We start from the raw sequence: 59,066 nt of genomic DNA, 5'->3' as shown, positions 1-59,066 counted from the left end.
ATTATACTGCGGGGGCTGAAACTGCAGGTAGAACCTTGAAAATATTGTAATGATCAAATCAAAAAAAACAGCATGAACAAAATCATGTTGGTTATTCTGGTTGACACACATTCTGCTTAAAATTGTCAGAGAAAAGTCCTGCAAAGTGGAGCACTTCCTACGCCATTGTCGGCAGAAACCAGGCAGCCCACGTTATAGTCTAAGGGGTCTGCAGGTTTCCATGTGTAAACACTTTTTATGTGGATTCGAGGACAGAAACAACAAATGGAGTGACAATGCTGGTGTGAAGCTCGCCTTACATTATAAAGTACAAATACTCCTCCTGTACAAAGACCCTCTGCTGCAGGGGTCACCCCCAGGGGTCACACCCCAGCCACTGCAGAACATCATAACACACCTCAGATGCTGTAGTCTTTACTTCTTGGGGAACACCGCATAAAGAGGTTCTGCAGCAGCTGAGGCATGCCATTAATGGCTTTGTCATTAGTCCTAACACTACTTACAGTCCCATACTAGATGTGCTGACTGCACATGACAATCACATGCTACCTCTTACTATATCATCTCCTCATGCCTTGATATGAGACTCTGACCTACTCCTCGGATGGATGAACTACAGATCCCAGCCGGCTCGGTTGGTCTACACCAGATCCCTGTAAGATCCCTCACCTGCACGACTTGTCCGGAAGTGTCACAACAATCACACAACAGTCGCGACTCCCAGTGAGCTCCGCCCACCACAAATCTCACAGCCAATCACGGACCGCTAGTGTTCTACCAATAACGTTTCTGTTTATGGCTGACTGCGGCGCCGTGCCATAACAGGAGCTCTGTGATTGGTGTAGAAAAGCAGAGGCTGGTAAGGGGAGGAGCTTATGCACTTTTTGACGGTTGGGCGCTCTGTTTAGTGGACAGTGCCGGTGTTATTATAATGAGGCGGCGCTGCCTGCAGTTATGTCAGGAGAGGCTCGGTAGTGTTCTGATGGTTAGTACTGCTGTAACATATAGTAACAGGGGCTCGTACTGCCCAGCTATAAGGATTAGGTGGTGGTGACTATGGAGGGGGTCTGGGAAGCTGAATGCTGATCTGTACTGTGGCTGACACTGGTAGTTTGTAGCCAGAGCACTGACTCCAATTATGGCCCCTCTAGTTTACCATAGCCTGACTGACACAGAGGAATATCTCGGGGTTCAGCTCTGGGGTGGGGCAAACGTCCAAGTGGGCCCCCATCTCCAGTATACTGATATGACTATACGGTGACGGTAGAGTGGTAGACAGTGACTGTATACAGGTCTGCATAGACCATTTAGGTAAATACAGTACAGGAAAAATGCAACTTACGCTAGGTTCACACCTATGATGACTGGAAGGGTCAGCTCACACAGAGTTTTTTAGCAGCGGATTTTGACGCGGAATCCATCTCAAAATCCACCTGCCAAAACGGCTCCCATTGACTTCGATAGGAGCTACTAACTTCTTTTTTCCGCTAGCTAGAAGCACCTACAACTCTGTGAGTGAGACTGCGGAGAGAGCTGCGGGGGAGCACTGGGCAGAAATGGGGGGGACATGAAACTGTGGGAACAGATGGGGGGACATGAATCTAGTGGCAGAGATGGGGGGACATGAAACTGTGGGCAGAGATGGGGGGACATGAAACTGTGGGCAGAGATGGGGGACATGAAACTGTGGGCAGAGATGGGGGGACATGAATCTAGTGGCAGAGATGGGGGGACATGAAACTGTGGGCAGAGATGGGGGGACATGAAACTGTGGGCAGAGATGGGGGACATGAAACTGTGGGCAGAGATGGGGGGACATGAAACTGTGGGAACAGATGGGGGGACATGAATCTTGTGGCAGAGATGGGGGGACATGAAACTGTGGGCAGAGATGGGGGACATGAAACTGTGGGCAGAGATGGGGGGACATGAATCTAGTGGCAGAGATGGGGGGACATGAAACTGTGGGCAGAGATGGGGGGACATGAAACTAGTGGCAGAGATGGGGGGACATGAAACTGTGGGCAGAGATGGGGGGACATGAAACTGTGGGCAGAGATGGAGGGACATGAATCTAGTGGCAGAAATGGGGGGGCATGAAACTGTGGGCAGAGATGGGGGGACATGAAACTGTGGGAACAGATGGGGGGACATGAATCTTGTGGCAGAGATGGGGGGACATGAAACTGTGGGCAGAGATGGGGGGACATGAAACTGTGGGCAGAGATGGAGGGGGGACATGAATCTAGTGGCAGAAATGGGGGGACATGAAACTGTGGGCAGAAATGGGGGGGCATGAAACTGTGGGCAGAGATGGGGGGACATGAAACTGTGGGCAGAGATGGGGGGACATGAATCTAGTGGCAGAGATGGGGGGACATGAAACTAGTGGCAGAGATGGGGGGACATGAAACTAGTGGCAGAGATGGGGGGACATGAAACTGTGGGCAGAGATGGGGGGACATGAAACTGTGGGCAGAGATGGGGGGACATGAATCTAGTGGCAGAGATGGGGGGACATGAAACTGTGGGCAGAGATGGGGGGACATGAAACTAGTGGCAGAGATGGGGGGACATGAAACTGTGGGCAGAGATGGGGGGACATGAAACTGTGGGCAGAGATGGAGGGGGGACATGAAACTGTGGGTAGAGATTGAAGGACATGAAACTGTGGGCAGTCGGTGGTAGTTGTGTAAGTGGCCATTTTCTTGTGGCTGTTTACACAGTAGGCTGGGGTAAGCGGCCACAAGAAAATGGCCACGGGCATGCACAGGCAGCTCTGTGCCAGGCCTGACGGCAGGGCCGACTACGCATGCCTAGAAGTTTGAAGCCAGCGCTGGAAGAAGACACAGTCAGAGGCCATTCCAGACGAAGATAGAGGTGTCGCTGGAGAGTTCTCTCGCAGCATTGGGGGCGCTCCCAGTGCTGCGAGAGAACTCATTTGCATACCAAAGAAAACCAGGATATCTACCAAATGGGATTTCTACTGAACGGTGGCATGGAGAAGACATCTAAAGGTAGGAGAAGAATAGCCTTTCTTAAGGCTATTCCTATGTTATATGGACAAAAAATTAGATTTTAATGATTGAATCCCTCTAAAGAGGACCTTTCATCAGATTGGGCACAGGCAGTGTTATATACTGCTGGAAAGCTGACAGTGCACTGAATTCAGCACACTGTCGGCTTTCCCGATCTGTGCCCCGGGTAAAGCGCTATCGGTCCCGGGACCGTAACGCTTTAGTGTCAGAAGGGCGTTTCTGACACTTAGCCAGGGACGCCCTTCTGCCCAGCAGCGCCTATCGCGCTGTACTGTGGAGCGGGGAGGAACTCCCCCTCCCTCTCCTGATAAGACTCGTCTATGGACGAGCTGTGTGAGCAGATGGAGGGGGCGTTTCTCCCCGCTCCACAGTACAGAGCGATAGGCGCTGCTGGGCATTCAGCACACTGTCAGGTCCTCTTTAAAGTCGAAGTAAATCTATATTCAGATTTGCAGACAATGTCCCGCATGCACAGTTCCCTAAATTTCAGTGTGCGGACGCATGGCCTAGCGAGGTGTGCGTCTCCTCATAAATAATGTACATTCTTCCCCAGAGCAGGAGCCATCAAGAATGGCGTTAAAAACACCATCCTTTATAAATATGCCCCAATGGGTCAGTGAAAGAAAAAAACTGACACTATGCAAAAACCATTAGGGTAAGTTCACACGGGGTATTTTGGTCAGGATTTTGAGGCTGCATCCACCTCAAAATCCTGACTAAAAAGACGGCCCCCATTGATTTCAATGGGAGCCGGTCAGTTCTTTTTTCCGGGAGCCGTTTGTTTCAGCTCTCAGAAAAAAGAATGGACATGCTCATTCTTCAGGCGGATTGTGCCTTGTGAATCCGCCTGAAGACACTCCCTCCCGACTAAGCCCATTCATTTGGGCCCAATCCGGATGGATGTTTGTGCGCTGCACTGGCATCCAGTCGTGACTGCCCTGTATTTCAGACAGGAACCTGAGGTGGTCTCCTCGTCAAATTCTGGTCCAAAATACCCTGTCTGAACTCAGCCTTAGTGTTCAGCCGAAAGGCTTCACACCCCATGCACACTACGAGTCTGTAGCGGCATTCTGTGATGCAGTCATGTCTATGGGATGTCCGATCTGTACGATTACACTGACGCTAGTGTTCAGCTTTCTAAAACGGAACACTAAGCCGCTTAAAAAGCCGTTACCCATGAACCCCATAGACTATCATGGGGTCCCCATCCAAAAAAAACGTGGAGCGAAAAGTCCTGCTTGCATTTTTCAAGTGAGTTCAGGGATGGAAGCCCCGACCGTAGTGTGAACTTAGCCTGAACAGGATAGAGCCGATTTTTTATTTGATTGATGCCACTTGGTCAGGAAAATACTGACACACAGAACAAACTGATAAAACAGCAATAAAAAAATCATCAATGAATAAAACCGTTTTCCCCTGAATGAACAGTGACTTTATTTTACAACACTGGTGCGAACCCACCCTTAGCTAACCCCTGTTCACACACAGCTTCTGTCCCCACATGACTATTGATAATGCCTGACATGGTTGGTAGTAATACACATAACATGCGTCATACTGATAACGCTGCACTTCCTGCACCAGTAATGTGTCCTGTCACACAGAACAGGGTGGAAGAGCCAACACTCATATACACACACAGACACACAGGCTGGGCGGGGCCTAACAACACAGGAACCGGAAGGGCTGAGGCCGCCGGTAATCTGCGTGTTACCATAGTAACACAACTCTTCCATAGGGATGGAGCGCTACTGAGAACACTTTTGACCCAACCACCTTGCCGTAGCCAAGTGACATCAGAGTCACATGACCTAATGAAAAAAAAAAAAAAAAATCAGTGGAAGCTTAGGAAGCTGACAGCTCGGTAGTGGAGAGGGAGAGGAGCGGGACGGCTAGTCTGATGGCACCACGGTGAGTGTCCGGCTCGTTACATCCTAGTCTTGTGTCTTGTTCGTCTTGTCCCTTTGTGGGGCGCTCTTGTCTTCTTCAGTAGCTGCTTCTTGTGTACTCTGCTACACTCCGATGTAAACAATCAATGGTGGAAGCTGACAGCCGGCAGACATAACAATGCCCTACTGTCAGGGACAGATACTCAGCTGGAGCCAAGTATGCCAGTGATCTCCTGCCTGGACTGCTGCCTCTCATAAGTGTACAAAGATAGTTTAGGGGGAGACCCCACACCAAAAAGGGCTTAATACTCTAATCCTGAACTTTAGACTATAAAGTAGATACATTAAATCATCTTAATGAATGATCATTAAGTGCAGTGGGGAGCAGCATTCACCCCTCTATATCAGTACAGACCCCATGTGTCATGTATGTGACATCAGTCCATGATTGAAAGCAATGAGGAGAAGGTGTTGGACAGGAGATTGTCATAAGATCTACGTGAAGAGCCAGTAACCTATTTATACCCTGCATATACCCTGTATTCTGCCCTCAGGACACCTGACAGTCACCGATGCCACTCTATCAGATAGTAAACTTTAACTCTCCACACATCTAACCAGGGAGAGACCGTAGATCATCTCCCAAATATCCCTTATTGATATGGGTGCTGTCCCTAATTAGCATGGAGCAGGATCCATGTCAATTACTTATACTAATTAGGGACACTGTCCAAGGTGCCTTCCTAACCAATGGTTAGGGTTTGTTGTGTTAAAGAGCTTTTCCAACCCTATATGCATTTTTGATACTAGTGATCTATTCACAGGATATATCAATATCTGATCTGTGGCGTCTAACACGTGGACCCCACGCAGATCTACTAGTTAATAATAATAATACATTTTATTTATATAGCGCCAACATATTCCGCAGCGCTGTACAATTTATAGGGTTCAGATACAGACATACATAACAAAGAACGTCATTTCACACAATGGGACTGAGGGCCCTGCTCAAAAGAGCTTACAATCTATGAGGTAGAGGGGGTGACACAAGAGGTAGCAGGGGCGGCATTGCTTATACAGAGGTCAGACAATTTTGTGCATTAGGAATTGTGATAGGCTTGTCTGAAAAGATGCGTCTTTAGTTTGCGTTTGAAACTGTAGAAGTTGGGAGTTAATCTTATTGTCCGGGGTAGAGCATTCCAGAGAAGTGGTGCAGCTTGGGATGCTTCCAGGCATTGTAAGTTGTAGCAGTGAACAGCGAGCAGAACTAATCCTGCTGTTCAAGTAATAGGAGCAGAGTAGCAGTTCCCCAGAACCATCTCTATGCAGTGGACTGGGCTGCAGCTCTGGTCCTAATACTTGAATAAGAGCAGAAGTGCTTCCACTTCCTGTCCATGCTATAACTTCTGGTGCCCATAGGCAGCTGGGTCGGCAGACCTTCGTACCGTCGAAATGTCAGACCACTACAGATCCGATACTGATGACATTTCTTGTGGATTATTCTCATCAAATGTATGTAGCAGTTTTTTCTAGCCCAAGGTAGAAATAGATCCAGCAGAATGGAGAAGTCTTTAAAGCTATGTCTGACTTTGAATAAGGTTAAAGAGGTTGTCTGGGGCGTTGTAATTGACTTACCTGACCCAGGGTCACTGTGAGATCAGGGTAAGAAGGGCCAGAAGGGAGGACATTGCTTCCAACCACATGACCTGGGGGTCGTTACATGGCTGTAATGCCAGGTTCTACCTTCAGCAGTCCTTGAACCAGGTAAGTCAGTTACAATTATTTTAAGTTTACACTACTGTCATTCTAACTGTTGATCTGATCCATTTAAGGATCAGAACAATGGACGTAAGTGTTGACAGAATGAAGCATACCAATAGAGAACCCTTCACTTGCATCTGTCATCATTCACTGTAAAGTTAAAAAAACAAACAAACAAAGCTTTCTTACATTGTGCTTGAAAGAAAGCGCCCATCTTTCTTTTTCTTTTTTTTTTTTTGGCATTATAGTGAATACAAGTGGGAGTTGCTCCTTTTATAACCTTAATTCTGTCAACACTTTAGTCCATTGTTTTGATCATATGTGTACATAGCCAATTAAAAAATTACATGTGTGATTACAGCCTAACAGAACGCTGCCAGACATGTCTAGAAGAGGATTCCATTCTTGCTTCTCATACGAAACATTAATATTTATAGCTATAGATAACCTTGCAGCATTCCTTCCTAAATATAGGTCATGCTGTGAGCACACACCTAAAGCTGGAATGACCAGAAAAAAAAAACTTTGTTAGTTGGGCTCTTTTGTTATAAGTTATTGTATATCGTGTATTTTCTAGTCAGATGGTGAGGAATTATATTTGTATTCCAGGTAAGGGCTGTACAGTGATATCTTTCAAAGACGTGCCCTTATTCACACCATATAGTTGAGGTATACATTTCCTATCAAACTGCGATACATAATGACTTTTTATTTATTTATTTTAAATTATACCTGATATGGATTTCTAGAAAATATGTGTTCTAGAAATAGCATGTTATGTGTTCTAGAAATAGCATGTTATGTGTTCTAGAAATAGCATGTGCTAAAAATGAGCATTTTTTTCTGTATCAGAAATCTGTCATAAAAAAACAATAATAAATTCCTCCATTGTGTGAGATTTTCAGTTAGTTGCCTTCTTTGCCAAATTATCTATTTCTCCTTGCTATAAGCAAGGAGACTATTTAGTGGCATCTGTCTATGAATATATGATATTGTATTTTTTTAAGATCAGATATTGCTGGCCTGTCCTTGTGAGTATTCAAGTGAATAGAAACTGAGCTGCGATAGTGTGGCATGGCCACTACACAACCCATGGAGCTGTCCACTTGTGAAGACAGCTGATTGGTAGGATCTCCATAGTCTTAGGCTCCGTTCACACGGGGTACAGAATGGCAGATTTTGGTCCTGATTGTGATGCGGGAAGCCGCATCAGAATAGCGCCAAAATGCGCCTGCCACGACTATCATGGCTTCCAACAGTCGTGGCTTCCCGCTTTGGAGTAGGCCCAAATGAATGGGCCTAGTCCAGAGGGTGCTGCCACGAGGCGGACGCCGAGGCTGAATCAGCTGCGGAATCCACCTGAAGAAAGAGCAGCTCGCTTCTTTTTTCCGTGAGCGGCAACATGCCGCTCACGGAAAAAAAGTAAGCTAGCGGTCTATGTACATCGCTATTTTGAGGGGGTGGATTATGGTGTGGATTCAGCGCCAAAATCTGCCCCCTCTTGCCCCGTGTGAACGAGCCCTTATACTCATGGTATGAATACTCCTGAGTGAGTGGTAACTTAGCTGTAATAACGTGACACAGCCGCTACACGGGGGACTTTATTAAGACTGGCATTCTCTACACTATTCTGGATGAAGACCACTACTGGCGCTAGCTATTAAAAGACTTCGAACTCTTAGGCTAAGGCCCCACATTGCGGAAACGCAGCTTTTTTTTGTTGCAGACTTTGTTGCTTTTTTTTTTTTTTTGAGCCAAAGCCAGGAATGGATTGAGCAAAAGGTAGAAGCATAATAACTTCCTATAAATTCCCCATTCCTTTTGTAGCCATTCTTGGCTTTTGCTCAAAAAAAAGGAACAAAATCTGCAACTAAAAAAGCTGCGTTTCCGCAACGTGGGGCCTCAGCCTTAATGTTTAAGATGCACTCCAGTGTGCCAGAATAGATCTCTACACCAGTCAGGAACTAGTTTACATTTCCTTGCATTGGTCCCCTTCCATTTTCAGAAAAGTTTCAGCCTGGACACAGAAATGCACATCTATAATGTAAAAAAGGCCCAAGCACCAGAAGTATTGTGGCCTACTGTTTTCTGACGTAGAGGACGCAGTAAATCCCCCCTGTGCAGGTCTCTTGAGTTCTGGCTCTGTACACTGTGCTAAGCTGATTGGTGGGACCCCCACAATATTACGCAGCTCATGTATCTGTATCTGGATCATTAATGTTTGATCTTTGACAACCCAAGTCATATCATCTCCTCACAAAGACACAAAACAATAAAAAAAAGGTTTTAAAAGATTCCCACCTCCCAATACATATTAGTGTATTGTGAGGTGGGAATCTTTTAAAACCTTTTTGTATTTTGTTTGTGTTTTTGTAGATCTAAAGTAGTTGTTCCCCAGAATGGAAGGCCATGCGCTATGAGAATTGTGCTTGTGGTTAGAGGCCTAATTTAGATACAAGCTTATCTACAATAAATCCCGGAGTGGATTAAGATAAACTAGGTCATGCAGCTTATCCATATGGATTGTGCTCAGAAAAATAATAATTTTTCAGTGTATGATATATAATAATGTGATATGTAATAGAAAATATTTGATTATTTTATATTTTCATGGAACATATGGGACGTTGAAGGTATGTAATATTTTGTATTTTTAGGCATTTTATGTTTGTGTGAGTTGAGTGAGGTAATACTGTATATGTAGTAAAGCTGAGACATGTATTTTGTAATGTTGTTTTTCTTAAAACCATGATTGACAGAAATATGATCTGTACGAGACGAAATGAAATCCGTGGCTCAGACGTGTCAGTAATGTAGTGGATGTTGTGCGCCATATTTAGTCCCCTCTTTTCATACATTTTAATGCATTGTTTTATTTATTCCATATTGAATCTAGCAGGGAGTAGAGCTACAAACTCAATATGTGGGATATATAGTGGGACACAGCCTCCAGGACGGTAGAAGCTATTGTGTTAATGTGCCATAGTGAAAAATGAGTTGTTGTAATAACAAAATCTGTTGAAGGGGCTATCACATCTCGGACATGTATTACATATCTGCAGAATATGCCATAAATGTCCGATTGATCAGGTCCCGCCTCTGTGAAGTATAGCAATGTCCTTTCCTTCATTTTGTAGCCACCTTAGCTGTGGAGGTGGCCTTGCTTTCATGGCTCTCTCCATTCATTTTTATGGGAGTTCCTGTCTATATGCTATAAATGTCCCATACCGTATATACACATATATATATATATATATATATATATATATATATATATATATATAACCCTTCAAAGAGGGCATGTCTATTTTTGCTACATATCTTCTTAAAATTCTGTGTTGTGTTGTGTATAAGTAGACCGATTGGTATCACCTTTTCTCTTGTCAGTAGGGGTGTCCAAAAAACAATCTGATTCTGAAAAGACACAGCCAGCACTGTTTAACACCTCCCTCCTAAATGGTGACACCCAGTTGTCTAGTTATTTTTACAATACCAGGAGGGGTATTAGAGGGAACGGCACAATGCAATTCTATAAACTTTATAAATATGCAATTATTTTATAAGAACTACAAATATATACTAAAGAAACATATCACCAAAGGTAACATCCCTTCCATAATCTACATTATCTGCTTTGGATATTGACATAAAGGGTAAGGACAAACGCTCAATTTTTTTAATACAGTTTTTGTAGCCCAAACCAGTCCTAGACAGAAGCAAGAACCTTTACTGAACGCAGCGGTACAAGTAGCATTACTCATATATACACAGTTTGGCCTTTGGAACAAAATAAAAATCATTGTGAATGAAGTGATAAAATGTGAAACAAGGAAGCAGATCTTCTGGTTAATCCCTGTATGTACCCAGCAGGCACTCTTATTTATTATCTGTATATTCTGAACATTGACTCTCATAGTAAATCCAATAGTTCTAATACATCAGCCATAAACTCCATATAGAGGACCTGTCACGTCTGTTATGTATGTTATGTTATGTCTTAATACTTCTATTTTCCCTGATATAATAACACTGGAGTATCTTAGAAATCTACATTGTACCATGCCTTGGCTATTTCTCCTACAAATCTATGAATACTGGATGTTACCATTTCCTTTGTCACTCTATTGAAACATTTGTAGGAGGAGTAAAAGAGGAACGGTACAACACACACTGTAGTTTTAAGAAAAGATACTCTAGAATTGATATAGTTTTTAAGGAATACAAGTATTCGCTAAGGGAGCGATCACGCTACCGTCATTGTCCGACAGGTAGTGTCCGCTCCTAGTGTCTGTTCAAAATCTCGCACGGACATTAGGAGCGGACACTAGCTGTGTCCGTGACAGTTTTCATTCATTTAAATAGCGATCAGGTGCGTTCTGTTGCACTCTGTGCCTGTCCTTAAGTGTCCGTTTGTAAAGATGTCCGACTTTTCAAGCGGACAGCAATACCTGACATGTAGGTTTTTTCTGTCCGCTTGAAAAGTCGGACATCTTTACAAACGGACACTTAAGGACAGGCACGGAGTGCAACAGAACGCACCCGATCGCTATTTAAATGAATGAAAACTGTCACGGACACAGCTAGTGTCCGCTGCTAATATCCGTGCCAGATTTTGAACGGACACTAGGAGCGGACACTACCTGTCGGACACTGATGGTAGTGTGAACGCCCCCTTAAACAGACATTTGAGGTGACAGAAACTATCATGGTACTGCTATACTTCATCATTGCCATGGAATAAATATTTCAACCTCTGACCGCTTAAACATTATTAGCTATTAATAGGTTAAATACTGTCTTGAATTATATGTGTATATGTCACACATGTTACTCTAGGATCACAACCGTGTTTCAGTCTCTATAGGAGAGTACACTGTAGATTTGGCCAAAACTCAGCAGAGCGAGAAGTCCTGCCAGTTTCAGTTTAAAAATGGTGTACCCCATTACAGTCTATGGTGTCCTCAAGTAACGCGGTTTTAGCAGAAGGGGACCTGAACGAGGTATAACCAGTGCTAGTGTGAACCAAGCCATAGAGGAAATGATGGCTAGGTTTGTGATAAGAAGAAAGTTCCTGCGTTCATGATCATATCCACTGACAACCTATTTTGACAACAGACTGTCACCACTAAGATGGTTACAGATAGTCTTTAAAACTCTGCAAAATGTAAATTATTTATTTGCAGAACTGTTTGTCTACAAACTTAAAGTGCTTTTCCCAGAAACATAACAGTTTTTAGTATTTAGTTCTGTGTTATTCATCGTGCTTCGACATTATTGTTACAGAGTGTAGCATGAGAGTCCCGTTGATCTGCCGGTGCCCCTAGAAGAGCATGAACGCACATTGAGGAGCTGTAGGGCTGCGCTGCATCTTCCTTGCTGAAGTAAGTCATCATTTCATTTTATTTGCATAGTGTATAAAACAAATGCCTTTTTCTTAAGACGTTTATTTATTATGGACTTTTAACGTGCCCATACACCTTCTGTACCTGTTGCCCAAACACTTAAGAGAAATAGCTCTGAAACCCTCCATAACCAAGCATGCTTCATTTCTCCCCGGGTGCATGTGATCTCATTAGGAAGAGGGCACTAAGACTTTGGCGGTGACTTATATCACTTGTGAATTCAACATGGCAGATCTTCTTTTTCTCCAAATTAGCCTGTACATCAAATATTCATGAATCAGCTGGATTGACAAGTGTAGCCGTATTTTCAGCTGAGAGTCTGCACATTTACCAAATTATGGTGTTTTTCACTCAATGATGCTGCTACCCAGAGAAGGGAATACCTTGTGCAGGAGCCATCCCACGACTACATTGAGATTTCATTGTTTAAATCCGCTGTTGGACAGCGCTGGAGATGTTAGTGGGGATGGCCTTAAAGGGGTATTCCCATGACGCTTGTTCACTAACCTGCAGGCTGTTGTGCTCTCTTCACTTCCTGCTTTTCTTGGCACATTGGTGGGCGGGGTTTCACTTGCACAGTATTGGTTGTAAATGAATTACCACAGTGTGAAGCTGATGTAGCAGAGCTGGATTTAAGTCAGTTTGCATTACATACAGAGGTAATGGACTCCCTATCTCAGCCCTTATCAGCCAAATTCAATTAAACCGACTGATAAGAGCTAAGAAATCCCGGAGCTCTCTGAGAAGCAGATTTTACTTTCCCATGTTAGAATATGAAATGAAATCTGTGCTCTGATTGGTTGCTAAGATTTTTATCTTCGACTGTTTCAATAATAATGAGGCTGGTAGCATGCCAAACCATTTGAGTTCCTTATCGAGGACATCTCACAAGACAAAGCGAGGGGCCGGCTTACTCCAGGAGATATAAAATAATAGAAATGAAGTTAATGAAGGAATATAAATAAAATAAAAGGAATGTAAAGATTGTGACTAACCCTGGCTCTGGTATATAAACTTCCAGATATTCAATCTATTGAAATAAAAATCTTTAGAATGTGTGAAAATTCCTATAAAAGAGCAGAATGTCTTGAGTGACAATGATGTCACATATTTGTCAGTCTGCAGTTTTTCGGTCATGGCGTTCCCTCTGGTAATTGGGTCTGTTTACCGTACCTTTTTCCTGCACCGTCTAAACAATATTGTACTCTTGTCCTAATGTAAACAGTCTCTACCTCATTTCACCTCTCCGGCTGTCACAGACGTATAGGACAGGGTGGTCTGCACAGTGTTACTGGCCTCCAAAGCTTCTTTTTACATCTTTTTGCCTGTGATCTATTTTAAGAACACTTTCCGTCAAATGTTTTCTTCACTTCATAAAAATCCAGTGGTGTTATTGTCCTGTGCAAAGGTTTCAGCTCAAAATATCTCTATCTATCTATCTATCTATCTATCTATCTATCTATCTATCTATCTATCTCTGTTGTAGTAGTACAAATCCCTGAGGAGATGGATTGGTAACCTATATTATGACTATAAAATGACCTACATGACAAATATATATATATATATATATATATATATATATATATATATATATATATATTTTATATGTGTGTATGTATTATTCATCCAGATATTACCAGTGTAACTTAGAATGTGATTTTTAAATACCCAAACTATGATAGAAAATAAAAATAATACAGGGTTTTTTTTTTATCACTCATCTCTATGTGGCTGGATCATTGTACATAACAAGCCCTCTTAGCTCTTGTGTTTTCCTATTTCCCCATAGAATGTAAGCTCTTGTGAGCAGGGCTCTCATTCCTACTATTGTTTGATATGTTGATTCTTTGTCACATTGTAATGTCTGATATTGTCTTTTTGCGTGTCCTCTGATTTAAGTCCTGCAGGATTTTTTTGGTGCTATAAAAAATAAATTATTTTTATTATTATTATTATTATTATTCACTCTCCAATTTGCAGCCCAGCAGAACAACAAATCACTTTTGGCTGTTGTGGTTTAGGCTGACCATATACATCAGATACCTGGCTGAGTATGCATGTGTGCGAAATAGATAGAGGGGGGAAAGCTGCTGCCAGACTCTGGTGGCAGCTTATTCCCAAAATCAAACATGCCCATTACTTCTCTCCCTGATATTTCCCATTACGGGAGAGTTTGGAGGTCCCATACACATTGATGAAACAATGTATTGACTTGATGGGTTACCAGTGGATACGACCATGGATTTAGGAACTTTCTATGGTCTGGAACTTGTCAGAAACCCAGCCATGATTTCCTTATTGTGGGCAGGTTATGGGGGGGGGTTTTGGGAGGGGGGGGGGTTGTAATGCACTGTCATTGCTAGGTTTAAGATAAATGCCAAGCATAGAAAGTACCTGCATTCATAGTCGTATCCATTGGCAACCCATCAAGACAACATACTGTCACCACTTAGATGGTTAGAGAAAATCTTTAAAACTCTGTTGAATTTTTTTAATTATTTGTATTTGCAAAAAAATGTAAATTTTAATTATCTATAATTTTATATACAGTTATGTCCATGGGAAAATCCCATTAAGTGCTGAGTCAGCGAGTTTGAGAGGAAATAAGTTTTATGGCCGCTTTCCAATTGCATATTGTGTTTGGGAAGGAAAGGTCAGGATGTTAACTGTGTCACTGACCTTATGATATCTTAGTTTATGTGTACTGGTGAACATGGAGGAAGAACAATCAACGGGCTTAAAAAAACAACTTGTCTTTGTCAACTCACTGCAACCAATCATAGCAAGTTATAAAATGAAAGCTGTGCTGTGATTACTATGGGCAACAGAGGAAATTTTTATTTGAAACACTTTAAAGGGCTCTATCATTGGAAAAAGTCATTTTTAACTAATCACATCCTTGCATAGGCTTTAGAAAGGCTATTCCACACCTACCTTTTGTATGTAAATTGCCTCAGTAGATTTTGAATAAGTCTGTTTTTATTCATGGGCTAATTAGCTTCTCCGTGCACCCCGGAAGTCTCTTTGTGCACTGTCTTCTGTATATACAGCACAGGCTGCTGCTGCTGCCTCCTCCCCCCTGCTCTCATACATAGCACACAGCAGGGAGAGGAGAGCTGGCTGACAACTTCTTGTGCACTGAGGAAGCTAATTAGCAGGTGACTAAAAACTAACTTATTCAAACACTACTGAGGCGATTTACATACAAAAGGTAAGTGTGGAATAGCATTTCTAAAGGCTATGCAGGGATGTGATTAGTTAAAAATGACTTTAGCCAATCATTGAGCCCCTTTAAAGGGGTTTTGTAGCACTCAAAAACATGGCTTTTTCTCTGGAAAGGAAATCATGCTCATGACACACATCTCCATCCCACTGAACTGAATGGGACCGAGCTGTAATGTGGCCATTAGACATGATGCTACTTCATGAGAAGAAGTCCTGCATAACTCCTTTAAAGGTGGCTGTATTTTCCTCATGGCGCTCCAGGATTTTTCCAGTGAAAATCCCCATTGCATGGCCTAAGGAAAGGAATCAGGTGAAGTCCCATGTCCTTTCCATAGACTGCTAAGACCACCTATTGGCTTCAGCGGTTGCATGCAGCAACGAACTCTATGGGAAAAGCCACAGGGACTGGACAGTGGCCTGAGACACTGGATCAACAGGGACAGGTAAGTATGATTTATTTATTTTTTTCATCCTCCTGCTGCAGTAATACAATATCCTAGACAAACCTCTTTAATGAATCTTTACCAATAATATGTTCCACAAAGTAGAGGGTAGTACACACTCGCCACAGTAAGCAGGCCAGTGTAGATTGAATCTCATTGCTTGACAGACTCTTCCTTGTATGTAAAGTTGCTGACACAGTTGTTGCTCTGCACTGTCTCTTCCTCTTCATTTTTCTATTCTTGTCTCCTTTGATAGTCTTCAGTGTTAAAAGTGTTGCCCAGGATCTCAATATCTTTTGATACCCTGTTTCCCCAAAAATAAGTCATCCCCTGAAAGTAAGACATAGCAGAGGTTTTGTTGAATTGCCTAATATAAGGCACCCCCCAAAAGTAAGACATCCCCTAATAATAATAATCTTTCTGCGCAAAGACTGTATGAAGAAAAACATTGCAGCCGGCTGAACGCTGTGTGCGGTGCTCCGTGTGCACAGGTTTGCCGGCTGCTGAAGCCGCTGCGATACATTTTATCCACTGTTCCTGCTGCTGTAGGATGAGCTGGGAGATGCCTGCTGTGTATACATTAAGCATCATATGCGGCGGGGGGTCCACTCTCCCAGCTCATCCCACAGCAGCAGGAACAGTGGATACAACATACGGTATCACAGCAGTGGCAGCAGCTGGCAAACCTGTGCACACGGAGCACCGCACACAGCATTCAGCCGGTTGCAATGTATTTTCTTCATACAGTCTTTGCACAGCATGCACATCTCAGCGTAGCGCAGTGGTGGCAGCAGCACACTAAAATAAAATAAGACATCCCCTGAAAATAAGACATATCATATCTTTAGGACCAAAATTTAATATAAGACACTGTCTTATTTTCGGGGAAACACGGTACTAATGAACCCGATCACCAGAAGTCATACACCAAGTATACAGCCGGAAGCATCCCTATTCCTATTCAAGTGAATGGGAGCAGGGATGCAGTTCCAGGCTCCACCACTACAGTGTAGGGTGCTCCATACACTTTACAGAGCTTCTAGTCACTACAATGTAGTGGTAGCGCCTGGAACTATAGCCCCGCTCGTATCCACTTAAATAGGAACAGGGCTGCTCATGGCCCTATACTTAGTTGTTTGAAAGTACGGTATTGCTCACTATTGCAAAACTCACATTTTAATCATCACTTTAACTGATTTGTTTTGTGCATATAAAAAAAACTGATGCTGAAAACTTACGGGAAATGGATCAGTTTCTGTGGGGGGGAGGGGGGGTATTTTTTTGTATTTTTCCGTGGTCCACAAAAATGTGATATGTCTTGCTTTTTTGTCCTACAGAAACTGATCCATTTTTATCCAGTGTTGACTATGTAAACCGATGATCTTCATAACCCGCCATATCAAACTAGCTAGGTTCACCTTGTGAGTCGGTGTGTCCATTTTATGTCAATATGCAGTAAAGCTCTTTGGAGCAATGAGGATGCTGCCACTTACCTCTTCGCAGCAGTGGCGATGCCTTCATTGCTCCAAAGAGCTCATTTACAAAGGGAAAGCACTGTTTAGGTTAGATAGATTGAGTTAGGTGAATTTAATATGCTGGGTTTGGTGACAGGCTCCCTTTAATGAGGTCCTATAAATACTTTTGATGTATATGATAGGAGCTGTAAAGGGATTCTGCCATTAAAAACTTTTTTTTTTTTTCTCATTCCCATGTCAGAATAGCCTTAAGAAAAGCTATTCTTCTCCTACCTTTACATGTCTTCTTCGCCCCGCCGTTCGGTTAAAATTCTGTTTTCTGTCGGTATGCAAATGAGTTCTCTCGCAGCACTGGAGGCGGGCCCCAGCACTCAAACAGCACTGGGGGCGTCCCCAGTGCTGCGAGAGAACTCATAATTTTAACCGAACAGCGGGCCGAAGAAAACATCTAAAGGTAGGAGAAGAATAGCCTTTCTTAAGGCTATTCCAATGTGGCAAGGTGGAAAAAAAAAGTTTTTAATGGTAAAATCCCCTTAAATATCTGTAATTCTTTGCCTTCCATATTTGCCCTTTGTATATATACATCAAACAGTTTCTTTTCTCTTTGTCTTTACATTTATTTTGATACCTTTTCTAGAATTGTGACCCGCTCTTTTAATCTTCACAAGACGTTCCTTTTTTTGCTCCAGAAAACTGCTGATGGTTCCTGAACGCAGATCAGTCGCTCAGGACCAATGATCAGCAGAATTTTAATATTTAACATTAGATTATTCTGTAATCTGAATTGTATTTCGGAGGATCAGCATAATGTCAGCGTGAAACAAGGGGAAGACACTTCAAAGATTTTCCTTGTACAGAGAGTACTCTGGAAAGTTTACTTTTTGGAAAACATTCTTTAAATATTTATAGCTGACATCAAGCGTTTCCTGCAGCAAGAACTTGATGTATTCATGAAAGTGGTTTGATGAGCCAATAATTTCTGTATGGACCCTGGATATTTAAAGAGGAAGTCCACCCTTTCAGATTCATATCCCAAATGTGTGAACTGCAATCCACTCAGCCAATCATGCATTTTCCACTAAATAAAATATAGATTTACATCAGAGAAACTTATGGTCATACGCTTCAGGTACTTTTGGCTCATTATTTGGCCTTTACCTATCCCACCCCTCTCATCCTCCTACCCCCTTCATACACAAGCATGCTCAATACAGCCATGTATGTATGTGTTCAAAGTGTAGAAAGGGGAAAATGCATATTCTTATCCCTTCTAAGAACAAAGAATGGACATGTTAGGGGCAACACGGTGGCTCAGTGGTTAGCACTGCTGTCTTGCCAGAGACAACATCTGCAAAGAGTTTGTATGATCTCCCACGTGTTTGCGTGGATTTCCTTCCATACTACAAAGACATACAGATAGGGGAAAAATAAATAAATACAGTAAATAAATGTACATTGTGAGCCCTATACAATTTAAAAAATAAAATAAAATTGGACATGTTGAAATTCCACTTTCCACTCCCTTAAAGGGAGAATCGGGAATCCGCCATACACGTTAGATTGGCCAGAGATGGCACATTAACAATTATTTTAGTGCACTAACACATCTGGATAAATTATATTAACGCTGCAGATATTCTGATTAAAAATATCCTGCCATTTTTTATATGCAACCCTATGTTTCTATGGTTAGAGACTACAAAATATGCCATGTGTAGTCTGATCCTTCTGGGGTGCATTATTCTGTCCCACATGGGGTTAGTAAAACAGGAATTAAGAATGGAGTAATAGATGACTGCAGGATGACACTTCATGGGGATTGGTCATAGTCTGTAGTTATGGCTCACATTTTTACACTTACTCTACAACCACCATGAACGTACTCTCCACTAGTGGATTAATATATATCCTGGTTGTCTGAAAGATATCAGATATCTCTCTGAGAACATACAAACTTCTTGCAGATGGTTTTTTGCCCTTGGCGGGATTTGAACATCAGGACTCCAGTGCTGCAAGGCTGCAGTGCTAACCACCGAGCCACCGTGTGGCCTCTTAATCTTTATATTTCTGACTCATCTGGGCTAGGCTGGTAGCTAGAGCACTGAAACGAGACCCTTGAAGGATATAATGTTCTCACTTTTGGATTGCCATCTATCTGGTTAGAACTGCTTTAGTAGTATATTACATTACATCTTGCCTTTTATTGACAGTTCTTGTCTTCAGCGAGCACAGGGTCGATGTCTTGAACTAATATTACTATTTTTCTTGAACAGGTATCACAGATGGGTCAAGGGCTCTGGAGAGTTGCAAGAAACCAGCAATTTCAGCAAGGATACATTGACAATAGCTTCTTGTCCACAGAACATGATAGCAATATGAACCATCGGAGACACATGCAAGGAGGCATGGATCTCTACCATTTACTGAAAGTGAGAAAAGCAAAAGATGAACAAGGGTTTATTAATCTTGAAATGCTGCCACCCGAGTTAAGCCTTACTATATTATCCTATCTCAATGCAACTGACTTGTGCCTGGCATCCTGTGTATGGCAAGACCTGGCTAATGACGAGCTGCTTTGGCAAGGGTAAGTCGAGTTTCCAGAGATATCATTGCAGTCCCCCCTAGTGTAAACTGTACACACTTGTCTATAGGGATATTTTCCGTTCTATTCACATTTAGTTTTTTTTGTTTTTGTTTTTGGAATTACTTTTCTTATACATAGCGAATTTATTATCCTGATAACACTGTACACTCATTGACCTAAATTGTAACAAAAAAATGCCCTTTTTGAAAAAGAACATTTTGTATTGAACATTCTTCCCTTACTCCATTACAAAACCCTCCATATCACTAACCTAACCCCTTCACCCTCACTGACTAGCGATTCCACCCATTACTAGCCCCTCCCACCTTTCCTGTCTCACTAAGCCTAGCGATACCGCCCGTTACTAGCCCCTCCCACCCTCCCTGTCTCACTAAGCCTAGCGATCCCGCCCATTACTAGCCCCTCCCACCCCCCTGTCTCACTAAGCCTAGCGATCCCGCCCATTACTAGCAACTTTAAATTTGCAACTTTTATCCCATTCTGAGCCGCTCACACCACTTTCTAGAAAAAGGGAGAGGGTGAGGTTGTACAAGGGACTGGCCATCACCCCAACCAGATTTATTATTTGCGCCAGAAAAAACGCCAGGCTTCATAAATCTGCCACAATGAAAGGTGTGCTAAATACAATACTGTACAATGACATCCAAACCAATATGTTATGTAGTTCTAAATACCACCGTGACCCTCGACACTTGTTTCAACCCTTGCTTTTTCTGGGGGTACCAAATAGTTTCATAAGAAACTATACCGTGATGGTAAGCGCTTATTATATGAGAATGTAGAGTGCCTTATTAACAATAGATGAGGCTAGTATTTAGGAAAGCGTCCTGAATCTATTAACCTCCTCCTTATGGTGAATGGATACATTTTTGATGCGGACACAAGATTAGATGAGCTCTTAGTTGTTTTACTCAAGTACATAATGTCTCCAAGTATCTGGGGAAGACTGCCAGATCTTAATGCAGAAAGACTTAATACAGCAATTAATGTTTTCTCTAAAGTCTGCAGCCTCAGTCCTTTTGTTTCTTATTGATGACATGTTTAGTTTCTCCTTCCATTTCTTTCTATTCCATGATAAAATATTCTCTTTCAATGGAAACACTTATGACCTATAAATATGACAGGGCACTGCATAATATTCCAAGAAAATACCTTCCGTGTTGTTTACTGGAGCCCTCGGAGTTCAATGACCCTCATTTATGTCCTGCTGTCTATGATTATTTTACTACTGCATTAACCTTGGCTTGAAAACCATCCCTCTCTGAAATATAGATATATTCTTATGTGAACTTCGCTCTCGGCCTTTTTGAAATCTCTTTAGAAGTCCTCAGATTCTCATACTCCAAGATCGGACAAGACAGACAGAAAGGATCATGTCTGAACTTACAGTGACTGTATTCTATCTTCTTTATATTCAGCCGATATTACGGAAGAATAATATAAACTGTGTGTATGATAACAGTGTACAAAGCCTGACCATACTCCTCCAATAGCTGTGGCCCAACACTTCTTTTCCCCAGTTACATGTAAGAGAAAGTTACTGCCAGACACCTATAATGGCTGCTGCAAAAACATTATGGGTCATACTAATATTCAACATGCCTTTTCATTCCTTCCCACCCAACATCTGGCGTATGAATGTGAGACGAATATCTTATACACGTCAGATGGTTGGCCACATCCAGGTTTAACCAATACGTAATGTGTATGATCGCCATAATGCAGGCTACTTTATGTCCGGAGATACTGATGGCCTATCCTGTGGATATTTCATCAGTATAAAAAATGGTCACGACGAACCTTTTAACATAAGACATTCTACTTAAAGGCATTCTGTCACTAAAATCACATTTTTTTTCTCGATCACACATAGGAAGGATATTCTTCTCCTACCTTTAGCTGTTTTCTCCGCGCCGCCGTTCGGTATAAATCACGGTTAATGTATGTATGCAAATGAGTTCTCTTGCAGCACTGGGGGCGGGCTCCAGCGCTCAAGCAGCACTGGGGGCGTCCTCAATACTGCGAGAGGACTCTCCAGCGACACCTCTATCATCTTCTGGAACGCCCTCTCCTTGTGTCTTCTTCCGTCCTGGGTTTCAATCTTCTAGGCCTAGGGCCTCGGGCAGAGCCGACTGCACATGCCCACGGCCACAAAAAAAATGGCCGCTTACACAGTAAGTTACCATTTTCTTGTGGCCTGTGGGCATGCGCAGTCTGCTCTGCCCGAGGCACGATGGCAGAACCGACTGCACATACATGGAAGTTTGAACCTAGCTCTGGAAGAAGACGTGCAGAGAGGCCATTCCTGAAGAAGATGGAGGCGGTGCTGGAGATTTCTCTCGCAGCATTCGGGACGCCCCCAGTGCTGTTTGAGCGCTGGGGCCTGCCCCCAATTCTGTAAGAGAACTCATTTGCATACCGAAGAAAATCGTGATTTCTACCAAATGGCGGCACGGAGAAGACATCTAAAGGTAGGAGAAGAATAGCCTTTCTTAAGGCTATCCCTACGTGTTAGGGGGAAAAAATGTGATTTTAATGATGATAGGATCCCTTTAAGATATGACATGGTACATTTTTAGAGCTTCTATTATAGATTTAGAATTAGTGAATCTGCCTCAGGTATTAATTTGTATTATATTTAAGGTTTTACAATCCACTCTTAAAGAAGACTGTACTTATAGCTTGTAAGGGATACTGTATTAAGTTCACCTCTCATGGACTGGTTTGTCTAGTACGGGATTTACTTTGTAAAGAATATGACGCCAACACATACATAGGCCATATCTTCAGTGCGTTCCTTTAAAGGTGTCTTGTATTTCTTTCTAGTATTACTTCTGTGATAATTGCACGGCACTGATTTTATGGAAACTGAGCTCAACAAAGTCCCTAGAGGGTTTGTGGTTTACTGCTATTAGGGAACAGAGGTAGGATCCTAGGTAAGAACAGTGGGAAACTGTACTCTAAAAATACCCGCAACGTCTGAGAGTTGTACGTCAAAGGTCAATTATGTGCAGCTAAGAAGCACCAACGTTGAAGTGCTCTCTATGATTCTAGCCCTCTACTCCGGTTACCTGAAGTGATTGATGTGAAACATGAATGATTGGAGTCAGATGTGGCTTAAATACCACAATATACGGAGGATTTATTCATAAGAATTCAAGCAATGCCTCTGGACAGAAGAATACAAAAGTCTTACATAGAAGCTGAAGGGACTGAATCATGATATCACCAGAAGTTATCTAATCATAGAAAACATTGCCATCCCATCGTGTATTGACCCAGTGTCAAGCCAGAAATTGAAGCGTGACTTTGAGAAAACCCACTGTATCTTGAGTGTTTAATAGGGTAAGAAAATACCTATTTGGATTATTTTAATCAGAAGTGCTTGAAGATAGAGTAAAGGGAGAATACTAGCCAAGACCGTTGTGGGGCATGGAAGGAGAGTAAGCTGCTCATACACATAAGATAAAAATTAGTTTTAATGGCTGATTTTGACCATTTTTCCCAACCCAAATTTAAAATTATATAAGGACGATTATTTGCAATTGTGAGCAACAGACTATTGTATTCCAATACAACCAAAAGAGCCAAACTTTTTATTGCTCTCTAGGAAGATTATACATCAAGCATGCCAATGCATTACATGTTAATTTTCAGACAATATAATGAGTCCAAAAATCACTAGAGTGTCCCTATGAACGTTGTATTGTTCTTACTGCAGACAAGTAATAGGTGAGGCTCCTGCTGCAGACAGACAAGTAAGAGGGGAGGCTCCTGCTGCAGACAGACAAGTAAGAGGGGAGGCTCCTGCTGCAGACAGACAAGTAAGAGGGGAGGCCCCTGCTGCAGATAGACAAGTAAGAGGGGAGGCCCCTGCTGCAGACAGACAAGTAAGAGGGGAGGCTCCTGCTGCAGACAGACAAGAGGGGAGGCCCCTGCTGCACACAAACAAGTAAGAGGGGAGGCCCCTGCTGCAGACAGACAAGTAAGAGGGGAGGCTCCAGCTACAGACAGACAGACAGGCAAGAGGGGAGGCCCCTGCTGCAGACAGACAAATAAGAGGGGAGGCTCCAGCTACAGACAGACAGACAAGTAAGAGGGGAGGCCCCTGCTGCAGACAGGCAAGTAAGAGGGGAGGCCCCTGCTGCAGACAGACAGACAGGCAAGAGGGGAGGCCCCTGCTGCAGACAGACAAGTAAGAGGGGAGGCCCCTGCTGCAGACAGGTGATTTACAGATTGGTTTTAGATTTTAAATCTCTTCCATACATTGGGGAAGGGGGCTACAACCCTCCACCCCCCCCCCCCAAAAAAAAAAAAAAAAAAACAGCATTTTCGTCAACATTGTATTTTATTCTAGCTGCGGAATGGAACAATTTATTTCTATATTTGATTTGGAAAGAAAAAATGGAGAGGAAAATGCAGTTTACAGCTGGGATACTTGCTTAGCATTTTTTTTTTTTAATTTTTTTTTTTTTACTTTTTTATTTTAAATTTATTTAACTCTTTTAAGTGTTCTTGTTTAATGATCTAAAGCTCTATACCAGACAAACAAAGCATTGATCATTTTAACGTTATTTGAAGAAAAACAACTCCAAATGTTAAACATTTTTTAAATTAAAAAGAAAATTCTTTAGAGCACACATTTGCTTTAAGGAACAAAATTCTGCATAAAACAAATGGGAATTAATGGGGGGGTTTTGTTTTCATTGTTGAACTGTATTGTCATAAAATGTTACATAAAACTAATAGCAGAGTCAACAATAACATGAGTCTGGCACGTTCTGTTGGAGGTGGGTACTGGGTGGATTGTATATTTTTTTGACAACTAAAGATAATAAAAAGAAAAATGTATTTGTTTATATGGCGACCTATAATACATAGGTCATAGAGCAGACTGTTAATTCCCTGATGTGTTGTGTATACTGTTGTACCAATGAGGCATGGAACTATTTCCAGCCATTAACCAGATGCCATGCATTATTTCTTCTTAGTAGTATACAATACTTTGTAAACTGGAGACTCCTTTAAGCAACCAGGCTCTTAGAGGGTTTATGCCACAAACCATATTTATCCTCTGTTCGTATATCTATATAAATACCGGGAATGTTTTTCTCCATGTTGTGAGTGAAGCCATAGAAGTGCTGCAGTTAGCTGAAGTATAGCACTTGGCACTTCCATTGACATGAATGGGTGTGCCTGTGTACATCAGGTTTTAGCTGTTTTTCCTACGTCTGTTTTCACAATGGTGGTAAAACATGACCTGTTCTCAAAATTCTTGGTTCTGGGTGATCAGCCCCTCACCGATCAGCAAAATGCCCTCTTATGGGTAGTGGATAAATATTGTTTATAGCATAAACTCTTTAAAGGGGCTGTATCATTTGGAAAAGTCATTTTTAACTAATCACATCCTTGCATAGCCTTCAGAAATGCTATTTCACACGTACCTTTAGTATGTAGGTTGCCTCAGTTGTTTTTGAATGAGCCCGTTTTTATTCATATGCTAATGAGCTTCCAGCCAGCACAGGAAGTTCCCTGAAGCACTCGTCTCTTCTATTATCTCCTATGTGTTTGTGCAAACAGGAAGCAGGAAGTCATCAGCTGCAGCAGCCTGTGCAGTACACATACATAGGAAAGAATAGGCAGAGGATGCGCAATGAGACTTCCGGGGAGCACCAAGAGGCCAATTAGCATATGAATAAAACAGGCTCATTCAAAAACCACTGAGGGGTTTACATACTAAAGGTAAGTGTGGAATAGCCTTTCTAAAGGCTATGCCAGAATGTGCTTAGTTACAAATGACTTTTCCCAGTGATAGAGCCCCTTTAAAAACTTCCAAATACTTACTTACAAAATTTGGGGGGAAAAGAAGGGTGCGTCTTATAGTCCGAATGCGGATGCCGGGGAGGGTTAGACGTCGGCACAGATGCCGGGGCCGGCGACATCACTGCACTCCTGCCCTGCAGGAAGCCAGCAGGGCGTCCGCCTTTCTATTACAGCGGATGCCGGGTCTGTATTGGCGGCCTCTGTAAACTACAAAACCCCCCCTGCCGGCCCCGTACCTGTCCGGCTCCTGCATGGCCTGTCATTGTTATATTACTATTGCAGCTAGTCTATGATCAGCCGTAATAGTAATATACAGAATGTCCCATAGACAGCAATACAGTTGTATTGCCGTCTATGGGACTTGCAATCAAGCAGGTTCAAGCTCCCCCCCCCAGGGTGAGGGGGGCAATAAAGTAGCAAAAAAAAAAAAAAAAAGCTTTAAAAATATATAAATAAAAAAAATGAAATAAATAAAAGTTCTAAATCACCTCCTTTCCCTAGAATACATATAAAAGTAGAAAATCATATGTCAAACACATACACATTAGGTATCCCTGTGTCTGAAGATGCCCAGTCTACTAATAGTTTTCCTGTACGGTGAACGTTAAAATCAAAAGTGCCAAACCGCCGGGTTTTCTTTTCAATAAAAGGTGATCTAAGCAATAGACATTCCCCAAAATGGTATAACTAAAAAGTACATCTGGCCCCACAAAAAAACACTCTATGCATCCCCGTACAGCTGCAGGGTCACCTGTCAATGTGGCCTTGCAGCTGTTGCAAAACTACAACTCCCATATATTAAATATTTTACCATTTTTTGCTTCAAAATTTTTTTTCCCTATTTTCCTCCTCTAAAACCTTATAGTCCGGTGCGTCTTATAGCCCGAAAAATGATAGTATAGCTATATATAATATAATACAAAAATAAAATACAAATGGGTAATAAACTCTTCCTCTTTTACTTGGGAGATAGGATATACATATATGCAGCCTTTTCTATCACATTTTTATACAAGTTTTACAATATCTGAGCTGGTATAGATTAAAGAAAGCCTCTAGAAAATGGCTTACAGACGAATGCTTGTTTTGCATCAGGAATCTGAACCTAAAAAAAGTCATCAGAAAGGAAAAATGTCATTTCTTTTTATCCAATATTAAAGTCAATCTATTAATCCTATCATTTGGGGTAAATCCCAGCGGTTGTTAATCCTCCTAGGCTCCCGGTGTCCCATATTTTAACATCTGTTTTGGAGCCTTTCCCATTATTATGTCAGCTTGGAGCAGCCCCTAGCATAGCGGTTCCCTGTGTGTTATTAGTTTGTGCTGTGTTTGTTATTGGCAATGTTATATCTCTATTTCCTGTTGCAATATCCAAGCGCCGTATTTCATCATTTGGGTAGGCTTTGATCTATTAGGGTTTTCAATAATTGCCTGCAATTCTGCATCATTTCCACTTATTGTGAAATTGGATTCACAAGCCTCTAGTTATTAATGTAGAAAACCTTCATGAAATTATGTTTGCGCAGGACTGGCAGCGACTATAGGAGCGTATGACAACTCGTATGGCTGGGGTAGTGAAACTGGTATACAAAAGTTATACGTATTATTATTAAGCTCTGTGTCCTAAATGAGCTAAAGTTATCCAGGCTGTGTAGTCGTAGTCTGGGTCAGTTTGGGATGGAGTTAGAAAAAGTTCTCAACTTCAATTCCAGCTACTAAATAAAATAATTATATATTGCACAATTACCCTATATACTTGAGTATAAGCCGACCCGAATATAAGCTGAGGCCCCTAATTTTACCACAAAAAACTGGGAAAACTTATTGACTCGAGTATAAGCCTAAGGGGGAAATGCAGAAGCTACTGGAAAATTTCAAAAATTAAAATGGTTGTAGTTTTTGGGTGCAGTAGTTGCTGGGGAAGGGGAGGGGGTGTTTTGGTTGTCTTGTCTGCCCCTTCCCTGAGCTTGAGGACTGGGTTTTTCCCCCCCACTTGGAATTCAGTCTGGCTGAATATAGGGTATCTGCAGTGCTCCTATTAACCCCTTCCCGACGGAACAGGAGCACTGCAGATACCCTATATTCAGTAGACCGGGCACTTTCAGACACAGGGATACCTAATGTGTATGTGTTTCTACTTTTGCATGTATTCTAGGGAAAGGAATGATTTTGAACAGCTTCTTTTTTTCCCGCTATTTTATGGGAGATTCGATACATTGATATTGCGGCTGGTCATAGACACCCCTCCCCCTCCCTTAATTTTTTTTTTTTTTTTTTCCCTGACTCGAGTATAAGTCGAGGGGGGCTTTTTCAGCACAAAAACTGTGCTGAAAAATTTGGCTTATACTAGAGAATATATTAATATTATTTAATGTCTTGCATAATTTGTTGGATAGTTACTTTTAGAGGAAATCAATCACTATCTGTATTCCTGATTTAGAGGACATTTACTGCTTCTGTCTGACCGTGGCTGTCAGCCATTTATCAGGCTGTGGTAAAATAGAGAATCCTATTCGCTGGTTTTCTCCACCTCTATTACTATTTCTGATGTAATGTTACATGGAGTATCCACCCTTAACACTCAATTTAATCTTATGTAAACATATTGGGACTGTAATTTATTTCTTAATCTATTTTAGTATGACTTTTTAGCAGTAAGAGATGTTTCTCATGCATAATTCCAAAACATGGATTTAAAGGGATTGGCCCAAGTTTTACAATTCGCCCCTATTCACAGGATAGGGTATAATATGCAGATCAGTCCAAACACTGGGACCCCCACCAATCATGAGAACAGGGGGTGCAATTCCCCAGTCTGCATAGCGATTCAGGTTGAGCGTGTGCATTGCTAGTCCTTTCATTCTCTATGGCACTCCACAGATAGTAGAGTACTACGCTTGTGTCTCTCCAGCAATCTCCTAGACAGTGAGTGTAGTTGCAGTGCTTGGCCTGCTGCTCCATTTATATAGTTGAATAAGACCAGTGGTCAGATTCCCCCCACCCCAATTAGCTTGTGGATAGGGAATACTGTTAAAACTTGGGTCATCCCCTTTAAAAGATAAGATGCAGACTGCCTGTAGCCACCATTGGACAGAGCGGAGAAACTTCGCTAATAAATAATAATAATCCGTTATTCAGCGATCTTTTAAGACCCCTCTAATAGTGGCCGTACATCCCCAGTATATTTCTTCAATCATTGTCTCTGAGAGGATTTGACTGTGGTTTAAAGCCCCTTGAAATTTTTTACCGAAAGCGTAGAATTGTGTACAAACTAATACTACCCCTACTGATCTCTGCTGTTTCCTAAGCTGTCATGGCAGCCCTCTGTATCATGACCTCCAAGGATGATGTTTCTGGTGGTCGCAGGTCACATGAGACTAGTGTACAACGTTTTTCAAGGTGCTGCACAATGTCTTTACAGAAAATGGGTGGATTTATTAACCCACCTACACCAGTAGTCTTACAGCATATAATGTAACTATTTGTGTTTGTCACAAAGTAATAATTTGTTTCTTTTTTTTAGTTTATGCAAATCAACCTGGGGACATTGTTCTATATACAATAAAAGACACCCACCAGGATTTTCGTATCGAAATCTCTACATGCGCTTGGATGAAGGAAGTTTAACTTTTAATGCTAACCCACATGAGGTAAAGTAAGGATTGCTTTTCTGCAGATTTTTTTTTAACATATAAATAAATTGGCAGGTCTAAATGTTGTCTAATACTTTATATATAACATTAACTGGGTTGCTCCCATTTTAAACATTTATGACTTATTTACATGTTCACGTCTTAAACGGGGTGTTCAAAACACCAGGTATATTGGATACTGATGAACTATCCACAGGGTAGGTCATCAGTATCTGATTAGTGCGGGTCTAACACTCGGACCCTGTACTGATCAGCTGATCTGGAAGCTGAATACAGGGTATATAGCTGGAAGCAACTTTGCTCCTTTTCTGTTAAATGACTTATAATAATAATAATAAATTTTATTTATATATCGCCAACATATTCTGCAGCGCTGTACAATTTGTAGGGTTCAAATACAGACAGAAAGATACATTACAAAGAAAGTCATTTCACACAATGGAACTGAGGGCCCTGCTCGCAAGAGCTTACAATCTATGAGGTAGAGGGGGTGACACAAGAGGTAGCAGGGGCGGCATTGCTTATGCAGAGGTAAGACACTTTTGTAATAGAGGTTACTGTCATTACACAAACATAAAACTTTATGAGCCGTCAACAGTCGTGTCCAGTCGTGACTTATGGCTGCATACCTTGTATATAGCCTCCGGCAGTCAGATTAGCTGATCTGTTTGGGATCCGGGTGTCAGACCCCCACTGATCAGATACTGATATCCTATCATGTGGATAGCTCATCAGTAATCAATATACATGGGGGTCTTGGACAACTCTTTTAAATGTGGGATCCGCATCTATCTCAAGGACAGGGGGTCTTGTGCCTGCTGTATATCGAAATGTGACCGAGCATATGTTCAAACCGCTATCCCTCATACAACTGTTTGAGATGTAATACTTAATTCATGTTAATGGGAAATAAGAATTGTTGAAGAAAACACATTTTTAGAAGAAAAAAAAATAGTCAGAGACTTAAAACCGTTTTGCACAACATACTATACCTGGAAAATACACTTTCTGTTTTATAGTGATGAATCCTTTTTGTTGTTTTTCAGGGAATTGAATATTTTTTATCCAGGGGTATACTTGATGATTCACCAAAGGAAATAGCAAAGTTCATCTTTTACACCAGAACGCTGAACTGGAAGAAGCTAAGGATATATCTCGATGAGCGGTAAGGGGGCAATACTCTAATATTTTACAGTCGTAGCCCATTATTACATGTACACTGTTGAAGGAGCACTCCAGTATTTTTTTCCTATCATTATGTATTATTTCCCTCAGTAATTACAAACCAGTGTCACCTTATTTTGTAATTCTTTTCTATCTAAAAGACATTTATGGGATAATCCTCTTCAGTTCGGTTATGTGAGCTCTCTCTCTCTCCTCTCCTCTCTCCTCTCTCCTCTCTCCTCTCTCCTCTCTCAAAATATATATGAGCACAGTGTTAAAAAGTCCATCTTTAATGTCCTGTATGGAGAGTTCCTCTCAGCCTGTCCGTTAGGGGGGCCCATATACTGCGGCTGTAATGGAGGAGCTCACAGTTCAGCCTTCCTGACTATATACCAGTAGCCTCTTAGATTATTTGAGAGAATATAGAGAGAAGGATAATTACACCGTGCCCCAGCAGGTAGGCCAGGTACTGTCCTCTAGCTGCCCGCATGATGTGCAAAGGCATGATAGGATTGATGGCAGAGCATAGGGAGAGAGTAATATAATATAATATAATAAAACAAGATGGAGAATGATCAGAAGCTGGACTGCAAGAATGTGAGTGCAAGATACATAGTGTTTTCACTGCTGCTTCATTAAATTTCCATATGACGGTTCTGGTTTATATTTATTGACTGTGACACTATTTTCTAGGCTAAATGTTAATGCAATATGAGCCTTAAAAGCAAAGCTCATGTTTATACATAGACTACAGTATAGACTGCATCCCTCCCCTAATTATTAGAATAATAATTAGAATAAAAGTAATTAGAGGTCCATCAAGGAAATATTGAAAATGTAACTATAGTTAGTGGAAACTTTAAAGAAGACCTTTCACCACCTCCACCAGCCCTAGTTCTTAGCATCTGTTAATAGGCACTGATTCTGGCACAATTGGACTGTAGCCCCCACAGTTTCTGAGAAATCAGTGCAGTTAGTCTTGGTGTCTCTACTTAGACTCTGTCAGGTTGGTGGAGTCAGGGAGGAGGTAATGGGATATAATTCGGATTTTAGAAGTAGACCTTATAGTCATACCTCTTTTCTTCTCCTGTCAGACACTGCCCACCTGACAGTACAGAAACTAAATAGTATATCAGAAACTGAAACTAAAAGCAATTGTTGCTCAGGAACAGTGGGGATAGAGAAAAAAATCCCAACTGTGCCAAAATCAGTGGAACAGTGCCTACTATGCAATAAGCTGGACCTGGTGGAAGTGGTGAAAGATCCTCCTTAAATTTGAGAGCTAATTATTAAATGGGCTGCCCAAGAATTTTTTATTTATGGCCTATCTCTCAAAGAGATTGTCTGAGAACTGGAAATCCCTACGCTAATCTAAACACCCTCATAATTTCTAAATAACACAATTAATCAAAAATGTATATTTACCCATATCCCTGGGGCAGCCATCTGACTGCCCCAGGGACATTTTCTGATTATCTGGTGACGATCCGTTTCACCATTTCCCTGTCCAACCCTTTATACTTACCTTCTATGCTTCTTCCTGCAGGACAGCCCCTTCTTCTGTACGGATTCCGCAGGCGCACCCTCTTCTCCAAGCACTACTGTCCGCACTGCTATTGATAATCCACCTCTACTGGGCGTCTTCCACGCATGTGCAGTAGAGGTGGATCATTGCTGCAGAGAACAGAGCAGTGCTGGAGCAGAGTGCACGCCTGCAGAGTTGGTAAAGAAGGAGGTTCTATCCTGCAGGAAGTGTGGAAAGAAAGTATTTGGGTCAGGGGTTGGGCTAAGTAGGTAGGAAAGGGTGGGATAGCTACAGAGATAGAGAGGGGTGTATGGGAGGGGGAAAGTGAGTAGGTGGGGGAATAAGGTGAGAGGGGTTAGTGTGGAAGTTACATAGCAGGAAGCCAAACCTTGTAAACAAATGCAGGAGATACCAGGAGCTTCCAGAGACGCCCAGAAATCACTCAAAACACTTATAAAAGTATATGGGTGCATTTATTAACTCATTAATAGCACTAACAAACATTTATTTAAAAAAAAAAAAAAAAACATTTTTGCTCGGAAAACCCCTTTAAGGACAACCCCTTTAATGTTTACTTTACCTTGGTGATGTCAAAGTCATCAAGAGCCTGTTACAATTTTAGTAAGACTGGTGCACTGCATGGACCGTTTTGGAAAATCTCCCCCATATTCTCTGCTACTGTTATCTAACTCTTTTTACAAAATCTAGTTATAATTCAGTATTGTTTTTGTGTTTCTAGGAGAGATGTATTGGATGAACTTGTAACATTGCACAACTTCAGCAATCAATTTTTACCAAATGCACTGAGGGAATTTTTCCGACACATACATGCACCCGAAGAACGAGGGGAATACCTTGAAACACTCATAACAAAGTTTTCACACAGATTTTGTGCTTGCAACCCTTCACTAGCACGAGACCTTGGTCTTAGCCCTGGTAAGAGTAAACGCAAAATAACACAATGCTTGAGTTTGTCTTTTTTTTTTTTTTTTCTTTTTATATTAGTGGTTTTCTGAACACGCAGACAATTGTGAACTATGCAATGGATAAAGTGCATACCATAGTTCAGCGGTGCATCTTCCTTTTGAAGTATGGGTGCAGAGATAAGTTATCCCCATCAGGTCTGGAGATTCATCCTATGGAACGTTACTATTAGGCCTGATGCATACAACCAGGTCATGTGCAATGGGGCCTTTAACCCTTTGCTGATCTGTTTCATCTTCCAATGGAGACAGTATGAGTTGGTGGGGCTTATCCAACATTGTTATAGAAAGAACACAAGAGTAGGTGGAGGGACATGGCTGGGTCTCCAGGGACACACACAAGATTTGTCAATACATTTCTTGATTTTATTTGCAATATCTGACAAAATCTGTCCAAAGGAAAGTAGGAGATGACATGTGGAAGGGCTGGGAATTTTTTTTATTGTTTTTAAAAATTTTATGGAAAACTAAACAAAAAAAACCCCCACAAAGTTCCTCTCAGTTGTTAGTGAACAATGTAATGTTATTGGTATGAGCTGAACACAACGGATTTATATTAATAAAATAGGATCATAATGGATAATTATTTGCATTTTATTATTTTATAGAATAAAGATTTGTTTTTAGACTATTTACAGCTAGGTCTCTTATACAGTAGCTCAGCAACAGTTTGTAAAGCCTAGTTGAAGTGAAAACACATGGAGTTAGGGAGAGGTCAAATGTGAAAAAAATCTTAGGCCAGCACATACCACAGATCATCTTCTGTCACAGGGCCAGACTTGGCAACCAGTTATTCATCTCTTGTGAGCTTTGCTATCCCAAACGTGTGGATGTAAGTATCATAAGTCAAGGCTTGTATGAGCCATAATGTTCCTGGTACTGCCAGACTAGATATGATCAGTTGTAGTACAAGAATTCAAAGAGTTTGCTCTTTTTCCTGTGTTCTTGTAGTGGAATGTCCTGTATCATGTCCTTCATTTATTATTAAACTTCTTCCATGGATATATATTGTCAAAACCTGGACCCTCAATAACCCAACATGAGAGTATTCAGATTTAGCCATTGAAGCGTTGTCTGGCTTCAGTATCCAGAAATGATAAAACCATTACTTGCATGTTAGACGCATTGTGGCCCTTCTAGTTCTCCCTGCTGGAAGCCTAACATGATGTCCACCCTGACCACTGCACCCATTCAGTGACCTCATCCGCCGTCATTAAAAAAAAAACAAAAAACATTCATAGCTATTAAGACACAGAATCCTCCCGCTGACTGGTCAAGCCCCTTTGGCGTCATTACATCATTAAAGCTGTCAGGGTATTACAGTCCCTATAATTTTAATGAGAATCCTGTTAACATCTCTTTGGGTTCAGAAATCTTTAATGTCAAAATGGCTCAGCAACCTAGTCCTTTTCTACTACCAATCACTGGAGGACCTACTCATGTTGGTGATGCTGCCAGTATAATAGAGCCTAAGATGAAGCTAACACATGCACATACTCCTGAATAGTCTCATACTAGAAATGTACAGGCTCAGGGGATAATCATACACATTAGGGAGAGTGTGTGCCTACATAGGCCTACGGAGACTTACAAGTCATCCCTGCTCCGCTAGGGATTCTGTGTAAAAAATATGCAATATGGAAATATACATCCTGGAGAATAGATTTGCATATTTTTACCCAGAATCCCTAGTGGAGCAGGAATGACTTGTAAGTCTCCGTACGCCTATGTAGGCACACACTCTCCCTAATGTGTATGATTATCCCCTGATCCTGGTCTATAGTCTTTCATGCTGCCAAATCAGTATCCCTGCGCTATGCTGAGGAGGTCCAAAAGACCGAAACAACGCTGTCCATAGCTGGGAATCTGTTCCTTTTGGAATAGAAATACTAATTTAGCAATTAAATCCGCATCATGTTGGTAGGCTTATTAAAGGGGCTCTATCAGCAAAATCATGCTGATAGAGCCCCACATATGCGTGAATAGCCTTTAAAAAGGCTATTCAGGCACCGCTAATGTTATATTAAACTACCCCCCCGTTTTAAAATAATACCCTAAAAAAGAATGTGGTCTACTTACGCATCGTGCACGCTGGGCGGCCATTCAGGGTGCGCCGTCTTCTTCATCCACGCCTCCTCTTCCTCCGATGTCCTCGGGTCCCATCCTCCTCCGGCGCTCGCAAACTGACATTGCTAAAAAAAAAATGGCCTGGGCGCCTGCGCAGTAGCATGCGGCTTCTACTACAGCTACTGTGCATGCACCCAGGCCATTTTTTTTTAATCAATGTCAGTTCACGAGCGCCGGAGGAGAACGGGACCTGAGGACATCGGAGGAAGAGGAGGCGTGGATGAAGAAGACGACACACCCTGAATGCCCGCCCACCGTGCACGTTCGGTAAGTTTATCACATTCTTTTTTAGGGTATTATTTTAAAACGGGGGGGGGGGGGGAGTTTAATATAACATTTACGGTGCCTGAATAGCCTTTTTAAAGGCTATTCACACATATGTGGGGCTCTATCAGCATGATTTTGCTGATAGAGCCCCTTTAACTGAGTCATGCATGATGTTAAGGAGCCTGCCCTCTAGAGGACAGTATACAGAGGTACTGTTCTCCTAATTACATGAACTTTGTATTCACTAATTTAGTGATTGTTTTCTAAAGTTTCTTAATTTCATGGCAATCATTGGGCACTGTGAATCTAGTAACCAGAATGCCCGTCTACAGACTGAGATTTAGAAATGTCTCTGTAAATTTCTATACATTAAAGTCTGGTATCTAAAGACTTGGTCAATTCTCAAGCAACAAAATGTAGGCTTCAAAGTACTCCCGCATGGTTTGTGGGTCAGTAAAAACAGCACAGAGGAAACATGGATTAGCATTCTTGCCATTGTGGTTTTCACTAATCCATATATTGAAAATTGACAGAGCTGCAATTATGGACAGGTATAGGACTGCTCCATATTTTGCAGCTCTACGATTTGACCCAGACACACAGCCGCAAAAACTACAGCTGTTTGTATGGGCCCATTGAAATGTATGGGTCCGGACTTGTATCCACAATTAGGGATAAAATGTGTGCAGGAGACCTAAAAAGACAAAAAATTTGTAAATTCTTATAGGGATCCTATCATTCAGACGACATTTTTTCTAAGTACCACGTCAGAATAGCCTTAAGAAAGGCTATTCTTCTCCTACCTTTCCTTGTCTTCTCCGTGCCGCCGTTCGCCTACAATCCCGGTTCTTGTCGGTATGTAAATTAGCTCTCTCTCAGCACTGGGGGCGGCCCCAATACTGCGAGAGAACTCTCTCCAGCGCCGCCTCCATTTTCGTCAGGAACAGCCTCTTCATTCTCTACTTCCGGCAGTATCTTCTTACTTCTAGGCCTCGGGTCTCGGGCAGAGCAGACTGCGCATGCCCACAGGCCCTGAGAAAATGGCCGCTTACAGTATTATGCAAGTGGCCATTTTCTCGTGGCCTGTGAGCATGCGATGTCTGCTCTGCCCAAGGCCGGAGGCCTTAGAAGTTACAAGCCACCGCCGGAAGAAGAGGCTGAAGATGACGCTGCTGAAGAAGAGGAGGCGGTGCTGAAGAGAGTTTTCTCGCAGGATTGGGGACGCCCCCAGTGCTGTCTGAGAGCTGGGGCCTGCCCCCAGTGCTGTGAGAGAGCTAATTTACTTACCAACAAGAACCGGGATTGTAGGCAAATGGCGGCACGGAGAAGACAAAGAAAGGTAGGAGACGAATAGCCTTTCTTAAGGCTATTACGACGTGGTACTTGGAAAAAATGTCGTCTGAATGATAGGATCCCTTTAAAGGTGTTGCCCAAATTATAAATAATTGACCAAATGCACAGATATGGTTAAAATAATAAAACAATATATACTTACTCATCCTTCCTATAGACACTGCTGGTGCTGAGCGTGCTGATCTTTTCCCCCCCCAGTATTTGCTTACATTACTGCAGCAGTAATATACAGTATATAGAGATCAAATGGTGAATTCCTCCCAAGATCAATTGTCTGGTTCGGAAAAAGGACCCACACTTACTGCCATGTCACAGAAAATTATTCTTTATTGGTACGCTGCAAGGAAACATCACACAGTAATGTGTCTTTATACAGTCCTATGAAAAAGTTTGGGCACCCCTATTAATCTTAATCATTTTTAGTTCTAAATATTTTGGTGTTTGCAACAGCCATTTCAGTTTGATATATCTAATAACTGATGGACACAGTAATATTTCAGGATTGAAATGAGGTTTATTGTACTAACAGAAAATGTGCAATATGCATTAAACCAAAATTTGACCGGTGCACCCTTATCATTTTATTGATTTGAATTCCCCTAACTACTTTTAACTGACTTACTGAAGCACAAAATTGGTTTTGTAACCTCAGTGAGCTTTGAACTTCATAGCCAGATGTATCCAATCATAAGAAAAGGTATTTAAGGTGGCCAATTGCAAGTTGATCTCCTATTTGAATCTCCTCTGAAGAGTGGCATCATGGGCTACTCAAAACAACTCTCAAATGATCTGAAAACAAAGATTGTTCACAACATAGTTGTTCAGGGGAAGGATACAAAAAGTTGTCTCAGAGATTTAACCTGTCAGTTTCCACTGTGAGGAACATAGTAAGGAAATGGAAGACCACAGGGACAGTTCTTGTTAAGCCCAGAAGTGGCAGGCCAAGAAAAATATCAGAAAGGCAGAGAAGAAGAATGGTGAGAACAGTCAAGGACAATCCACAGACCACCTCCAAAGAGCTGCAGCATCATCTTGCTGCAGATGGTGTCACTGTGCATCGGTCAACTATACAGCGCACTTTGCACAAATAGAAGCTGTATGGGAGAGTGATGAGAAAGAAGCCGTTTCTGCACGTACGCCACAAATAGAGTTGCCTGAGGTATGAAAAAGCACATTTGGACAAGGCAGCTTCATTTTGGAAACAAAAATTGAGTTGTTTGGTTATAAAAAAAGGCGTTATGCATGGCATCCAAAAAGAAACAGCATTCCAAGAAAAACACATGCTACCCACTGTAAAATTTGGTGGAGGTTCCATCATGCTTTGGGGCTGTGTGGCCAATGCCGGCATCGGGAATCTTGTTAAAGTTGAGAGTCGCATGGATTCCACTCAGTATCAGCAGATTCTTGAGAATAATGTTCAAGAATCAGTGACGAAGTTGAAGTTACGCCGGGGATGGATATTTCAGCAAGACAATGATCCAAAACACCGCTCCAAATCCTCAGGCATTCATGCAGAGGAACAATTACAATGTTCTGGAATGGCCATCCCAGTCCCCAGACCTGAATATCATTGAACATCTGTGGGATGATTTGAAGCGGGCTGTCCATGCTCGGCGACCATCTAACTTAACTGAACTTGAATTGTTTGTCCAAAATACCTTTATCCAGGATCCAGGAACTGATTAAAAGCTACAGGAAGCGACTACAGGCTGTTATCTTTGCAAAAGGAGGATCTACTAAATATTAATGTCACTTTTCTGTTGAGGTGCCTATACTTTTGCACCGGTCAAATTTTGGTTTAATGCATATTGCACATTTTCTGTTAGTACAATAAACCTCATTTCAATCCTGAAATATTACTGTGTCCATCAGTTATTAGATATATCAAACTGAAATGGCTGTTATATACACCAAAATATTTAGAACTAAAAATGATTAAGATTAATAGGGGTGCCCAAACTTTTTCATAGGACTGTATACACATCACTGCTGTAACCAATCACTGGACTTATCAGTATGCAGCATAACATTGCTGGGGCCAGTGATTGACTACAGGAGTGATGTGTATACAGTCATGAAGACAGATCTCAGTGGCAATATCAAAGCTTATCACTAAAAGTGACTGCAGGGAAGAACAGTCATTTTAGGTTGCTTGGTTATTTTAATTCTTTCCTAGCATATGGGAACTTTGTTATAACTTGGACAACCCCTTTAAGTGACACACTGCACAGTGCATGTTTGCCGCATCACAATTTTAGAATAAAATATCAATAATACTATACTAGAGTCATGCTAGTCACAAACTTACTGTTTAAGGTGGTAGACATTCTGGTTCACTAAACTCTCCCCTCTACAATCTATTCTGAATGCAGCGGCCAGGCTCATCTATCAGGCTAGACGCTACAGCGATGCCTCCGGTCTGTGCCAGTCGTTACATTGGCTGCCTATTCATTATAGAATAAAATATAAAGTTATTACTCTCATTCACAAAGCTCTCCATAATGCCGCACCTCCCTACATTTCCTCCCTCATCTCTGTCTACCGCCCAACCCGTGCTCTCCGCTCACTCAATGACCTAACACTTACATCCTCTATTATCAGAACCTCCCACGCTCGTATACAAGACTTCTCCCGAGCTGCACCACTTCTCTGGAATGCTCCATCCCGGACAATCAGATTAACTCCCAATTTCTACAGTTTCAAACGCAAACTAAAGACGCATCTTTTCAGACAGGCCTATCACAATTTCTAACGTAAACCCTTAACCCTCCTCTGTCCCCGCTCCCACATTTCCCCACATGATATGATGTCATCACATGCTAACTTTATTGGTCCAAGCTCCATCCACATGTTACAGGACATGACTGTCGACGGCTCATAAGTTTTATGTTTATGTAATGACAGTCACCTCTATTACAAAAGTGTCTGACCTCTGTATAAGCAATGCCGCCCCTGCTACCTCTTGTGTCACCCCCTCTACCTCATAGATTGTAAGCTCTTGCGAGCAGGGCCCTCAGTCCCATTGTGTGAAATGACTTTCTTTGTAATGTATCTTTCTGTCTGTATTTGAACCCTACAAATTGTACAGTGCTACGGAATATGTTGGCGCTATATAAATAAAATTTATTATTATTTAGGCATTTCCAATCTTTTATATTTTGATGGAATTAAAAGGTTTGTCTAGTAATTTAATGGGGTTCATGTAGTTTGCGCTCAGTTTCCACACAACAAATGCGGAGGGAAAAGTGCTGCTTGCATTGCTTTTCTCTCTTCATTTTTCATGTGGAGAGGAGAACGGAATCCCCAAACGCAGATGTGAACCAAGCCTAAGCGCAGACAGTGGTATTAAATAAAGAGAAAAAAAACATTCACACCGCACTCCCAATCACTCAGGCAATGCAACTCTCAAGACCCTTGTCTGAAATGAAAGTAGCCTGATAAGTTGGAAGGTTACAGGTTCCCTATGATATGTATTTTTTATTCCTGAATATCTCATTAGTCATCCATCATATGTTCATCTATATTAATGCATGTTTTTCTTGTGTTCTGTTCTAGATGCGGTGTATGTACTGTGCTATTCTTTGATTCTGCTTTCCATCGATCTGGCCAGCCCCCATGTGAAGAACAAAATGTCAAAGAGAGAGTTTATCAGAAACACACGCCGTGCTGCTCAGAATATTAGTGAAGAATTTGTAGGGCACCTTTATGACAACATTTACCTTGTTGGCCATGTTGCTGTGTAGAGACATAATCTCTAGCTTCTAAAACATTAGTCAACTACCACTACAGCTCTCCAAAGCATTGACCCAGCTGGCAAATAAGGGGTTACGATAGTGCTGGTCATTCTAACCTCTGTCTACAATATAATGATGTGTTCTATCATTTCTTAGCAATCTATCTTGAATAGCGAAAAATTGTTGGAGAATAATTTTTTTACGAATAGATTTGCTTATCATGTCTTGCACATAACCGTGCCATTAGACTGACCTAGCCATTTATGACTGTTAAACTGACATTACAATGTAGGCCTTCTTCAGGGTGTCGGATCTAAACACTAGATTTTGTTTTGGAACGCATTTACTGATGCATTTTTTTTTGTTTGTTTTTTAATATCTTGGAATTTGTACATACTAAACTAAAGAGATTTATAATCATAATATAAATATTAAATATGTAAAGTATTTTAACTAAAGCTTGCGTGTCTGATGGTCTTTGTGTCTGGGATGTTACATTAATGATGGCCATTTTTTATCAGCAAAGGTTGATGTTAACTCATTCATGCTCCTCTACCCTGGCTGATACCTGAATACTCAAATAAGGACACTAGTTGCAAGTTAATGAGTGTTTGATGTGGACAGAGGGAGATCTAAGGCCAGATACGTGCCCAAGGCCATCTATGATAGACCTAGCGGTACTTAGGTTCTTTTTTCATAAAGGTCCTTGTATTGGAATTCCTACCGAAGGAGAAGCTTGGAGAGAGGAACATCAATAAAGTCTATGGGGCAGCACTACATAACAAAAATCCTCCGCTACTGATCGTCCAGCAAGTGATCAGCGCAGTTCCCGACATAACAACACTGTTGGGAGTGCTGATCTGCAGCTGATCTACTGCCTGACCCTCACAAATCTAATGCTGATGGATTATCCTACACCATCAATATTAGAAACTGTATAACCCATTTAACCTTACCTATAAAGGGACAAGACACATTAGGAAAATAAACTTACTGGCTCATATTGCAGTCTACATGCAGATAAAATTTCTGTGCCCCAACAATTCTGCTAATAGTGAACTCTGATCTGACCATCTTGTGGTTAGCAGGCAACATACAATATCAGCCCTCCTGAGCTGCCTGCAGTGGCAAGGGTTAATTCTAGTACTCAAAGCAATATGCCATAAGTGTAACCCTGAGAACAAATGACCACAGCCCTGGCCAGATCTTCAGTTATAATAATCTAGGGGATCTGATATAGATGAAATATTGGTTCCAAATATTTTGCCAGGGAATCCATGGTAGATAGGCTGAGCCTTGATTTTACTGCCATGTTCTGCAGGAAAAATGGTAGAAGGATTGGCACCATATATGGATGACTTTCTCCTAGTTTATTAAATTGAAACTCAATAAGTCATCTGAAAATTCATCTTTTGTTCAGTCACCAGAAGCTCCATGTCTTCAAAATTGTGTTGCTGGACTGAAAGCAGCCATTCTGGAGAGCCATCACTTTTCTACCATAACTGAAGCCTGAATTGGTCTCGACAACTTTCCTGTCTATCACCATTGAATCACAGTGGATTAAGTTTTACTTTTTTATCACAATGATCTGCAGAAAAATGCTGTTAGAGGTGAGCATGAAAAAGTGTCTCCAGTACTGATCTATATGGTGTAACTGTTCACAAAGTCACATATGAAGTCTTCACTTTGACTTTGGTCAGAATTGAAGCGAGGACAGGTGAACCCTGCTAAGCATAGTAATTAAAGGGTTTTCTTACCAATGTATTGTCATCACTCGGTGTCATAAATAGGGCTCACATTCTAAATTCTATATCAGTGGAAAAAAACCACACAAACATGGAGAACCTACAAAATCCATGAACATGTTATCCTTGGTCAGATTCAAATCAATCCTAAACACTGAACCACCAGGCTCGCAGATACATTGCAGAAATGACGGGGGGTCCAACTACTGGGACCCACAACTGATCACAAGATCTGGTGTACCTTGTACTCCTTTCTGAATGAAGACCTGCTGCTGCCCCAGCCAGTGCTCCATTCAGACGGCAGTGCCAGGTACTCCAATTGTCATGATCAATGGAACCTCCATTATAATTGCATTGGAGGCCCTATTCTGTGGCTGTGGGGGAAAGTTGTGTTGTAAGAAAACTCCTTTAGGCTAAGGCCCCATGTAGCGGGCTGCGGCAATGCATTGTGTTTTTTCCTGCAGCGCTTTTCACGCACGGTCATGTGCAGTCTGGCTGAGGAAATCATGACTGGGTTTATAACAAAGTACCAGACCAAAGAGAGTTCCTGCATTCATGGTTGTATCCATTACCAACCTATCAAGACGAAAAACAGTCACCACTAAGATGAGTCCTATGTAGAGATGAGCAAGAAGTATTCGATCGACTACTACGGTATATTTACAGTGTATAGCATTCAGCAAATCAACGCTGGTTCTGCAACAGGCTCGTCCTTGCTAGTCAGGAGAGCTGGCAGCTTGCTGTTATGAGCGAGCTTACTTTTTCTCATAGGAATGAATTGACCAGTGTTGATTGGCCAGTGTACAGCATTCAGCTAATCAACGCTGGTTCTGCCAGAGGCTCGTCTGTGAAGAGGCAGAATCTAAGATCGGACCACAGCAGTCTCCATTGTGGTCCAATTTTAGACTCCACCTCCTCACAAACAAGCCTCCGGCAGAACCAGCGTTGATTGGCTGAATGCTGTACACTGGCCAATCAACGCTGGCCAATTCATTCCCATGAGAAAAAGTCCGCTCCCTCGTAACAGCAAGCTGCCAGCTCTCCTGACTAGCAAGGACGAGCCTGCGGCAAATCAACGCTGGTTCTGCAGCAGGCTCGTCCTTGCTAGTCAGGAGAGCTGGAAGCTTGCTGTTATGAGGGAGATGACTTTTTATCAGCGCAACTGCAAGCTCTGTGCAGTTAAAGTGCACGGTCCCCATAGACTATGATGGAGTCCGTGTACTTTAACTGCACAGCGCTCCTCCTAAACACTCTCCTCCTGCTATTCGTGGACTTGGTGACTCTCCTTTAGTCGAATAGTGGTTTCCCCTGAAACGAGCATTTTTTCCCATAGACTGTAATGGGATTGTAATTATTTATATTTGCAAAAAATGGTTAATTATCTACAAACTTAAATATAGTTATGTTCATGAGAAAGCCCCTTTAGGCTGAAGCCCCACATTGCGGAAACACAGCTTTTTTTTTTTTGTTGTTGTTGTTGCAGATTTTGTTGCGTTTTTTTTGAGCCAAAGCCAGGAGTGCATTGAGCAGAAGGGAGAAGTATAAGAACTTCCTATATATTTTCAATTCCTTTTGTAGCCACTCGTGGCTTTGGCTCAAAAAACTGCAGCAAAATCTGCAACAAAAAAAGCTGCGTTTCCGCAATGTGGGGCCTTAACCATAAGGATGAGGCAACACGATAAGGAAACGCACACAATGTTTTACAGTCCCAGCAAAGTGAATGAGATTTAATCTTTTGTTTTTATACACATACACATAGTTTTCCAAAGCGCAGCATGTTAATCTTATCTGCACTTTTCCCATAGATTTATATGAGGCAGGGAGGTAAAAAAAAAAAAAAATAAATAAAATTGCACATTTTCTGTAGTGTTTTGTAGCTAAATTTTGCTAATTGTGGCCTTAGCCTAGTAGAAATCAGGTATTTGATAGTAAATATACCTGTATTACAGAGATCCAAATGCTCACAAGTAATTTTGCAGTATAGCAAGAAATAGCAGAGAACACCTAAGCAACTTCTAACATGTTCTTGAAAAATACTCGTCTTGTGAATATATACAAGAGCGTTTCAGTCAGAGTATGCTGAGTATTGGAAAGGACACCCCCTCCCCAATTGCTATGGTAACGCCCAGTTGTCAATTTATTCATACATTTCCAGGAGCTGTAACAGAGGAATATCACAATGCATAGACCTAAATAAAGATGCTCAGGGATTGTTATTAGAGATGAGCGAACACTAAAATGTTCGAGGTTCGAAATTCGATTCGAACAGCCGCTCACTGTTCGTGTGTTCGAACGGGTTTCGAACCCCATTATAGTCTATGGGGAACATATACTCGTTAAGGGGGAAACCCAAATCCGTGTCTGGAGGGTCACCAAGTCCACTATGACACCCCAGGAAATGATACCAACACCCTGGAATGACACTGGGACAGCAGGGGAAGCATGTCTGGGGGCATAAAAGTCACATTATTTCATGGAAATCCCTGTCAGTTTGCGATTTTCGCAAGCTAACTTTTCCCCATAGAAATGCATTGGCCAGCGCTGATTGGCCAGAGTACGGAATTCGACCAATCAGCGCTGGCTCTGCTGGAGGAGGCGGAGTCTAAGATCGCTCCACACCAGTCTCCATTCAGGTCCAACCTTAGACTCCGCCTCCTCCGGCAGAGCCAGCGCTGATTGGCCGAAGGCTGGCCAATGCATTCCTATGCGAATGCAGAGACTTAGCAGTGCTGAGCCAGTTCTGCTCAACTACACATCTGATGCACACTCGGCCCTGCTACATCTGATGCACACTCGGCTCTGCTGCATCAGATGTAGCAGAGCTGAGGGTGCACTAGAAACCCTGTGCAAACTCAGCTCACGCTAATAGAATGCATTGGCCAGCGCTGATTGGCCAATGCATTCTATTAGCCCGATGAAGTAGAGCTGAATGTGTGTGCTAAGCACACACATTCAGCTCTACTTCATCGGGCTAATAGAATGCATTGGCCAGCGCTGATTGGCCAGAGTACGGAATTCAACCAATCAGCGCTGGCTCTGCTGGAGGAGGCGGAGTCTAAGATCGCTCCACACCAGTCTCCATTCAGGTCCGACCTTAGACTCCGCCTCCTCCGGCAGAGCCAGCGCTGATTGGCCGAAGGCTGGCCAATGCATTCCTATGCGAATGCAGAGACTTAGCAGTGCTGAGCCAGTTCTGCTGAACTACACCGTGTGCCAGTCAGCCCATCTGATATAGCAGAGCCGAGTGTGCACACTCGGCTCTGCTACATCAGATGGGCTGACCGGCACACGGTGTAGTTCAGCAGAACTGGCTCAGCACTGCTACCAATAGGAATGCATTGGCCAGCCTTCGGCCAATCAGCGCTGGCTCTGCCGGAGGAGGCGGAGTCTAAGGTTGGACCTGAATGGAGACTGGTGTGGAGCGATCTTAGACTCCGCCTCCTCCAGCAGAGCCAGCGCTGATTGGTCGAATTCCGTACTCTGGCCAATCAGCGCTGGCTAATGCAATGACAGGGATGACAGGGATTTCCATGCAATCAGCCCATCTGATATAGCAGTGCCGAGTGTGTGATGTAGCAGAGCCGAGTGTGCACACTCGGCTCTGCTACATCTGATGTGCCGGTCAGCCCATCTGATATAGCAGAGCCGAGTGTGATTGGCCAGAGTACGGAATTCGACCAATCAGCGCTGGCTCTGCCGGAGGAGGCGGAGTCTAAGGTCAGACCTGAATGGAGACTGGTGTGGAGCGATCTTAGACTCCGCCTCCTCCAGCAGAGCCAGCGCTGATTGGTCGAGTTCCGTACTCTGGCCAATCAGCGCTGTCCAATGCATTCCTATTGGAAAAAGTTTATGTCACAAAAATCACAATTACACACCCGATAGAGCCCCAAAAAGTTATTTTTAATAACATTCCCCCCTAAATAAAGGTTATCCCTAGCTATCCCTGCCTGTACAGCTATCCCTGTCTCATAGTCACAAAGTTCACATTCTCATATGACCCGGATTTGAAATCCACTATTCGTCTAAAATGGAGGTCACCTGATTTCGGCAGCCAATGACTTTTTCCAATTTTTTTCGATGCCTCCGGTGTCGTAGTTCCTGTCCCACCTCCCCTGCGCTGTTATTGGTGCAAAAAAAGCGCCAGGGAAGGTGGGAGGGGAATCAAATTTTTTTGGAGTTTGCCACGTGATGTTCGATTTGAATCGAACACATCGAACAGCCTGATATCCGATCGAACATGTGTTCGATAGAACACTGTTCGCTCATCTCTAATTGTTATTTTAAGTCGTCTTTAAAAGAAATAAATGGAAGCATATGCTTAAAATATTCCTGTGCGTATCTTAATTGAAGTATATAATATAGAATTTTTGTATTCCAATTGAACAAACTTTTTTTTCTTTTACAATTTTCATTGTATTTTTTATTTATTTGTATTTTTGAGACTTGGCCAATTGTGTACAATAGCCTAATTTTTCAGATCCTAATAAAACCTGCGTATAAAGGTCCTTTACAGTCTCCCAAGTACAATTACAGAGACAAAGGACAGGCACGGAGGATTTCCTGCTTCTCCTATGGGTATATTATACATTTCGTTTGACAGAAGGTGGAATTTAAGGATTCTTGGGCAAGAGAAATGCAATCTTGGCATGGCTGATTCTTTACCTTTCTCCATTTTAAACAATTTCAAACTGAATTAACTTCTGGGTTGGAAGAAAAAGGAAAATGTTTTCCTGGAAGAAAACATTCAGTATAGTTACTGTAAATTTATGCAAACAGCGCTAACCACACTTGGTGAAATGGCCTGATAACTGGAAAAATAGTAACGTGATACCCGCAGTTTCTTTGTGAATGGGGAAAGGAGGAAATGTTCATCTAAGAGCAAAGGTTTTCTCTCTTGGAGGAGAACGTGATCGTCTCATTCATTTCTCTATGTAATTTGTATCCTGACAATTGTTTGTTTTTTTTACGTTGGAAAGATTTTCCCTCCTTCTCCAATTAAACCGAAAAGCCAAAATAAAAAGGGCACACTGCTTTCTTGGAGGGAAGTTGTAATTGCAAATCTTGGCTTTCTTCTTGCCACTGAGAGACAGGAAGGTTGGATTTAATTTAAAATGATTAATGAGATTTTCTCCGACTCCCTGCCTTCAGCATGGCTGCAGTATGTCAGCACAACAACTTGAAATAACTGGACGCCACTCTGTCGCCCAAAACAGTGTTCCCGGAGAAAAATAAACTACCTAACTGATGCCAGGTACATCTCAGTAGCATTGTCTCCGTATCGCTGACAGCTAACGTCAGTAGACCTCACGGTGTTTAACCCCTGTGATTGACATTTAGCACCTATATACTTAATGCAGGCAATTAGTGTTATTACATCAATATTTATTAGCTTTTTCTACTCCACTTCCACAATTGAAGCCTAATTCTGCGATTACCTTTCTTTGTTTCTACCCTGAGTGCTTCAAGGATTTTCTACTTCATCAACAGTATAAATGTATGGGCGCATTAGTAAAACACTGTCATGTTAGTACATAGCCTTGACTTTGTTCTCTCCATTTGCTTGGGTTTCCTATAGGCTTAGTGACTATTTGTGTTGCTGACCCTAGTATAAGAGGGCTTGAATTTGGGAAACTAGTATGTGAAATACCGTCAGGTATGAGCACATTCTGGGTACATCACTGTGCAAGATGTTAGTGTTGTAAAATCATTGGGTAATAATAATCAGGAATTCATGGGATTCACAGAATTTATGGTGAAATCAGTTTGATGGTGAAAATACTTCTAACAATATAAAGAAATTTCTACACAGGGCTTGACTAGCACGACTCTATAATGATAATGTCTTGTATAAAGCCCCCAGGTGTATGGGGGAGGGGGTCTCACATAAACCTTACACACATCACACAAACCTCATACCTTTAGCAACCTGACCCAGTTTGTAAGTTTTTGTTTTTGTGATAAAAAAATAAAAAGGTCACAAGAAACAGAGATCGGATGCAGTGGCGTAACTAGGAACGGTGGGGCCCCGTGGCAAACTTTTACCATGCCCACCCTCCCCCACCGACCGACGCTAAAGACCTTGACTGACGAATTCCACCCCACCCCCCACAACGCATTCCTGTGCGCTGTATTATGCCCCATAGTTTCCCTTGCACAAAGTATTATGCCCCATACCGGTCCCTACACACAGTATTATGCCCCATACCAGCCCCTGCACACAGTATTATCCCCCATACCGGCCCCTGGACACAGTATTATGCCCCATAGTGGCCCCTGTGCACAGTATTATGCCCCATATTGGCCCCTGCACACAGTATTATGCCCCATAGTGGCCCCTGCACACAGTATTATGCCTCATAGTGGCCCCTGCACACAGTATTATGCCCCATCATGGACACCCATGAACAAATATTATACTCTGGAGTAGGGGCCACACGGTGGCTCAGTGGTTAGCACTGCAGCCTTGCAGCACTGGGTCCTGGTGTTCAAATCCCACCAAGGGCAAAAAACCATCTGCAAGGAGTTTGTATGTTCTCCCCGTGTTTGAATGGATTTTCATCCCATATTCCAAAGACATACTGATGGGTGGGGGGTACCAACATAAAAAAACACTGTTACTTACATATCCCCGGCTCCGCTGCACTCCTTGGTTGTGTTGGCCATCTTCAATTACATCCGGGACGTCACATGACCGGAACGCAGGCCTCAGTCATGTGACATTAGGGACGTCACAGAAGTAGGCCGAAGCCTGTCAAGAGCCCGGAGAGGTAAGTAACACTGTTTTTTATGTTCCCTTACCTCTCCTGGGCCTCCGATCATTATACTCGGATGGTCATATGCCATAATGACTGAATACAGTGAGCCCTGACCCCAGGGCTGGGATGGGGTCTAGGGTACCACCAAGCGGTCTATAATAATAGATCTGTCTGATTTGAGTTTTGTAACAAATTATTGTCTGATCTGGGCATCTGCATAAATTTGAGGTCTGACCCCTCGTACACTTGGACAGGCGCAGACCTGCAGTAATTCCGCAAAGCCACTACTCAGAGAACAGAGCTATCTTCTTCCTTCTCTGTTTTCCATATACAGTAGTAGCTGCTGATGACTGATCGGCTATAGTCCCACTTGTTGAACCTCCACCTATCTGACATTGATGAGCTATCCTTCACATAGGTCATTCATACTGTTTTCCTGGAAAATCCTTTTAATCTTAGTCCTAGTCATAATACTTTTGGGGACTGATCTCAGGTCTATATCATTCTGGGATATGATTTTCTATTCATATTAATTTAGGGTCTGATTTTGTGGCTTGGTCTGGAATCTGTACTGATTTTGACTTCTCATCTGGAGGGTCTGATTGGTGGCCAGTATACTAATTTAGGTGTCATGGATCTGTATGTTAATTTAGAGGTCTGAATTAATTTGTGGGCCTGAGGGTGCAATTTACTTAGGGCACCAAAATACCTTGTCCCAGTCTCTCCAGCATCCTTTGTTATCCTATTTTGGGAAATTCAGCTTATTATCCATAGCAGGAGTCCTGAGTGCCCCATTATCTAAACAGCTAATGGATGGGGAGGGATTGAGGGCATTGCCCTATACCCTCTCTCATACACCACTGCTTGTCACCATATATGTATGCTTAAAAAATAACTCCACCTAAACCAAACTAGGACCCGGGTTCGGAGCAGAGTAATGTTTATTTTTACATATATGCTGGAAAATTTTTATGTCACAGGTTTTTGCTCCTGCAGCTCTTTATTGTATTGTGTTGCCCTGTATGAAAGCAGACTAAGGGAACTCTGTAATATATGTGTATAGGATTAGGTGTTCTGGAGCAAGATTTCTGAGTAAAAAGCACAATAAATCCTGACAAGACTCATAGGAAAGACATTGAGAGTCTGGAGTACCCCCACCCACTAGCAGTATTAAAGTTAAAAATGTCAATTACATCTTCCCCTGTTATCTAATGTACTAGACCACTCCTTCCACAACTCTCTTATGTTCTAGACTACTCCTTCCCCAGTTCTTTTCTGTACTAGACCACTCCTTCTCCCTCTATTTTATATACTATACCACTTCTTACCCATCCCTTTTATGTACTCAAGCACTTGTTTCCCTGCTGTCTGTTGTACTAAACCACTCATTCCGCTGCTATTGTGTGAACTAGACCACTCCTTCTCTGCTATGCTTTGTTCTAGACCACTCATTCCCCTGCTATTGTATGTACTAGACCACTTCTGCCTCTGCTATGTAATATACTAGACCACTCTTTCTCATGCTATCATATGTACTAGACCTCTCCTTCCCCGCTATCATATGTACTAGACCTCTCCTTTTCCTTCTATATTATGTACTAGACCTCCTCCTCCCCTGCTATATTATGTACTAGACTTCTCTTTCCCCTGCCATCATATGTTCTAGACCACTCCATCCCCTGCTATATTATGTACTAGACCTCTCCTCCCCCTGCTATATTATGTACTAGACCTCTCCTCCCCCTGCTATATTATGTACTAGACCTCTCCTCCCCCTGCTATATTATGTACTAGACCTCTCCTCCCCCTGCTATATTACGTACTAGACCTCTCCTCCCCCTGCTATATTATGTACTAGACTTCTCTTTCCCCTGCCATCATGTGTACTAGACCACTCCAGCCCCTGCTATATTATGTAATAGACCTCTCCTCCCCCTGCTATATTATGTAATAGACCTCTCCTCCCCCTGCTATATTATGTACTACACCACTTCTTCCCCTTCTATATTATGTACTAGACCTCTCCTTCTCCTGTTATATTATGTACTAGACCTCTCCTCCCCCTGCTATATTATGTAATAGACCTCTCCTCCCCCTGCTATATTATGTACTAGACTTCTCTTTCCCCTGCCATCATATGTACTAGACCACTCCAGCCCCTGCTATATTATGTACTAGACCACTCCAGCCCCTGCTATATTATGTAATAGACCTCTCCTCCCCCTGCTATATTATGTAATAGACCTCTCCTCCCCCTGCTATATTATGTACTAGACCTCTCCTCCCCCTGCTATATTATGTACTAGACTTCTCTTTCCCCTGCCATCATATGTACTAGACCACTCCAGCCCCTGCTATATTATGTACTAGACCACTCCAGCCCCTGCTATATTATGTAATAGACCTCTCCTCCCCCTGCTATATTATGTAATAGACCTCTCCTCCCCCTGCTATATTATGTACTAGACTTCTCTTTCCCCTGCCATCATGTGTACTAGACCTCTCCTCCCCCTGCTATATTATGTAATAGACCTCTCCTCCCCCTGCTATATTATGTAATAGACCTCTCCTCCCCCTGCTATATTATGTAATAGACCTCTCCTCCCCCTGCTATATTATGTAATAGACCTCTCCTCCCCCTGCTATATTATGTACTAGACTTCTCTTTCCCCTGCCATCATGTGTACTAGACCTCTCCTCCCCCTGCTATATTATGTAATAGACCTCTCCTCCCCCTGCTATATTATGTACTAGACCTCTCCTCCCCCTGCTATATTATGTAATAGACCTCTCCTCCCCCTGCTATATTATGTAATAGACCTCTCCTCCCCCTGCTATATTATGTACTAGACCACTTCTTCTCCTGCTATATTATGTACTAGACCTCTCCTCCCCCTGCTATATTATGTACTAGACTTCTCTTTCCCCTGCCATCATGTGTACTAGACCTCTCCTCCCCCTGCTATATTATGTAATAGACCTCTCCTCCCCCTGCTATATTATGTAATAGACCTCTCCTCCCCCTGCTATATTATGTAATAGACCTCTCCTCCCCCTGCTATATTATGTACTAGACTTCTCTTTCCCCTGCCATCATGTGTACTAGACCTCTCCTCCCCCTGCTATATTATGTAATAGACCTCTCCTCCCCCTGCTATATTATGTACTAGACCTCTCCTCCCCCTGCTATATTATGTAATAGACCTCTCCTCCCCCTGCTATATTATGTAATAGACCTCTCCTCCCCCTGCTATATTATGTACTAGACCACTTCTTCTCCTGCTATATTATGTAATAGACCTCTCCTCCCCCTGCTATATTATGTACTAGACCACTTCTTCTCCTGCTATATTATGTAATAGACCTCTCCTCCCCCTGCTATATTATGTACTAGACCACTTCTTCTCCTGCTATATTATGTACTAGACCTCTCCTCCCCCTGCTATATTATGTACTAGACCTCTCCTCCCCCTGCTATATTATGTACTAGACCACTTCTTCTCCTGCTATATTATGTACTAGACCTCTCCTCCCCCTGCTATATTATGTACTAGACCTCTCCTCCCCCTGCTATATTATGTACTAGACCACTTCTTCTCCTGCTATATTATGTACTAGACCACTTCTTCTCCTGCTATATTATGTACTAGACCTCTCCTCCCCCTGCTATATTATGTACTAGCATAAAATTCCAAAGAAAATTACAACTTTTTAAAGTCAAACAAGTAATGGTTGCAGCAGAAGGTTTGCTGTAGCATCTAGAATGGCCAATAACAAACTCAAGTAACCACCTCATGATTTTATTTATTTTTTTATAAAATACACTAAATTGAAGTGAAGTTATACTTTAAAGACATCTTAAAGGGAGTCTTTGTAGAGTGGTTTCTGCAGTTTTCAGAGTCCGAATCACATGTAAGTTGCTGTTTATTCATATGCAGGGGAAAAGGGTTTTGTGATGTGTCTTAGGCCTGGTTCACATCTGCGTTCAGCATTCCGTTTGGGAAGTCCGCATGGGGACCCCTGTAACAGAATATTGAACGCATTGACAAGCAGTGAGCAATGAAAGCACACGGACCCCATAGACTGTAATGGTGTCCGTGTGTTTTCTGCACAGTGTCCGCATGAATCATGAAGAGAGGAAAGTAGATCATGAAGTACTTTTCTCTCTGCATGACTCATGCGGACACTGCGCAAAAAACACACGGACACCATTATAGTCTATGGGGTCCGTGTGCTTTCATTGCTCACTGCTTGTCAATGCGTTCAGTATTCCGTTACAGGGGTCCCCATGCGGACTACCCGAAAGGAATGCTGAACGCAGATGTGAACCGGGCCTATGTGCTTTCATAAGCTGACCACTTCTCAATGCGTTCTGCATTCCGTTTGGGGTGTCCCAATGCAGACTCCCCGAGCTTGCCTGGACTTTTGTTCTCAGCTCTGTATTCCTGAGTAAAGCACTTTTCCCCTCATTCGCATATGGCTATAATGACAGTTTGGGACAGTGGGCGCGGACAATGTATGTAATGTACTGTGGAATATGTTGGTGCTATATAAGTAAGCAAAATAAATCATTTACATGAAATTGGGCTCCAAAGCTGAATAACAGAGTTATTTGGAAACAGTAGAATCACCTCTACAAGGTACGGGGATGCAGTTTTTAACCAATCTACTGCTGACAGACTCCCTTTAAAGAATAGGAAATTGTATTAGTACCAGATTTCCAATCCCATGTTAGCATTGGAATGGCTGAATAATGGCTACAAATAAATGCACATTCCCAGCAGTTCACTGCAGAGGCGATCAGCAGAATACAGACGTCATTAATGGCAGCCTATATTACATCATAAAATGCTTACTATAGCGGCTTTAATCTCGTGTGTTCATCATTTGTATTAAGAAGACGGTTACCATAAGCAGCTGGCAGTATGAAATTCCCCTCTATAGTATCTGATCTTCTATACTTGTAAATAGAGCAATTCCAAAAATGGCTTTATATTAATAATAATAATACATTTTATTTATATAGCGCCAACATATTCCGCAGCGCTGTACAATTTATAGGGTTCAGATACAGACATACATAACAAAGAACGTCATTTCACACAATGGGACTGAGGGCCCTGCTCAAAAGAGCTTACAATCTATGAGGAATCAATCTATATTACAATCTATATTAAGGAACCAATGATAATTTATTCCTTAAAGATATTTCAGTTGCTCCAAAGTGAAACCAGAGGAGATATCAGACGACCAGCAAAGCACAGAAAATTTTATTATTTTTCACATGTACATCATTTGGCTTACTTTCTTATCTATTTGCAAGACATTGACCCTTCATGTGCCCTTGATGAACTGGGACTCAGCCTTTGTTCTCCAGGGTCATAACCCTTTTGATAAGAGCATGTAAGGAAATGCTGCCATACTCTTCCATCAACCTTTGATGTAGACACATTACTTGTATTCTACAAAGCCTGTATTCCTTCTTGGGCATTCTTCTAAACATGACAAATGTTACTTGGAGGAGCAGGCTGAAGCTTTGAACCTTCTGGGATCATGTCTATGATGATCAGTGTAATCGGGGGATCATTTGGATTTAATCAAGTATTGAAGCAATTCGCCAGAATAGCAGCCCTGCAACTGATCCAAATAATTCTTTCCGGGATACGATATACAATGTATTGTGTATATTGTATATTATGTAATATATTTACATAGTTTTTTTTTTTTCTATAGAATTCCATCGCTTTAGACAAATTAAATATCAGTAATAACACAACTGGTCATAATAGGTTTCATTGGTTCAAGGATAAGCTTTTTACACTGTCCCCTCATCATGTTATAGTTACATGGCATTGTGGAAAATAATGTCCATTGGGTAAAAGACATGTGATATGTAATAAAAAAAGAAACATTTTAAGACATGGGTCAGGAAACGAAAAGAAAAAAAAATATTGGTTTGAGTATGAAGAAAATCCCCTTCCAGACCCCCATAGTGATCAAACTGGATCAGCACTGAAATATTTTGTTTATTTACACAGCCTTCAATGTTATTTGACTTCAAGGAAGTGTAAGCCTGTCTTGAACCCAGACTCTTACTGCTCTTCAGGAAAAAAGCCTTTTTGCCTTCCAGCCTAAAATATTGGTTAGAGAATAATTCTCTGGTCAGTCCCATTGGTTGGATCACCACCAAATAACAAAATAGAGGTCCCTCCATTCACTACCATTCCCAGAGATTACCAAGTAGAGTACTCGGCTACACCAACAGTCCCATAGAGTAAATGGAGCCATAGCACATATACCCCACCTGCTATTCTATTCAGATGGAGGATTGGGATCCTTGTTCTTGTGATTAGTAGTGATTAGAGATGAGCGAGTAGTATTCGATCGAATATTGAATACCATTATAGTCTATGGGAAAAAATGGGAATGTTGTTCCAGTTGCAAGAGACAGAAGGAGTTGAGCGAGCCTACATTTACAGAAGATCTGTGCTTAGTCCTCCAAGATGTTTGGAACAACCTCCCTGCCAAATTTCTTCAAAAACTGCGTACAAGAATTCCTAGAAGAAGTGATGTTTTGAAGGCAAAGGATGGTCACACCAAATATTGATGTGATTTATTTTTCTCTTTTATTCATTAGCTACATTTTGTTAATCGGTAAAAATAAATGACCACTTCTATATTTGTAAGCCTTCCTACCTTGCAGCACTTTTTCCCAGCTGCCTAAAACTTGTTCATGTTACTCTAGCTATGGATATGGCTCGGCAAAACACAAAGCCAATTTTCAAAGATTGGCTTGTCTCTACTTGTGACCAGTCCCCACTTGATCAGACTACATAACTATCACAATGTGTTTTACATTTTGGAATCTGGGCGGCAATGCATCAAATTTCTACAAATACAAAAAGTACAGATGTAAAACTAATGGATGACTACAACATAGAATATCTCAGTCCTCGACTGTGTTTTCTTCCCTGGAGCCATAAAAAACATAAACACTGATAAACACTGGTTATCTGGTAGATCCTTGGCTAAAGTTAAAGTGGACCAAGACCATCATAATTTTTCATTTTGTACTAACAACGATTGAACTTTGATCTAGTCTCAGTGGTCAAAGGGCTAAGACCCTCATAAATAACAGCAAGTGTTATAAATCCTCAGCTTGTCAAGTGCCCTAATGAGAGTAGATTATGAAACTCCATGTCGATGTAAAGAATATAGTGGTTTGTGATTTTGCAGTGAAGACAATCCAAGACATTCCCTCTAATTCTCATTTTGAGATTTTTGCAAAGAAATAAAACCACAGCAGCCAGAAATTTGTCTCTCTACATCCAAAACCCTTCTTTATGTTACTTGGACATGCCAAAGAACAACATTGGTGGAGGTTTAGGAATTGGAACTAAACATAAAGGCACTAAAGCCAGACTTGACTTGGTTTGGTTCAACTTGATTTGGCCTTGTCTGGGTGCTTTTTAGTGTTTTAGTTCCGGTACCGATTCATGTAGCTGGTTGCCATCTTTAGTGAAGACTGATGAGTTGAGCGGTGATTGGAGATGTGACTGTACAGTACTGCTTTGGACACTTGGTACTTATTCTAAAGCAGGTACTAAAAATAGCCAGTGCCACTGACTAGTCTGTAATTTTTGGTGCAGTCTGGTACCATACAGTGGAAAAGGATCTTCTCCACTCAACAACCTATAAAGTTGGTCAAACGCAAGAAATAAATTCAGATGTTCATCCAGGCTTTTTAGTATAAAAACTGCCAGATTGGAGTCGGGAAGGAATTTTTTCCCCTGAAATGGGGAAATTGGCATAAGTCTCATGGATTTTTTTGATCCCATGAGATCATGGGATCAAAAAACCCCATGATCAACACTGTAGGGGACTGTAGAGTTATAGGTTGGACTTGATGAACTGATGTCTTCATCCAACCTCATCTACTATATACAGTGCCTTGTGAAAGTATTCGGGGCGTGCAATATTATTCGGCCCCTTTAGTTTCAGTGCAGCAGACTCACTCCATTCATTTCAGTGAGGATCTCTGAATGATCCAATGTTGTCCTAAATGATTGATGATGATAAATAGAATCCACCTGTGTGTAATCAAGTCTCCGTATAAATGCACCTGCTCTGTGATAGTCTCAGGGTTCTGTTTAAAGCGCAAAGAGCATCATGAAGACCAAGGAACACACCAGGCAGGTTCAAGATACTGTTGTGGAGAAGTTTAAAGCCAGTTTTGGATACAAAAAGATTTCCCAAGCTTTAAACATCTCAAGTAGCTCTGTGTAAGCAATCATATTGAAATAGAAGGAGTATGAGACCACTGCAAATCTACCAAGACCTGCCTGTCCCTCTTTCATGTCAAACAAGGAGAAGACTGATCAGAGATGCAGCCAAGAGGCCCATGATCACTCTGGATGAACTGCAGAGATCTACAACTGAGGTGGGAGAGTCTGTCCATAGGACAACAATCAGTCGTACACTGCACAAATCTGGCCTTTATGGAAGAGTGGCAAGAAGAAAGCCATTTCTCAAAGATATACATAAAAGTCTTGTTTAAAGTTTGCCACAAGCCACCTAGGATACTCACCAAACATGTGGAAGAAGGTGCTCTGGTCAGATGAAAGCAAAATCCAACTCTTTGGCCACAATGAAAAACAATACGTTTAGTGTAAAAGCAGCACAGCTCATCACCTTGAACACACCATCCCCAGTGTCATACATGGTGGGGGCAGCATCATGGTTTGGGCCGGCTTTTCTTCAGCAGGGACAGGGAAGATGGTTAAAATTGATGGGAAAATGGATGGAGCCAAATACAGGACCATTCTGGAAGAAAACCTGTTGGAGTCTGCAAAAGACCTGTGACTGGGATAGAGATTTATCTTCCAACAAGACAATGAGCCAAAACATTAAGCAAAATCTACAATGGAATGGTTCACAAATAAACGTATCCAGGTGTTAGAATGGCCAAGTCACAGTCCAGACCTGAATCCAATTGAGAATCTGTGGAAAGAGCTGAAAACTGCTGTTCACAAACACTCTCCATCCAACCTCACTGAGGTTCAGCTGTTTTACAAGGAAGAATGGGCAAGAATTTTAGTCTCTCGATGTGCAAAACTGATAGAGACATACCGCAAGCGACTTGCAGTTGTAATTGCAACAAAAGGTGGCGCTACAAAGTATTAACGCAAGGGGACCAAATAATTTTGCACACCCCACTTTTCAGTTTTTTATTTGTTAAAAAAGTTTAAAATATCAAATAAATTTCATTCCACTTCACAATTGTGTCCCACTTGTTTATTCTTCCCCAAAAATTTAAATTTGATATCTTTATGTCTGAAGCCTGAAATGTGGCAAAAGGTTGAAAAGTTCAAGGGATCCGAATACTTTCACAAGGCACTGTAACTATTTAACTATGATCCTTCTGATGTTGATAGAATCAGCAACAATTGGGTGTATATTGGGGTCTGCTGACTGCTCCATGACAGATTTTGGGATTAAAAAAAAAAGAAAAAAATCATTTCCCTGAGAACAATCAATGGAGTATCCGGCTGGAAGGCACCACTGGTGGCAACTTGTCTGTCTTGACAATGAAGAAATAGGTTATTTTCATTCATCATTCCTAGTCTTTATTTACTGTACACAGGGAATGACATCTGAGCTTCCTATATGTATTGCATTGTTGGCTAGTCCGGTAGCAATCGGTAGTTTCGATTGACCTTAGCATAATGTATTTCGGTATTTTTAAGTTCTGTTCACAATCACTAGCAGAGCAGGAATGACTTGTAAGTCTCCGTACTGCCTATGTAGGCAAACACTCTCCCTAATGTGGACGAGTGCCCCCATACCCTGGTCTATAGTCTCTCACTCTGCTAAATCAGTATCCCTACACTATGCTGAGGATGGCCCAATAGGCCGAAACAGCGCTGTCCATAGTTGGGAATCTGTTCCTTTTGGGACAGAAATACTGATTTAGCAATTAAATCCACATTATGATTAAAAGACTTTATAACTGAGTCGCTCATGATGTTAAGGATGCCACCCTCTATAGGGTGGTGTACAGAGTGCTCTCTGTTCTCCTAATTCCATCCAGGAG

General features: G+C 41.9%; 1 protein-coding gene across 2 annotated transcripts; it reads left to right on the top strand.

Annotated features, from left to right (window-relative positions):
- The first annotated feature begins 4,838 nt into the window (after window positions 1-4,838).
- FBXO8 (F-box protein 8) lies at window positions 4,839-40,875 on the top strand. Of its 2 annotated transcripts, XM_075258344.1 has the most exons (7): window positions 4,840-4,949; window positions 11,975-12,072; window positions 19,513-19,823; window positions 29,191-29,317; window positions 30,367-30,485; window positions 32,749-32,945; window positions 40,295-40,875. In XM_075258344.1, exons 3-7 carry the CDS (start codon window positions 19,522-19,524, stop codon window positions 40,480-40,482), a joined length of 933 nt encoding a protein of 310 aa, XP_075114445.1. In that variant the 5' UTR covers window positions 4,840-4,949; window positions 11,975-12,072; window positions 19,513-19,521; the 3' UTR covers window positions 40,483-40,875. The 2 variants fall into 2 exon arrangements, with proteins under 2 accessions (XP_075114455.1, XP_075114445.1); XM_075258354.1 differs by lacking the exon at window positions 11,975-12,072 and having other exon boundaries at window positions 4,839-4,949.
- The last annotated feature ends 18,191 nt before the right edge of the window (window positions 40,876-59,066 follow it).

The sequence above is a fragment of the Leptodactylus fuscus genome, chromosome 1 (genome assembly GCF_031893055.1).
Source record: "Leptodactylus fuscus isolate aLepFus1 chromosome 1, aLepFus1.hap2, whole genome shotgun sequence".
NCBI lineage: Eukaryota > Metazoa > Chordata > Amphibia > Anura > Leptodactylidae > Leptodactylus > Leptodactylus fuscus.
Note: the sequence above shows the minus strand (reverse complement) of the source record. Positions and strands in the feature narration are given on the sequence as shown.

Coding starts and splice junctions, on each gene's coding strand:
- FBXO8 (XM_075258354.1), top strand. CDS start 19,522: ATGGGTCAAGGGCTCTGGAGAGTTGCAAGAAACCAGCAATTTCAGCAA. Junction 30,486..32,748: donor AGGATATATCTCGATGAGCG/GTAAGGGGGCAA, acceptor TTGTGTTTCTAG/GAGAGATGTATTGGATGAAC. Junction 32,946..40,294: donor AGACCTTGGTCTTAGCCCTG/GTAAGAGTAAAC, acceptor GTTCTGTTCTAG/ATGCGGTGTATGTACTGTGC.